At 52.3% G+C, this 62,298-nt stretch overlaps 2 protein-coding genes across 3 annotated transcripts; one reads left to right on the top strand and one right to left on the bottom strand.

Annotated features, from left to right (window-relative positions):
• The first annotated feature begins 25,046 nt into the window (after positions 1-25,046).
• Positions 25,047-34,460, top strand: LOC139227988 (potassium voltage-gated channel subfamily A member 10-like). The gene is made up of 2 exons (XM_070859143.1): positions 25,047-25,067; positions 32,961-34,460. The coding sequence occupies exons 1-2, from the start codon at positions 25,047-25,049 to the stop codon at positions 34,458-34,460; spliced, it is 1,521 nt and encodes a 506-aa protein (XP_070715244.1).
• Positions 34,461-36,770: 2,310 nt separating this feature from the next.
• Positions 36,771-59,689, bottom strand: LOC139228189 (CD9 antigen-like). Of its 2 annotated transcripts, none has more exons than XM_070859375.1 (7): positions 59,546-59,689; positions 59,041-59,138; positions 58,257-58,331; positions 54,739-54,834; positions 54,445-54,516; positions 52,710-52,772; positions 36,771-37,018 (listed from the first exon to the last, which is right to left on the bottom strand). In XM_070859375.1, the coding sequence occupies exons 2-7, from the start codon at positions 59,104-59,106 to the stop codon at positions 36,953-36,955; spliced, it is 438 nt and encodes a 145-aa protein (XP_070715476.1). In that variant the 5' UTR covers positions 59,107-59,138; positions 59,546-59,689; the 3' UTR covers positions 36,771-36,952. The 2 variants fall into 2 exon arrangements, with proteins under 2 accessions (XP_070715476.1, XP_070715475.1); XM_070859374.1 differs by having other exon boundaries at positions 52,710-52,793; positions 59,546-59,687.
• Between the last annotated feature and the right edge of the window lie 2,609 nt (positions 59,690-62,298).

The following is a 62,298-nucleotide window of genomic DNA, read 5'->3' on the forward strand; positions in this document are numbered from 1 at the left end:
ATCAGTAATAATAGTTCATGCGAAGCGTTCATTAATGAGCTGCTGACGCAAAAGCTTAGCTGCCGTGTAACTGCCACTGGCTACTGGTCTTCGGGAAAGGTGAGGTGGTACCGGTGCGAGATCGTCAGGCTGATTAAGCTCCCCTACGTCCTTGCCCGCGTCCTCGCCCGCCTGTTCCTCCTCTTCATCTTCGCTGGCTGCCTCTTCTGTCTCATCTCCTTCTGGAGGTGGACCTGCAGCATGATCTGGTATTATTTATCCTCTCTTTGTAGCTAGGTTATGCAGCATGCAACACACCACAATAAGCTCTGCTAGCTGATCAGGGTGGTACTGGAGGCTGCCTCCGGAATGATACAGGCATCTGAAGCGCTGCTTTAGGACTCCAATTTTCTTTTCAACGATGTTGCGAGTCGCTATGTGACTTTCATTATACCGTCTCTGTGTTTCAGTAACAGGATTACGCAGAGGGGTCATGAGCCAACTGGCAAGCCCATATCCTTTATCCCCCAGCATCCAAACGTGACCTTCTGGCTGATTGGCAAACAGGTCAGGGATAGTACTTTCACGTAAGATGTGCGCATTATGGATGCTGCCAGGAAATGTAGCATTTACTGTGGTCGACAACAAGCTGCACATTTAGTGAGTGGAACCCCTTTCTGTTACGAAACACCTCCGCGTTCTTTAAGGGTGCTTTCAGGGCAATGTGCAGGCCGTCTATTGCTCCCTGCATCTTGGGGAAGTCTGCTATTCTCGAGAAACCCAAAACCCTCTCGGTCTGTGCCTCCCTGGTCATTGGGAAGCTTATGAAGTCCATCCGTGAGTGTAAAGCGCTTCAGTCACCTGTCGAATGCAGCAGCGTGTAGCGTGCTGAGTGATATGGTAGATGTCGCCAGCTGAAGCCTGAAAAGATCCCGATGCGTAAAAGGCTAGGGCAGCAGTAACCTTCACCTCAACGGACAGTGCGGTTCTGATGGTGCTGGAAGGCTGCAGATCACCCTTGACAACTTGACATATCTCATCAATGACCTCCTTCCGGAATCGCAGTCTCCTAAGACAAGCATTTTCAGACAAGCTCAGGTAGGATTGCTTTTCCAAGTACTTTCGTTGGCTGTACGGTTTCCTCCTCTGCCTTCGTCTCCGTCTACGCATTACTCTGCCACCTCTCCGATTGATCCTTTCAGTAACCAGTGTGTGAGCAGTTGCAATTAAAGGCAGGGAAAGCATAGGCCCCATCACTATCAATAATTACTTTCACTAATTTTAATAATCTCTCTACTCTATACTCTCGAATCACTGTAGTCTGCCCTCTCTGTACTCTCTAAGCTGTATACCAGTCAGTTTGATAGACCCCAACAATATCATTAAATAATTTCACTATGTAAAAGCTATTTACTAAATAATTCCAATATATGAGATCTATTTAGCATAAAAAAGTTGATAATACCTATTTATATTCCCTGTCTCAAATTTCTGAGTACAATTTTCTTCAATTTTACTCTCTAAATGACTCACAACTAATTCTCCACCCTTACTCCGAAGTTAAAAATGCCGTCCGTAGTGCCCATTTCCTTCTCTTAGGCCCTGAAAAAGCAACTATTTTTCAGCACTCTTTTGGGCCTTGCATCGGCCCAGCGAAGTGCATGCTAGGTGCTGAAACTTGGGATGGGCTTTGTGTGGGCGATCATTTGGGCGATCAGCTCGCCGATCAAAGTGGAAACTTGGGGGCCTATTTTTCCGGTGATGTTTTGGGCCTAGTTTCCACTTTTTGCTTAAAATGGGCGCTAGAGATCCGTTTTGGGCGATAGATGGGCCATAGATGGGCCATGTGAAGTGGAAAGTCTAGCCCCTCATCTTTGGGCGTAAAAACTAAATTTAGGACTTTGAGGCTGCATCTGATGCCCAGCACTAAAATCAGCACTCAGGCGCTGACACCGCCTCAAAAACGGCCATAATGAATTTCAACCCTGACTTTAATTTTGAAAAGTTAGCACCCCAGGCGCAAACAAATCTTAACTTCTAAATTTTGCTTCAGCGCCCCGGGAAGGAAGGGGCTGGTAAATGACCTCAGTGGGGCGCTACAGGGGCACTAAACACCAGAGTGCTACCCAATTTCAGGCGAGTTGCATTCAGCAACTATCCTTCAATCCTTTACATTGGTTCATTCCAGCTCTTAAAAGGGAGGTTATATCAAGCTGCAGCAGCTCATTTTCAGCAGTGCTGCATTTGAAGGAGAACTGAGAGGAAGTGGAAGAACTTTTTGGTATGGCTGCTGCTAATGCAGCTGGAAGGGAGAGAGCTTGTCGTTTTAATGACATGACATTGGAGGCATTGGTGGGGGAAGTCGAGAGAAGGAGGGATGAGTTCTTCCCAGCAACTGGAAGGAAGCCATTGCTCCAGGTCGTCAGGACCATGGGGAGGGAAGTGGCCGAGGAGATGTTGGCCAACACTGTAGTGCAACGGACCCTCACACAGTGCCGGAAGATATTCAACGCCCTCGGTCGGGTGGTCAAGGTGAGTACATATTTCCACATCTCCAGCCTCTGACCTTCTGTCTGTGCACACTGCACAAAGCACCACACCCCACCACTCACCCACCAAACATGTGCAGCTTCTCAAATTCACATCCTCATCTCACACCTTACCTACATTCATAGCTATTCAACTATGGTACTCACATCTCCCAAACACATAGCTGCACTCTGACTCACACAATCGTTTCCCTTGCAGGCCAAGATGGCCCACAATGGGAGGGAGCAGCAGAGGACAGGTGGGGGTGATGCACAGCTCCAGCAGCTCTCAGACCCGGAGGAATGATGCTGCGACTCATTGGGCAGCAGGTGGTGGGCGCGTGACCGTCGGCGATGTCGATCCCGCTGGGGGCAACAACGGCATCTTCATCCCCTCTCCTTCTCTCATCCCACATACCCCTCACACCACAAGCCTTTCTCACTTTCCAGCTCCTGATAGTGCCTCCATTCCTGTCCCCTGCCCTCACCTTAACGTGAGTCTTGTGCCATTTATGCTTTCAGATAATCAGCCAGCAGATGAGCAGCTTGTCCCTGAGCCTCCCAGGAAAAGGGGAGGAGGACCCAAGCACCATGTCACTGCATGTCTCACCCACAGGCACCACCTCAGAGACTGGCACTGCGCGGTTGTTAGAAGTAAGCTTAGTAAAGGGGTCTGCACTGGCTGAGGCACCGGGGCCTAGCGGGCTGCAGCAAGACCAAGGGGGAAGGGTAGCTTGAGGGCAGTTCCCCGGAGGGAGAGTTCGCGTGTGAGTTCTGCTGCACAGGACTCAGATGAGGACCTCGTTGGTGAGGCATTCACAATAAGGGTGATGGCCATGCACTCCGAGATGATCGGTGTAATGGCAAGGGTGCCCGAGAGCCTTGGTGCCCGCTATGGTTAGGAGGATGGAGGAGACCGCCTCCAACATTGCACAGATCTCTGCGCACACCATGGAGCCCATCATTGCCAGTCTGCGGACGATGGTGGACACCCAGAGAGACCGTGGTGACCCAGATCTCATGACGTGTGTCATGGGCGATGTGGCAGCTTCCATTGCAGCACAAACGGAAGTAATGCAATGCCGACAATGGTTGCTGGCATCAAGTCTTAAACTGCTCTCATGCAGTCTCAGCTGGATGCCAGGCGTACTCTGACTGCGGCCTTCACCGCTGGTTCCACCACAGTCCATCGGGGATCTCACGGTGTCGCAGCAGGCCACCAAACTGTGCTCCAGCAGATTGGTGGGGATCCTGAGGTGCTTCCCCAGAAAGTGGCTGTGGGTCAATGGAGCAGGAACCTGCTGTCCTTGCTCAGGATTACAGCATTCCTGCTCCCACCACTGCCACTCCGCCATTGCCCTTATTGCTGCCTGTCATCCAGCCAGCCCAGACTGCCGCCGCCCAGCCTGAGGTGGTGCAGTTTACAGCCGGACCTTCCAGGCCCAGAGCTGGTCGAGGGCATCCAGCAAGGCCATCCGTAGTCTCTGGCCCTGACACTCAGCAGCCTCCTGTGCTGCTTCTGTCTGGTGATGGAGAAGAAAATGTATTCTCTTCTCCTTCTGTAGAGAACATCTGTGACCTTGCGGATGCAGCAATGGACAGCAAACTGCGATATGTTAGATACGTCTCCTGTTGCAGACTGGAAGGATCCACCGGCATAGAAATTGAGGGCGATGGTGACCTTGACTGCCCCTGAGAGCTGTGCTCACTCTGAGGCTCAAAGTTGGGGGCTCAAGGTCTGGGTTCAAGAGGTGGTAGAGCTCTGTGACCACGTCCTTGCTGAAACGCAGCCGTCGAACACATGGCTCCTCAGTGAAACTGATGTAGAAGAATTTCTGCCGGAATACCCTGGGAGGGTGAGGCCTCCTGTCCCCAGCCCTGTTGGACCCCCTCCCTCTGGCCACATTTTGCTGCCTTTCTCTGCGTCTCAGTTGCCTCTGCCGGTGACGCCTCAGCGCGAGGGTGAGTGCCAAACCCTGTCTGCCCATGTGGAAGAAGGCACCAACCGTTATTGGCCAACTGAACATTTGCTCGATGCTGGCACTCCTCCAGCCGACTCCCGCCTGAAACAGGACAGCTGAAGCCATTGTTGTCAGCGCCAGGTGGTAAAGCAGGGGGCGGGAGCGAATATATCTCCCAAGGTGGGCGGTTAGCATCGCCGGGCGCTGCCGAGCAGGCGCTACGTGTTGACGCCACCGTAAAGCCCCGCCCAAATTAGCAGGAGGCGTTGTTCTCGCCATGCCCGGGTGAAACCTCATTTGCACCCATTTCGCCCCCAGGGCCCCAACGTACCCCAATTTTACCCCCAATGGTTTCACATGGATTTCGATGCTTTCCTGACTGGGGTGTAAAGTCAGTCCTCATTGTTGAGCGTTGGCATTGTTGGAACCTTCACTCTGGGTTTTTTGGTTGCTCCAGTTTGGTTTGCTCCGATTCTCGATTTGGAGGACACAGCGGGCCCTGAGGTAAACAACAGTGAGATCCATCAACCTCGATACTCGTATAAACATCCTGCAAAAGGTCAGGGAAAGGCTGGAACATTCAAGTGGACATTGTTGGCGGAGCAGCCAATGAAGATCTTGAAGCAGCATGTGATCCTCATTGGAAACTGTACCATCAGGTGTACAGACAACACCCCGTGTACATAAGGTGTACAAACAGCATCCTGTGTACATCAGGTGTACAGACAACATCCCGTGTGCATCAGGTGTACAGACAGCATCCTGTGTACATCAGGTGTACAGTCAACATCCTGTGTACATCAGGTGTACAGGGTGTACAGACAACATCCTGTATACATCAGGTATACAGACAGCATCCTGTGTACATCAGGTGTACAGACAACATCCCGTGTACATCAGGTATACAGACAGATTCCTGTATATATCAGGTGTACAGACAGCACCCTGTGTACATCAGGTGTACAGACAGTACCCCGTGTACATCAGCTGTACAGACAGCACCCTGTGTACATCAGGTGTACAAACAGCACCCTGTGTACATCAGGTACAGCACCCTGTGTACATCAGGTACAGCACCCTGTGTACATCAGATGTACAGACAGCACCCCGTGTACATCAGGTGTACATAGAAACATAGAAACATAGAAAATAGGTGCAGGAGTAGGCCACTCGGCCCTTCGAGCCTGCACCACCAGTCAATAAGATCATGGCTGATCATTTAACTCAGTACCCCTTTCCTGCTTTCTCTCCATACCCCTTGATCCCTTTAGCCATATGGGCCATATCTAACTCCCTCTTGAATATATCTAACGAACTGGCATCAACAACTCTTTGCGGTAGATAATTCCACAGGTTAACTGTCATGTATGTAACCTTTATGTAACAACACTGCAATATTGTATATACGTTAGAAATGCACACCTTGACCACAGGGGGTGAACTTGTGGGAGACACTCCTCACCTGGTCACCCAGGTATTTAAAGGGAGGTCCCACGCAGGGTCATCACTTCTTGGTTCCGTGAATAAAGGTTCAGGTCATGGAGTGACCTTGTCCATATAATGTGCCTCGTGTGGATTTGTGATATTGTGTCAGGACTTTACATTAGCGACGAGAAACGGGAATCAACGACCCACAAGAATGGCCACTGGCAGCACAGATGAACGGTACTGTGTTGGTGAGGACTGGGACGATTTCATTGAGAGGCTCCAGCAGAGTTTTGTCACGAAGGACTGGCTGGGAGACGCAGCGGCCGACAAGCGAAGGGCTCATCTGCTGACCAGCTGTGGATCTAAGACTTACGCGCTCATGAAAGACCTGCTAGCACCCGAGAAGCTGGCGGACAAAACCTTTGAAGAGCTCAGCAAACTAATCAGTGAGCCCTCAAACCGGCGAGCAGCGTACACATGGCCCGACACAGATTCTATACCCACCGACTTCGGGAAGGACAGAGCATATCGGATTTCGTTGCGGACCTCTGGCGCTTGGCCAGCCTCTGTAAGTTCACAGACGCCTGCAGGGGGGAGATGCTAAGGGATTTCTTTATTGAGGGCATCGGTCATGCTGGGATTTTCAGAAAGCTAATTGAGACCAAGGACTTGACCTTGGAATTGGCGGCGTTGATGGATCAGACTTTTATGGCAGAGAAGGAAGAAACCAAGATAATATACACGCGCAATTCTGCCTCCAACGATGGATCAGGAGTCAATATCATAAACGCGACACAGAGCCCCGCAGGCAGGCGAGGGCAGTTCGACACACCCCAGGCAGCAATAGACCCAAGAGTAAGTCTCCAACAGAGACAATGGCAGGTTGAACGGACATTTACACCCCCCCAGTGGACAATGCGGCCTGGGATGGGGCCATTGACACCCACTAACAGGGTGCTCAAGAGCAGTCAAAGGGACAATCAGTGAGGAATGCCTTGCAACAGCCCTTTTGTTCATAACAATGGGAATCTCAGTTCATGCTGGAGGTGTGGGGGCAGACATGCTGCCAGGACTTGCAGGTTTCAACAGTTCGCCTGCAGAAATTGTAACCTCAGTGGCAATTTAGCCAGAATGTGCAGAAAGCCTGTAACCAGGCTAATATGAGGCGGATGAACCAGATGAGGGGTCTGCGAGGCAGGATGACGCTTGGGGCAAATCAATGGACGCTGAAGTTCAGCGTGTTCATGTGGCAAACATTCACAGCTCATATACCAAAACGCCATCTATGATGATGAAAGTCCTATTAAACGGCATCCCTGTATGCATGGAGCTGGACACGGGGGCCAGCCAGTCACTCATGAGTGTTCAACAATTCGAAAAGCTGTGGCCACTCAAAGCCAGCAGACCCAAACTAGAACGCATTGAGACGCAATTATGGACGCATTCCAGTGCTAGGCAGTGCAATGTTGGTGGTCACGAACAATGAACTGCCGCTCTGGATTGTCCCGGGCAATGGTCCTGCACTGTTGGGGAAGAGCTGGTTAGCTGAGATGAACTGGAAATGGGAGGATGTGCATGCCATGTCATCTGTGGAGTGAAGTTCATGCTCACAGGTCCTACAGCAATTTGAGTCATTATTTCAACCTGACGTCGGGACGTTCAAAGGTACCAAAGTAGTGATACGCATCACCCCGGACACCAGACCAGTGCACCAGAAAGCCAGAGCTGTGCTGTATGTGATGTGGAAGAAAATTGAGAGCGAGTTGGACCGGTTGCTGAGAGAGGGCATCATCTCGCCCGTTGAATTCAGTGACTGGGCAAGCCCCATCGTTCCCATCCTAAAAGCGGATGGCTCGGTCAGGATCTGTAGTGACTACAAGGCCACTATCAACCGGGTGTCCCTACAAGACCAATACCCGCTCCCAAGAGCAGAGGACCTTTTTGTCATGCTGGCTGGCGGCAAGCTGTTCACCAAGTTGGACCTCACTTCAGCCTACATGACCCAAGAACTGGCCGACGAATCTAAACTACTGACCACCATCATCACGCACAAGGGACTGTTTATCTACAACAGGTGTCCGTTTGGCATTCGATCAGCGGTCGCAATTTTTCAAAGAAACATGGAAAGCCTGCTTAAATCCATTCCTGGAACAATCATATTTCAGGACGACATCCTCATCACCGGTCGTGACACCGAGGAACACCTCCACAACCTGGAGGAGGTGCTACGCCGACTGGACCGGGTAGGCCTGCAACTCAAGAAGTCTAAGCGTGTGTTTTTGGCTCCCGAGGTCAAGTTTCTGGGCAGGAGGGTTGCTGCAGATGGGATTCGGCCCACCAAATCCAAAACGGAGGAGATTCGTCGCGCGCCCAGGCCCGGCAACACATCGGAGTTGCGTTCATTTCTGGGGCTCTTGAACTATTTCGGGAACTTTCTGCCGAACTTAAGCACATTGTTGGAGCCGCTACACGTGCTCCTGTGTAAGGGTTGTGATTGGTTTTGGGGGGACTGTCAGGAACGGGCTTTCAATCAGGCGCGGAACCTACTTTGTTCAAATAAGTTGTTGACCTGTACGACCCCTGTAAGAAATTGGTTCTGACATGTGATGCATCGTCCTATGGGGTTGGGTGCGTGTTGCAGCAGGGTAATGCTGAGAGTCAATTACAACCTGTGACTTATGCCTCCAGGTCACTCTTTCAAGCGGAACGGGGATATGGGACGGTCGAGAAGGAAGCGCTTGCATGTGTCTATGGGGTGAAAAAGATGCATTAGTACCTTTTTGGCAGGAGGTTCGAATTAGAAACGGACCACAAGCCGTTAACATCCCTGCTGTCAGACAGCAAGGCCGTCAATACCAATACGTCAGCTCGCATACAGCGATGGGCTCTCACGCTCGATCCGTATGACTACAACATCCTGCACCGACCCGGCATCGAAAATTGTGCTGACACACTCAGCAGGCTTCCACTGGCCACCACTGAGGGGGCAGCGGAGCAAAGCGCTGAGATGGTCATGACTGTTGATGCCTTTGACAGCGCAGGCTCCCCCATCACAGCCCGCCAGATCAAAATCTGGAGCAACAGAGATCTCCTCCTATCCTTGATTAAGAAATGTGTCTTGTCTGGGGATTGGGTGCCTGTACACAGAGCATGTCCTGAAGAGGTCAGACCGTTTCACAGACGGATGGATGAGCTCTCCATCCAAGCCGGGATGCCAGGTAGTCATGCCCAGAGGGGCAGGGAAGCATTCATCAAGGAACTCCACAGCGAGCACCCAGGCATTGTGCTGATGAAGGCCATTGCCCGGTCACATGTGTGGTAGCCGGTAATTGATTCAGACCTGGAACACTGTGTTCGCAGGTGCACGACGTGTGCCCAGCTAGGTAATGCCCCCAGGGAGGCCCCACTCAACCCGTGGCCCTGGCCCACCAGGCCACGGTCACGTAGACTATGCGGGCTCGTTCATGGGAAAAATGTTTCTCGAAATGGATCGAGTGCATCATTTTGAATTCGTGCACGACATCCACCATCGTGGTGAGTCTGCGCATGGTCTTTGCGACCCACGGCTTGCCGGACATCCTTGTTAGTGATAATGGCCCATGTTTCACAAGCTACGAATTCCGGGAGTTCACATTGGGTAATGGCATTAACCATGTCAGGACAGCACCGTTCAAGCCAGCCTCCAATGGCCAGGCGGAACGTGCGGTCCAAATCATAAAGCAAGGCATGCTCCGGATTCAAGGACCCTCCCTTCAATGCCGCCTATCGCGCCTCCTGCTGGCCTACAGGTCCCGACCGCACTCGCTCACGGGGGTCCCGCCGGCGGAGTTACTCATGAAACGAACACTCAAAACTCGGCAGTCCCTCATTCATCCAGTCCTGTCCGACATTGTTAAGTCCCAAAACGAGTACCATGACCGAAATTTAAGGGAGAGATGTATAGAAATTGATGACCCCGTATTTGTTCTCAATCACGCTTTGAGGCCCAAATGGCTTGAGGGTACTGTAATAGACAAAGAGGGGTTGTAGTGGTGAAACTTAACAATGAGCAGATATGCCGCAAGCATCTGGACCAAGTTTTTAAAAAAAAGTTCAGCATGGACACTGAGGAACCTGAGGAAGATCATGAGATGGTATTCACACCACCACCAGTGAACGAGTAACAAGAACAGTCAGCAGCATGCACAGTCCCTGTGGCCAGCCCGGACAAGCCAGAATCACCACAGAGGACAGAGATGCATACCAAGGCTCAACAACCAGAGCCCCAACTGCGGCACTCCACGAGAGAGCGCAGACCACCTGAGAGACTTAACCTATGATCCCAATAAGATGTTGAGGAGGAGGTGATGTCATGTATGTAACCTTTATGTAACAACACAGCAATACTGTATATATGTAAGAAATGCACACCTTGACCACAGAGGGTGAACTTGTGGGAGGCACTCCTTACCTGATCACCCAGGTATTTAAGGGGAGGTCCCACGCAGGGTCATCACTTCTTGGTCCCGTGAATAAAGGTTCAGGTCATGGAGTGACCTGTCCATAGAATGTGCCTTGTGTGGATTTGTGGTATTGTGTAAGGGCTTTACATTAACAACTCTGAGTGAAGAAGTTTCTCCTCATCTCGGTCCTAAATGGCTTACCCCTTATCCTTAGACTGTGACCCCTGGTTCTGGACTTCCCCAACATCGGGAACATTCTTCTTGCATCTAACCTGTCCAGTCCCGTCAGAATTTTATATGTCTCTATGAGATCCCCTCCTATTCTTCTAAACTCCAGTGAATACAGGCCCAGTCGATCCAGTCTCTCCTCATATGTCAGTCCTGCCATCCCGGGAATCAGTCTGGTGAACCTTCACTGCACTTCCTCAATAGCAAGAATGCCCTTCCTCAGATTAGAAGACCAAAACTGAACACAATATTTCAGGTGAAGCCTCACCAAGGCTCTGTACAACTGCAGTAAGACCTCCCTGTTTCTATACTCAAATCCCCTAGCTATGAAGGCCAACATACCATTTGCCTTCTTCACCGCCTGCTGTACCTGCATGCCAACTTTCAATGGTTCAAGTACCATGACACCCAGGTCAAGTTGCACCTCCCCTTTTCCTAATCTGTCGCCATTCAGATAATATTCTGCCTTCATGTTTTTGCCACCATAGTGGATAACCTCACATTTATCCACATTATATTGCATTTGCCGGGCATTTGCCCACTCACCTAACCTGTCCAAGTCACTCTGCAGCCTCTTAGCATCCTCCTCACAGCTCACACCGACACCCAGCTTAGTGTCATCTGCAAACTTGGAGATATTACACTCAATTCCTTCATCTAAATCATTGATGTATATTGTAAATAGCTGGGGTCCCAGCACTGAACCCCATGGCACCCCACTAGTCACTGCCTGCCATTCTGAATAGGATTCATTTATCCCGACTCTCTGCTTCCTGTCTGCCAACCAGTTCTCTATCCATGTCAATACATTACCCCCAATAACATGTGCCTTAATTTTGCACACCAATCTCTTGTGTGGGACCTTATCAAAAGCCTTTTGAAAGTCCAAATATACCACATCCACTGGTTCTCCCTTGTCCACTCTACTAGTTACATCCTCAAAAAATTCTAGAAGATTTGTCGAGCATGATTTCCCTTTCATAAATCCATGCTGACTTGGACCGATCCTGTCACTGCTTTCCAAATGTGCTGCTATTTCATCTTTAATAATTGATTCCAACATTTTCCCCACCACCGATGTCAGGCTAACTGGTCGATAATTCTCCGTTTTCTCTCTCCCTCCCTTTTTAAAAAGTGGTGTTACATTAGCTACCCTCCAGTCCATAGGAACTGATCCAGAGTCGATAGAATGTTGGAAAATGATCACCAATGCATCCCCTATTTTTAGGGCCACTTCCTTAAGTACTCTGGGATGCAGACTATCAGGCCCTGGGGATTTATCGACCTTCAATCCCACCAATTTCCCTAACACAATTTTCTGACTAATAAGGAATTCCTTCAGTTCCTCCTTTTTGGTAGACCCTCAGTCCCCTAGTATTTCCAGAAGGTTATTTGTGTCTTCCTTCGTGAAGATAGAACCAAAGTATTTCTTCAATTGGTCTGCCATTTCTTTGTTCCCCATTATAAATTAACCTGATTCTGACCTACGTTTGTCTTCACTAATCTTTTTCTCTTCACATATCTATAGAAGCTTTTGCAGTCAGTTTTTATGTTCCCAGCAAGCTTCCTCTCATACTCTATTTTGCCCCCCTAATTAAACCCTTTATCCTCCTCTGCTGAATTCTAAATTTCTCCAGTCCTCAGATTTGCTTCTTTTTCTGGCCAATTTATATGCTTCCACAGACAGCACCCTGTGTACATCAGGTGTACAAACAGCACTCTGCATACATCAGGTGCACAGACAGCACCCCATGTAGATCAGGTGAACACACAGCCCCCTGTGTACATCAGGTGTACAGACAGCACCTCATGTAGAGATAAGATAGGGGATTCTACCAATCGTAGGGTTCAGCATCCGGCTTTGGGATTGTTCTACAAAGAAGCTGTGCTTGATTTACAATTGGGAGGTGTTCACTGGACGAGCTGAGTTGTTTAGGAGGGTTGGTCTGCCACAAACTTCCCGGGAGCACAAAGGCTGGCAAAGGTTTGAGCTTGCTTTCAGAAAGCATTTAAACTAGTTCAGCTTGGGGAAAGTGCAGATATGTTCAAAGATAGCTTTAGCGACCTTGGTCATTGCATAGATTCTAAGCACGCAGTTAAACCAGGTAGGAAGCAGACAAGAAGAAGAAGAGATGAGAGACCTTTAAGTTGTTTCTATACAAATGCGAGGAGTGTTCGAAACAAATTGTTAGAACTACAATCCTATGCTGTATTGGAAACATTAGACCGTTGTGTTTTTCTGTGGCTGCATGAAATTTGCCGAAAAGGCTGCAAGGGATTGGGAATGTTTACCAGCAGGGAACTGATAGCTGGAGAGGGACTTGACTTTTCCTCACTCGGTCAAGCTCAGGCTTTGAGAGTTCAGCAGACCAAGTGGTAGGAAGTAATTATTGGTCATTGTTGTAGAACCTCAGGTAGCCAGCACTCCTCATGGGAGAGAACTCTGGCTGGGGGCCACCATGGCTCAGTTCCTCAGACAGGTAGCCGCCGCATGGTGGTCCGGACACCCCCCAGGCTCACAAACAGGAGCTGTGGGTCATAATTGGGGCCGTACTGCTGGCTGTAGGGTCTGAAGACGGAAAGTCGCTAGCTGGGTGCTGACGCACACCAACGACTGACCGCCCTCCCTAAGCGGGAGACTCAAGACTGCGGCAGAGACCCAGTGCTTCCTGTTGTTCCAGAAGAAGTCCACCAGCTTCTTCTGTATCTTGGCGACAAACGCAGGGGGAGGGGTCAAAGTGACCAGCCGGTACCACAGCATAACGGCCACCAGCTGGTTTATGACTAGCGCTTGACCCCTGTCGAGCAGCACTCGGAGCAGTCTTGTCCAGTGCCCTAGTTGAGCGGCGTCTTTGGCCTCCAGCTCCTGCCAGTTCGTCAGCCAGGCTTCCTCGGCAGGGCTAAGGTAGACTCCCAGATAGAGGAGATGGGTCGTGCTCCAGACAAAAGGCCTGAACTCCTCCGGCAGGGAGTCCACCTGCCACTGAACCACCAGGAATCCGGAACATTTCTCCCAGTTGATCCTGGCGGAGGATGCGGCCGAGTAAATCTCCTGACACTCACGCATCCTCCACAGGTCAACAGGATCCTCGACCATGAGGAGCACGTCATCGGCGTAAGCCGAGAGGACGACCTCCAGGCCCGGCCCTTGCAGATCCAGTCCCGTCAACCTCTTCCACAAGAGGCGCAGGAAAGGCTCCAGGCATAAGGCATATAACTGGCCGGACATGGGGCATCCCTTGCGCACCCCTCTCCCAAAGTGAAGGGGCACCGTCAAAGACCCGTTAACCTTAATCAGACACTCTGCGGCGGCGTACAGTGGTCGGATCTGGCTGCTGAACTGCATCACGAAATCGAGTGCGTGTAGAGTTCCAAAGAGGTATTCGTGATACACCCTGTTGAACGCCTTCTCCTGATCCAGGGAAAGGAAGGCGACCGACTGACCAGCCTCCTGGGAATGGTGGAGCAGGTCCCAGACCAGAAGGGATTATGGACCTCCCGCCTTCCTCCCGAGAATAGAAGGGGAGCCGCAGTGCAGGTCTGGGAGAATCCGAATCCGCAACCTCGCGTACTGGGCTCGGGACCCGACCGACCGCAGGACGTTCAGCGCCCCCTTCTACTCCTCGTAGACCTTCCGCGGGGCCGGGTCCTCCACCATTGCACCAAGACAGGGCCCCAGGTCGAGCACCTCCTCCTCCAAACGCCCGACCCAAGGCTCCTGTCTGACCCCCCCTTCACATACTCATGACAGAAGAGATGGCCGTGAGCCTTTCCCACGTCCCTCCATAGACTTAAAGACGCAAAGCCCCAACCCCCGTGCCCCCACTTCCTTCTCCAGTCAGCTACGAATCGAAGGAATGAATCCCAGAACCGCTCGCCCTCCAGCAACCGATTGTTCAGGACCCTACCTGCGCACAGAGAAGCTCTCCTCACGCGCTCTCCGCCCACACTGCCCCAAGCCTCGCCCACACAGCCCCATGCCCTGCCCACACTGCCACGAGCCTCGCCCACACTGCCCCGAGCCCCGCCCATACTGCCCAGAGCCCTGCCCACACTGCCACGAGCCCCGCCCACACCACCCCGAGCCCTGCCCATACTGCCCCGAGCCCTGCCCATGCTGCCCCGAGGCCCGCCGACACCACCCAAGCCCTGCCCACACTGCCCCGAACCTCGCCCAACTGCCCCGAGCCCCACCCATATGGCCCCGAGACCCACCTTTACTGCCCCAAGCCCTGCCCATATGGCCCTGAGCCCCACCCACACTGCCAAGAGACCCGCCCACATTGCCCCAAGCCCCACCCATATGGCCCCGAGACCTGTCCACACTGCCCCGAGTCCCGCCCATATGGCCCTGAGGCCCGCCCAAGCTGCCCCGAGCCCCGCCCACATTGCACGGTCCCGAGCCCCGCCAACACTGCCCACGGTGGTCTGGAAGCGGCCAGAAGGCGGGAGACATACACCAAGCAAATGTAAAGGCTATCGATTCTGGTCCTTCCTCCTCGAGACCTCGCGCACATGAAGGCGTTCGAGTCAGGATGGAGATTTTGCGAAATGTCCACCAAGTTAAAGGACCCAACCAGATCCATCACCTTCCCCGTTGCCAAGGTCTGGGGACACCAGAGTGGTCCTTCTGTTGAAATCTCCTTCCCCCCTGAGACCAGGATGATGGACTCATTGGCATCGATGGAGCCGAGCAGAGTGGACATTTCTTCCAAGAAGCGCATCTGGGGAGCGTGCAGCATCACTGGGTGAAGGGTCCGAGCACTGGCCTGAGGACTATACACCAACCCGAGGTGTAGCGGCACATCCCCCAGATGGACAATGAGGTCGAGCAAGCGACCAGGCACAGGTTCCTTGACCCCCAAGATCCCGGCCGAAAATACGGAGCCAGCAAGATAGCCTCCCCCCCTGCACCCCTACAAGTGGTGTTAACGAGGTGGCTCATGCAGATCCTTCCTTTCCCACTCCCCCAGTAACCCCCCCTCCACCCCCAGGAACCACGTAGTCTTGTCTCCCGCATGTTGATGTTTTCAACATGGCTACAGGACAGGCGGCTCCCAAGGGAGCTGTGCAGCTCTATCCTTGTCCATTGTTGCCGTCCTTTGCTCTTACTTTGTCAATTGCCAGTTTAGGGTTCCCATTGCCGTCCTAACTGTGTGTGGTAATTAAAACGTACTCATGCCTTTCAAATGGCCTCCATCCGCCACCTTCTTGAGATCCTGCCAACTATGCCAATTGAAGTGGAGTATTTAAAATAAACACTCAACATCAGGTCTGGGTTCGAAGATTCAAGTAGTCTTTATTTTTCACCGGTGGGGAGCTTACCTGCTAGTTGTCTGCAGCCAGGTCTCTCCAATTATACAAAGTTCCAAGCAACCTTTTATACATGTAATGATGCATGTCAGCCTCATGCACGGCTCCCCACCCCCCCAATGCCGTTTGATTGACCCAAAGCCCGCGAGTATAATTGCTGTTTGACGAATTCCCTTTCGCGTCACACAATCATTTGCCTATGTCTCATACCAAATGGAGTTTTTCCAACGTGTCACTTTTGACCCCTTGTCCTGTTTAGCTGCCTCTCTGGGCTTCCTGTGGTTTAACAGTTTGGCCTCCTGTAATTGTCCTCAGGTTACACAGCTTGTAAAGTTGACCACTATGAAAGCCCTTTTTAATTCTGAGATCCATTCTTAACCCTTTAATTATAGCAGAGCTCAAAAACCCCACTTCAGTCCCCCCTTGGGACTTGGCTACCCAGCCCAAGATTACCAACCTAAGTCTACTTCATCCTGTGTCCCCTGCTCCATTCTGTGGTGATCAGCCACGTGGGTTGGGGGACTCGGGACGTGACCTACGTCTCAAAGTATTTCAGGGTACTCGGCTAACAACTTTCGCCATTCCATAATTAAAGCTTTTGCTTTCCTTCTCCGTTGCCTCTTTCTGCATGCCATGCATAACCCAATTCCCCATCCGACAGCTAGCCCTAACTGTATGACGACCAATATGTGAGAGGCTATATGAATCCACAGATGGATATTCACGTTCATTCCCCAATTCCATACATGTACCCACCATTTGAGTGTCCTTCAGGGTTTCTTCAATGTCCTTTGAATGCTGTATGGAATCTTCCAGTATGCTTCTCTCAGTGTCCTTTTTCAATTGTGCCAAATGTTTTTTGAGACGGGGAATGTCTTGCCAACTTGGTATCTCATTTTGTTCCATTTCATCATCCCATCTCGGGTTGTTTAAAGTGATGTTCTCGACATGTTCCTCTCTTTGTGGAACTAGGTATCGATGACCTAGTTTGACCACAGCTTAGGCGTAAAACAGATAATGTCCCATTATCCCAGGCTGCCACCTCGGTCCCTCCCTGACTAAAGGGGCTGATTTCCAACCATCTGAGTGAACCCGCACACTATACATTGCCCTCTTTCCGTGGGGTGTGCGCACACTATCACGTCCAAATATTGAGTGCAACCATCGGTATGCACCCCTTGAAATGTGCCACTGAGTTTTACCGCGTAAGGGGGCGTATTGTGGAACTGAACCCGGGATTGGCCTTGTATTCTGCCTATGTTCTGTACTGCCCACAGATGTTCGGCATCCTTACCCTCTATCTGTGGGATAGCTAGAACCATACCTATCAATTTCAATTCTCTGGTAATACAATTACTTGGGGACAAGGACACCTGTGTTGTCTTACGAACATCGTCCTTAGTCCATTTGGACAACTGCGCATTACTTATCCAATCGGGTATTTTTTTCTGTTTCATCTGGTTTACATTGTATCGGATGTTCTCCAGTAACCATGTGCCATACATTACACATACAAGTTCTTTATATGTTTCTTGGGTTAGATCATTTAGTCGCACACTTATCTTATTGATAGTTTGGGCATGAGGTTCTCGGATTTCTTCGACTTGCAGCATTTGTCTGCCGACCTCGTCCCTGGTTTCTGACAACTGCGAAGTCCGATCGGTTCCCTTCAGTAAAAGGATTCTCAAACGTTGGGCTAAGTCTTAAACTTCTTGGTCTATACTGGCTATGTCAAATGTGTTAACAGCTGCCACCCTTGCTGCATACTGATAGTGTGTGTCAGTTGTTGTTAGACAACAGATAACATGAAAACCACAAACCCAGACACCATTAGACAATGTCAACTACAGTCCCACTGCCTGCAGCCTTTTCAGTTTAACACTCCAGTTAAAAATCTTTTACTTTTGTAAAGTCTCTGTGTTTTTATCCTCAAAATAAACATTCAGAAAAACAACTTCGCACACAATAGCATTTCATCCTTATCTTCCCAGTTACACATTGGTCAGAATTTTTAAAAACCATATCAATTATTAACATGAAATGCCTTATGTCTGGAACTAAAGGCTGTCCACAATTTACACCAACCAGAATTTTATCATGGCCATAATAAAAGTCTTATTTTTAATAGGGTAATTAACCTCAGTAATTCCAATCTTAAACTTCCCAATGCCACTTGGAAAAGAGGGAGGGGCCACACAAAGGAATATGCCTTCCCCAAAACGTTAAACACCAAAGAAAAACACCAGAACAGTAAGAAAGAATCTTCTCTTTTCTCCTTTTTATTAAGTCATAACTACCCATTATTCCTTAAATCAGTTTAAATTTCTGATCCCCGTACGCTCTAAGTGCGCCTCCAGGTACCTTTTAAATGTGGGTTTCTGCTTCTACCACCCTTTCAGGCAGTGAGTTCCAGACCCCCACCACCCTCTGGGTGAAGAGATCTTCTCTAAACCTCCCCCCCCAATTACTTTAAATCTATGTCCCCTGTAGGTTTTAGCACTTTTCTCTGCTATATGCCTCCAATTTCATGGTTTGAATTCCCACTAAACATCTTTTTTTTTAAAGATCCCTTTCTGCTTTTTTTAAACCGTCACCATAGCAACTAACTTTGACCCTTATTTCTTGCAGCACAAAGGGCCCCTCTTTCTCCACATTCCACACATCACTTTTGTCCGAGTTTGTTGCAGTTATAACAGACTTTGGGATTTACGAGCACCCCCACTGTTTCTAATTAATGAGGGTTGCTGGCAGTTGTTTCTCATCGGGGGCGGTATGTCCCACCCGTGGTCTTGGTTGTACTCAGCTGCCTTTCTGCCTCTGTTCCCCGCCCCCCCCTTCTATATCACCATCCTTTTTGTGTGTCCTGACGGGTGCTGTCGCCATCACACCTACTGTCAGTTTATTTTGTCGCTTTCTCAATCAATAGTCTCGTCCATCTACTTAATTCACAATACGTGCGAGTGACTAAAACGAGGGCTTTCACCTCCTTTTGTTTCTTTTCCAACTCCCACCATTTTCTTTGTTCAGCGGATGGGTCGTCTGGTTTCCAATTTTGTTTAATCATTATTTCAATTAGTTTTTGATTTTTGTCTGCTAGGTACCATGGCAGACACCTCTCTGGTCTCCACTCGAGTTTCTCACTTCCCATGACTATATGTTGTCAGCGGTACGTCCCCTGCCAGCTCCTCCTGAGCCGAGACCATTACTTGCAACTTATAGTAATTTACCAACCGCAATGTTTCACAGACACACTTCTATATAACTGACTGTAATTGTTTTACCTGGGATTTTTCCACTGACTAGTTGAAGTCTTGGCCTGACCTGCAGATTCGGATCTCTCAGGCAGCTGACATCAGATTTCTGCCGTTGTCCTAACTGTGTGTAGTAATTAAAATGTACTCACGCCTTTGAAATGGCCTCCATCCGCTGGTGTCCACCGCCCACTTGATATCCTGCCGACTACGCCAATTGTATTTAAACTAAACACTCAAAACCAGGTCTGGGTTCGAAGATTCAAGTCATCTTTATTTTACACCAATGGCGACCCTGCCTGTTGGTTGTCTGTAGCCAGGCCTCTCCAATGATACAAAGTTCCAATCAACCTTTTATACATTTAATGATGTATGTCAGCCTCGTGCATGTCAGCAACCGCCCCCCCCCCCACCCCATGCCTTTTAATAGGCCCAAAGCCCGCGATCACAATTGCTGTTTGACGAATTCCCTTTTGCGTCACACAATCATTGGCCTATGTCTCATATCAAATTGAGTTTTTCCAACGTATCACTTTTGACCCCTTCTCTGTTTAGCTGCCCCTCTGGGCCTCCTGAGGTTCAACAGTTTGGCCTCCTGTAATTGTCCTCCGGTTACACAGCTTGTAAAGTTGACCACAACAAAAGCCCTTTTTAGTTCCAAGATCCATTCTTAACCATTTAATTATAGCAGAGCTTGAAAGCCTCACTTCAGCATCCCACAAACATGCCTATTCTTTGTTTTCCTCGGTAGGCACTGAGTCTCTTCTCAAACATGGCTTCCAAATTTCTGGACCTCTCCGGACAGCGAGCGGATGGCCATCGGGTCAACGGGACCCACCTGTGTCGCCACCCCAACTCAAGGATCGATGGCGAAGCAGTCCTCACTGGGCCCACCCACCTCAGGCTCACCAATGCAGCAAACACCCTGAAGGTAAGTGGCACATCTGCATCCCACTGAGTGGGAGGTGGAGAGACAGGTAGCTCACAAATAGATGGTTACAGAATGACAGATACCAGGGGGCCTATGTGAGCTACGTCGCCATCAACACTTGTGGGGTGGGGGGAGGTTATCTTGCTGGACCCGTATCGACACACTCATGGGGGAGCATCTAGACAATAGTGACCATAATATAATACACTTTAGGATAATAATTGAGGAGGACATAAGCACGACAGAAGACACAGGTAATAGATTGAAGAAAAGCCAAGAACAACAATATTGGCGAACAACCAAGAGAAAAATTTAAAATCGTGTTCAACAGAGTCCAGGAAAAATAAATTCTGCTTAACACAACAGGAGCAAACTGAACACTAATGAGATACCATGGATGAATAAAGACTTAAGAGGCATACACTAAGTACATGGACAACAGGGAAGAGCATGAAAAGGGAGAATATGAAGAGACTGTGGGGGAAAAGTTGGGTGCATTTGCTCGTCCCGTTAGCGTCCCCGCCTTTGCGACCAGGCGCGGTGCTGATATCGACTCCTGTCCTATGCCTTGGAGGTTTAGCGGCGGTGGTACAGCGTTGCACTCTGAACCCGTGCCCGGAGATTGAGACGCCATCGCCGAGCGCATCGCCCCAGTAGTGCCCCGGACACGATACTCACTTCCGCCCCCTGCAGAGCACCAGTAGAATGCACCGACAGCTACAGGAAGCGCGCATCGGGCAGCCGGCCGTTACCGGGACGATGATTCTCGGCGAGGTGGCCGAGGGCAGTAAAACTAACTTAGCTTTCTTTTGTTGTTTTTTTCACGGGTTCCTGCCTACTTGAAATTGTTCAGCTGATCATGTGGGTTCCCCGCCCCCTGGGTGGTCCATGCAGGCCCCTTTTAAATTGCAGAGCCTGCAGCGATGCCCGTCCCTTTAAGGAGGCAAGGGCCCTTTGAACGCAGCAGCACTGCACGGCCTGAAGATCTGCGCCCCACCTGCTTCCGTTAGCGCTCCAACAAGGAAGTGGAGCCCTTGATTTAGAGCTAGTATTCCTTCTTGGAGCACAAACAGCGAATTTTTTTAAAGTTTGAAGTTGTTAGCGCCTGTGCGATGGGTGGATGAGTGTTAAAGGGCCGTTTAGTACAAAGGGAGCAGGGGCAGGGTTGGTCCTGGAGGTGGGAGCTGACCACAGGTTTTCACTGCTCTGTTGTACACTAACTGAATCTTCGCAGTATTAGTGCAGCAATGGAAGCAACTGGTCTGTTGATGGGTGCCCCTTTTCCTCCTGCTCGATGTTCTCCTCATCTGAAGATGAGTGAGGAGCCCTTTCGTCCTCCTCCACTGCAATCCTCTATACTGTGCAATGTTGTACACACAGCAGAACACCACTATCATTATAGAGACCCTCGCTGGCGAGTATTGCGGGGTGTCTCCAGACCTAGCTAGACCTCAACATCTTCAACATTCCACTGGCTTGCTCCATGACACACCTGGTGCAACATCCCCACTGACACCTGGGAGTCCCTGGCCAAAGACCGCCCTAAGTGGAGGAAGTGCATCCGGGAGGGTGTTGAGCACCTCGAGTCTCATCGCCGAGAGCATGCAGAAAACAAGCGCAGGCAGCGGAGGGAGCATGCGGCAAACCAGCCCTACCCGTCCTTTCCTTCAACAACTATCTATCCCACCTGTGACAGGGACTGTGGTTCTCATATTGGACTGTTCAACCACCTAAGGACTCATTTTTAGAGTGGAAGCAAGTCTTCCTCGATTCCGAGAGACTGCCTATGATGATGACACCTGGTGGTGATGTGTAGTGATCCTGTGCCTCATTGGTGGGGTTACCTCACAGGTGTCATGAGCCAAGCTTGAAGGGGGTATCCCTTGTCCCCTATGAGCCAGCCCTTAAGTCTGCTTCCTGGACTGAACAGGTCTGGAATGTTGGACTGCTGCAGAATGACAGCATCATGACAGATCCCGGGGAAGGGGGTGCACGCTTGCATGAACCTCTTCATGTGGTCACATCCAAACCGTCAGCAATAAAGCCGGTGGAGCTGGATGGGTTAGAGCTGGATTTAACTGACAGATTTAACTACCCACGCCCCAAACCACCCGGATTGGCGGAAAGACCCAACTGGTTCTCCAATGTCGTTTAGGGAAGGAGACCTGCTGTCCTTACCCAGTCTGGGCCCACACGTCACTCCAGCCCCACAACAATGTGATTGACTCCACGCGGACTCTCGTGATTGAAGAAGGCCCCCCCCCGCCACCACCTTCTCAGGGCAACTAACCATGGGCAACAAAGGCAGGGCTCGACACCAAAGCCGACAGACCTGATGACCTCAGAAAGTGAGAGCAATCAGATCGCTGCCATGCGACATTGATAGCAGCTTTGTTTCCATTCATCGGGAGACATATATAACAAGTGGCCAAACACAATTGGCTAAAGTTAAACTGACCTCCACTGTGTCCGGACCAGCTCACACTAATTCTACACTCCCCGGCCTCACAATTGCAACGTTCCGTTGAGTATTCTGAAGCTATCTGTTTCCTCCAGTATTGGGTTTCTGTGATGCAGTCTTGGTCGAGGTAATTCATCCTAATCCACATTCAGACATCATTAACTCAGCCTCTGACCATTCCGGCAGCAGCACCTCTCATAGCATCACAGTCAGGACGAGTGAGGGGACTGTGTTCCGTACAGGTGAGGGGTATGTGTCCAGTACAGGTGAGGGGTATGTGCCCTGTACAGGTGATGGGTATGTGTCCAGTGCAGGTGAAGGGTATGTGGCCGGTACAGGTGAGGGGTATGTGTCCAGTACAGGTGAGGGGTATGTGCCCCGTACAGGTGACGGGTATGTGTCCAGTACAGGTCAGGGGTCTGTGTCCAATACAGGTCAGGGGTATGTGGCCGGTACAGGTGAGGGGTATGTGGCTGGTACAGGTGAGGGGTATGTGCTCAGTACAGCTGAGGGGTATGTGCTCAGTACAGCTGAGGGGTATGTGCCCAGTACAGGTGAAGGGTATGTAACCAGTACAGGTGAGGGGTATGTACCCAGTACAGGTGAGGAGTATGTGGCCAGTACAGGTGAGGGGTATGTACCCAGTATAGGTGAGGGGTATGTACCCAGTACAGGTGAGGGGTATGTGCCCAGTACAGGTGAGGGGTATGTGGCCGGTACAGGTGAGGGGTATGTGCCCAGTACAGGTAAGGGGTATGTGCCCAGTACAGCTGAGGGGTATGTGCCCAGTACAGGTGAGGGGTATGTGGCTGGTACAGGTGAGGGGTATGTGCCCAGTACAGGTGAGGGGTATGTGCCCAGTACAGGTGAGGGGTATGTACCCGGTACAGGTGAGGGGTATGTGCCCAGTATAGGTGAGGGGTATGTACCCAGGACAGGTGAGGGGTATATGGCCGGTACAGCTGAGGGGTATGTGGCCGGTACAGGTGAGGTGTATGTGCCCAGTACAGGTGAAGGGTATGTGCCCGGTACAGGTAAGAGGCTGTATCTGGTACAGGTGAGGGGACTGTGACCGGGACAGGTGAGGGGTATGTGTCTGCGAGGGGGAGGGCTGTGTGTGAGGGGGAGGGGCTGTATGAGGAGGCGGGGCAGTGTGCGCGAGGGGGGCGAGGCTGTGTATGCGAGAGGGAGGGGCTGTTGAGGGGGCGGGGCTGTGTGTGTGAGGGAGCGAGGCTGTGTGAGGGGAGGGGCTGTGCGAGGAGGCGGGACTATGTGTGCGAGGTGGGGGCTGTGTGTGCAAGGGGGCCGATCTTTGTGAGGGGGAGGGGCTGTGTGCAAGGGGGCCAGGCTGTGTGAGAGGGAGGGGCTGTATGAGGGAGAGGGGTGTGTGAGGGGGAGGGGCTGTGTGAGGGGGAGGGGTGTGTGAGGGGGCGGAGCTGTGTGAAGGGGGCGGGGCTGTGTGAAGGGGGCGGGGCTGTGTGAGGCGGGTGCGGTGCCTCTTTGCATGCCGGGCCACTGGCCCAGTGTACAATGTCCCTGGAGGCCCAGTGGTGGTGATCAAAGGTCATGCAGAGTGCGCAGTGGCCCTCCCCTTTAAATAAAGGGGGGGGACGTTGTGACGTATCCGTGCTCCACGGAGCAACCACGTCGCGCTGACGCCCCGGGAGCACCCCCCCCCCGCCCCATCGAGGCAGAGCCCCCCACACAGCGCTTCGTCTCGTTTCAGTCGCGCAATGCCGAATTCACCCACGGGAGCGGGACATCCGGGCCTGGCAGTAAAGCTCCCGGCCTCGGAACGTTACCTCCCCCAAACCGGGCAGGGGCCAATTTCACCCCTCAACCTGCCGACCCCACTGTGAATTTTTCTCTGGTAGCAGCCGTTAACCCGAGCTGACCAGCAACAGCCGTAGCGGCCAGGTATTTCCCCCATACACCATCACGCTCACTCGCCATCCTCTCTCTCTCTGTCCCCTCTCTATTCCTCTCCCCGCCTCTCTCCCTTCACACCCTCTCTCCATCCCCTCCTCTCCATTCACCCTCTCCATCTCCCCCTTCCGATCTCACTTTTCCTTCCTCTCTTGCCATCCCTCTCTCTCTCTTTCCCTTTCTCTTCGCCACTCTCTCTTCTCTCGCTCTCGTCCCCTTTCTCTCTCTAACCCCTCGCTCTCTTCATCATCTCTTCCTCTCCCTCTCCCACTCTCTCCCTGCCCCTCTCTTCCCTTCTCTGTCTCTCTTCTCCCTCGCTCTCTCCTCCACCTCTCTCTTCCTCTTCCTCTTCATCTATTCCTCTCTCTCGCTTCCTCTCTTTATTCCCCTTTCCATTCCCCTCTATCTTCTCTCCTCTCTGTGTCTTTTCCACCTCTCTGTGTCTCTTCCCCCTCTCTCTCTCTTCCCTCCCTCTCCCTTTCTCTCTCTTCCCCTTCTCTATTCCTTTCTCCCTCTACATAGAAACATAGAACATAGAAATTTGGTGCAGGAGTAGGCCATTCGGCCCTTCGAGCCTACACCACCATTCAATAAGATCATGGTTGATCATTCAACATCAGTACCCCTTTCCTGCTTTCTCTCCATGCCCCTTGATCCCTTTGGCCGTAAGGGCCATATCTAACTCCCTTTTGAATATATCGAACGAACTGGCATCGATTCCACAGGTTAACCACTCCCTGAGTAAAGAGGTTTCTCCTCATCTCGGTCCTAAATGGCTTACCCCTTATTCTTAAACTGTGTCCCCTGGTTCTGGAACTCCCCAGCAATGGGACATTCTTCCTGCCTCTAACCTGTCCAATCTCGTCAGAATTTTATGTTTCTATGAAATCCCCTCTCATTCTTCTAAACTCCAGTGGATACAAGCCCAGTCGATCCAGTCTCTCCTCATATGTCAGTCCTGCCATCCCGGGAATTAATCTGGTGAACCTTCGCTGTACTCCCTCAATAGCAAGAACGTCCTTCCTCAGATTAGGAGACCAAAACTGAACACAATATTCCAGGTGTGGCCTCACCAAGGCTCTGTACAACTGCAGTAAGACCTCCCTGCTCCTATACTCAAATCCTCTCGCTATGCCATTTGCCTTCTTCACCGCCTGCTGTACCTGCATGCCAACTTTCAATGACTGATGAACCATGACACCCAGGTCTCGTTGCACCTCCCCTTTTCCTAATCTGTCACCATTCAGATAATATTCTGTCTTCCTGGTTTTGCCACCAAAGTGGATAACCTCACATTTATCTACATTATACTACATCTGCCATGCATTTGCCCACTCACCTAACCTGTCCAAGTTAACCTGCAGCCTCTTAGCAGCCTCCTCACAGCTCACACCGCCACCCAGTTTAATGTCATCCGCAAATTTGGAGATATTACATTCGAATCCTTCATCTCAATCATTGATGTATATTGTAAATAGCTGGGGTCCCAGCACTGAGCCCTGCGGCACCCCATTGGTCACTGTCTCCCATTCTGAAAAGGAACCGTTTATTCCGACTCTCTGCTTCCTGTCTGCCAACCAATTCTCTATCCACATCAATACATTATTCCCAATACCATGTGCTTTAATTTTGCACACTAATCTCTTGTGTGGGATCTTGTCAAAAGCCTTTTGAAAGTCCAAATACACCACATCCACTGGTTTTCCCTTGTCCACTCTACTAGTTACAAAAAATTCTAGATTTGTCAAGCATGATTTCCCTTTCATAAATGCATGCTGATTTGGACCGATCCTGTCACTGCTTTCCAAATGCGCTGCTATTTCATCTTTAAAAATTGATTCCAACATTCTCCCCACTACCGATGTCAGGCTAACCAGTCTATAATTCCCCGTTTTCTCTCTCCCTCCTTTTTAAAAAAGTGGTGTTACATTAGCTACCCTCCAGTCCATAGGAACTGATCCAGAGTCGATAGACTGTTGGAAAATGATCACCAATCCATCCACTACGTCCTTCTCTCTCTCTCCCTCTCTCCTGCCCCCTCTCTTACCCCCTCTCTTGCCCTCCCTCTCACCCTTTCTTTCTCCAACACTTTCCCACCCCCTCTCTCCCTCTGCCCCTCTCTCCTAATGACCCTCTCTGTCTCCCTCTGACTCTCTCTCCGTCGCGCTCTCGAGCAATCTCTCTCATTCTCTTCATCCTTTTTCTTTATACCCCCACTATCTCTCATCCCTCTCTCTCTACGGCCTCTCTTTTGCCCTCCTCTTTCACCCCCTCTCTCTTGCCCTTCTCTCACTCACCCTTCTCTCTCGCACCTCTATCGCCCTACCTCTGCCCCTCCCCCTCTCTCTCATCCCCTTTCTTTCTTTCCCTCTCTCCACCCCACTCTTGCCCCCCTCTCGACGCCTCCCTCTCACCCCTCTCTTGCCCACTCTCTCCCCCGCTCTCTCTCACCCCTCTCTCTCACCCTCTCTCTCTCACCCTCTCTCTCTCACCCTCTCTCGTGCCTTCTCTCTTGCTCTCTCTCTCTCGCCCGCGCTCTCTTGCCCGCCCTCTCTCGCCCCTCTCTCTCACCCTCTCTCTCTCGCCCTCTCTCTCTCACCCCTCTCTCTCACCCTCTCTCTCTCACCCTCTCTTTCTCACTCCTCTCTCTCACCCTCTCTCTCTCACCCTCTCTCTCTTGCCCCTCTCTCTCGCCCGCGCTCTCTCGCCCTTCTCTCTCACCCGCGCTCTCTTGCCCTCTCTCTCTCGCCCCTCTCACCCACGCTCTCTTGCCCTCTCTCTCTCGCTCTCTCTCTCTCACGCTCTCCCTCTCACCCCTCTCGCCCCTCTCTCACCCCTATACTCCTTCCCTCTATACCTCCTTCTCTTTCGATCTCATTCTACCCATCTTTCACTTTCCTCTCTCTCATCCCCATCTTCCATCTCTCAACTCTTTCTCTCTCTCTCGCTTTCTTCCCCTCTTTCTCGCTCCCTCTCTCTTGCCCTCAACCTCCCTCTCTCTCCCTCTATCCCTCTCTGTCTCTAGCCATCTCTCTCTTTCCATCTATCTATTACCCTTCTCCCCTTCTCTCTCTTTCCCTCAGTCCCCTCTCTTTCTCTCTCTCTCACCACTCACTCTCTCTCGCCCTCTCTCTCGTGCCCGTTGTCTCTCTCCACCCCCTCTATCCCTCTGCCCCTCTTTCTCCCTCTGTCCTTTCTGTGCCACCCTCTCTCGCCCCCTCCCTCGCCCCACTCTCTCACCCACTCTCTCGCTCTCTCTCCCTCTCGCCCCTCTCTCTCTCGCCCCCTCTCTCTCGCTCTCTCTCTCTCGCTCACTCTCTCTCGCCCCTGTCACCCCTCTCTCTCGCCCCCTTCTCTTGCTCTCTCTCTCTCGCCTCCTCACTCTCTCTCCCTCTCACCCCTCTTCCTCTCACCCCCGTCTCTCGCCCCTCTCTCTCTCGCCCCTCTCTCTCTCGCGCCCCTCTCTCTCCCTCGCCCCTCTCTCTCTCGCCCCTCTCTCTTGCTCCTCTCCCTCTCGCCCCTCTCCCTCTCTCAGTCTCTCTTTCTTTGCCCCCTCTATCCCTCTGCCCCTCTTTCTCCCTCTGCACTTCTATCTGTTTCCCGTTCTCTTGCCCATTCTCTCGCCCACCCCACTCTCTTCTTCTCATCTCTCACTCTTACTCCTCTCGCTCTTCAACTTCTCTCTATCCTCACTCTCTCTCTTACCTTTCCCTCTCTTTCCCCCCTCACTCTCTTCCCCTCTCTTCCCCTCTTTCTTCCCCCCTCTTTCCCTTCCCCTCTCTCTTCATCTATCCCTTTCTCTCACTTCCTGTCTCTATTCCTCTCTATTCCCCTCTCTCTTCCCTTCTCTTTCTGACTCATTCCCCTCTCTGTGTCCCTTCTCTCTCTCTACCCTCCCTCTCTCTCTCTTCCCTTCACTATTTCCCTCGCTCTTTCTATTCCCCCTCTCTCTCCTCTTTGTCTCTCAGCCTCCCTCTCTCTGCCCCTCTATCCCTCTTTCTCTTATCCATCCCCTCTACCAATCTCTTCCCCCTCTCTCTTTCAATCACCTCTCTCTCTCATCCCCTTCTCTCTTCCTCCTTTCTTTTGCCCCCTCTCTCTCACCCTCCCTCTCGGCCTCCCTCTGTCCTCCTCCTCTCTCTTTTCCCCTCTCACTTCCTCCTCTCTTTCCCCCTCGCTCTTCATCTATCCCTCTCTCTATTCCTCTCTCTATTTTCCCCTCTCTTCCCCCTTTCAATGTCTCTTCCCCCTCTCTCTCTTCCCTCCCTTTCCCTCACATCCTCTTCCCCCTTTCTCCCTCTCTTCCCTTCACTGTGTGACCATGGCTCTCGCTCTCTCTTTCCCCTCTCTATTTCCCCTTTTATCTCTTCCCCCTCTCGCTTTCCTCTCTCCCTCTATTTCCTTCCCTCTCACCTCCCTCTCGTCCACTCTCACACTCCCTCTCGCTCTCTGACCCTTTCTCTCCCCTTCTGACCCTCTCTGTCTCCCTCTGTCTCTCTCTCTCTCTCTACCCATCTCTCTCTGTCTTGCCACTCCCTCTCTCTCCTCTCTCTCATCTCCCTCTCTCACTCTTCCCCCTCTCTCTCTATCCTTCATTCTTGCCATTTTCTCTCTCACACCTCGCCCTCTGCCACTCCCCCTCTATCTCTCCGCTCCCTCCCTTTTCCCTCCTTTCTCTCTCTCACATCACCCTTTTCCTCTTTTCTCCCCACTCTCTCTTTCTCCCATCCCTCACCCCCACTCTCTCTCCCTCTGTACCTCCCTCTCTTTCTATCTCACTCTACCCATTTCATACTCTTTTCCCCCCTCTCTTTTCACCTCTCTCAACTCTCTCTCACCCCTCTCTCTTTCTTCCCATCTCTCTCTTCCCTCCCTCTCCCTCTGTTCCCTGACTATTCCCCTTGCTCTCTCTCTCTTCTCACTCTCCTCTTTCTGGCTATTTCCTTCTCTCTCTCTCCCCTCTGTCTCTCACCACCCTCTCTCAGCCTCCCCTCCTCTCCCACCCTCGCTCCCTTTGCCCTCTCTTCCTCTGACAGTCTCTCTCTCCTTCTGACCCTCTCTGTCTCCCTCTGCCCCTCTATCACTCTCTCTCTACCCATCTCTCTCTTCACCCCCTCTCCGCCCTTGCCCTCCCTCTCTCTCGCCCTTTTCTCTCACAGCTCTCTCTCGGCCTCCCTCTGCCTCTCCCCCCTCTCTCTTCCCATCTCTCTGTTCCCTTCTCCCTTCCTCTCTCTGACTCTCTTCCCCCTCTCTGTGTTTCTTCCCTCTTTCTCTCTTCCCTCCCTCTCCCTCTGTCTTTCTCACACCCTCTTCCTCCTTTCTCCCTCTCTTTCTCTCACTTTTCCCCTGGCTCACTTTCTATCCCCTCTCTCTTTCTCACTTTCTCTCTTCCCCCTCTCTCTTCCCTCTCTCCCTCTGTTTCTTTCTCTCTCAGCCCCCTCTCTCATCCCCTCTATCGTCCCATCTCACCCCTATTCTCCCTCTGACCCTTTATCTCTCCCACTGTACCTTCGTCTCTTTCTATCTCATTCTACCTATTTCACACTCTCTTATCCCCTCTCTCAACTCTTTCTCTCTCTTTTGCCTCTTCTCCATCTTCCACCCTCTCTCTCACTCCCTCGCTCTCGCCCTCTGCCCCCGTCCCTGTCTTTCCCTCTCTCTCTTTTTCTCTCTACCATCTCTCTTTCTCCTCTCTTTATCTTTCCCTCTCCACGCTCTCTTTCGCTGTCTCGCACTCTCTCTCGCCCACTCTCTCTTCTCCTCTCTATCTCTCGCTCCATATCTCTCACTCTCTGCTCCCTCTCTCCCTCTCTCTCTCTCTATCTCTCTAGCCCCCCCCGTTTCTTGCTCCCCTCTCTCTTGTCCCTCTCTCTTGCTCCCTCTCTCTTGCCTCCTTCTCTCATCCCCCTCTCTCTCACCCCCTACTCACTGCCACTTTCTCTCTCAACCCTCCTCTCTCTCACCCATCTCACTCTCATCCCCCCTCTCTTGCCCCCTTCTCTCTCGCGCCCCTCTCTCTCGCCTCTCTCCCCCTCTATCCCTTCCTCTCTCTCTATCTCTCTCTAATCCCCCTCTCTTTTGCTCCCCTCTCTCTTACCTACCACCCCCCTCTCTCACCCCTCAGTCTCGCTCCCCCCCACTCACCCCCTTCTCTCTTGCCCCCTCTCACTCTTGCCCCCCTCTCTTGCCCCCTCTCTCTCTCTCGCCCCCTCTCTCGCTCACCCCCTCTCTCGCCCCCTCTCGCCCCTCTCTCTCTCTCTCGCCCCTCCCTCTCTCTCTCTCTCTCGTCCCCTCTCTCTCTCCCCCCTATCACTCGCGCCCACTCTCTCTCTGCCCCCTCTCTCTCTCGCCCCTCTCTCCCTCTGTCCCCCCCTCTCTCTCGCCCCTCTCTCTCTCAGTCCCTCCCCGTCTCTCTATTTCTCTCTACCCACCTCTCTCTCGCCTACCGTCCCTCTCTCTCTCACCCCTTTCTCTCACCCTCTCTCTCACCATCCCTCTTTCTCTCTAGCCCCTCACTCTCACCCCCTTTCTCTCTGCCCCTTCTCTCTCTCGCCCCTCTCTCCCTCTGTCCCTCCCTCTCTCTCGCCCCTCTCTCTCTCAGTCCCTCCCCGTCTCTCTATCTCTCTACCCACCTCTCTCTCGCCTACCGTCCCTTTCTCTCTCACCCCTTTCTCTCACCCTCTCTCTCGCCATCCCTCTTTCTCTCTAGCCCCTCACTCTCACCCCTTTTCTCTCTGCCCCCTCTCTCTCGCCCCCTGCTCTCTCTCGCCCTTCTCTCTCGCCCCCTGCTCTCTCTCGTCCCACTTCTCTCTCTGTTCCCTTTCTCTCCCTGTCTCCCTCTCTCTCGTCCCTCACTCTCAGCCCCTTCTCTCTCGTCTCTCTCTCTCTGCACCATCCCCCCTCTCTCTGGCACATCTCTCGGCCCCTCTCTCTCTCTCGTCCCCTCTCACTCTTGCCTCCCTCTCTTGCCCCCTCTCTCTCGCCCCCTCTCTCTCGCCCCCCCCTCGCCCTCTCACTCTCCCTTGCCCCCCTTTATCACCCCCTCGCTCTCTCACCTCACTCTCTTGCCCCCCCTCTCTCTCGCCTTGCCCTCTCTCTCTCGCCCCTCTCTCACCCCCCCTCGACCCCTTCTTTCGTCACCCTCTCTCGCCCCCCTCTCTCTCACCCCGCCCTCTCTCTCTCTCGTCCCCCTCTCTCGCCCCCCTCTCTCTCGCCCCCTTCTCTCCCTCACCACCCCTCTCTCTCTTGCCCTCCTCTCTCTTGCCCCCCTTCCTCTCTCTCACCCCTTCTCTCTTGCCCCTCTCTCTCTTGCCCCCCTCTCTCTCGCCCCCCCCCCTGCCTCTCTCTCTCACCCCTTCTCTCTTGCCCCTCTCACTCTCGTCCCCCTTTCTCTCTCGCCCCCTGTCTTTCTCCCCTCCCTCTTGCCCCCTCTCTCGCTCCCCTCTCTCCCCTCTCTCACGTCGCCCTCTCTCGCCCCCTCTCACTCGCCCCCCCTCTCTTGCCCCACATCCCTCACCCCCCCTCTCTCTCACCCCTCTCTCTCGCAACCCTCTTTCGCCCCCTTCTCTCTCACCACCCCTCTCTCTTTCCCCCTCTCTTGCCCCCCTCTCTCTCGCCGCCCTTTCTCTTGCCCCCTCTCTCTTGCCCCTCTCTCTTTCGCACACCCTCTCTCTCGCCGTTCTCTTGCCCTCCCCTCTCTGTCCCCTTTCTCTCGCCCCCCTCTTCCCTCCCTCTCTCTCGCACCCCCCCCTCTCTCACCCCCTTGCTCTCGCCCTCTCTTGCCGCCTTCTCTTGCCCCTCCTCTCTCCCCTCTCTCTCGCCCACCCCCTCTCACCTCCCTCTCATCTCCCCCCTCTCTCACACACCCCCTCACCCTCCTCTCACTCTCGCCCTCCTCTCTCCCCCTCTCTCGCATCCCTCTCTCCCCCCTCATTCCACCCCTCTCTCTCTCCCCCTCTCTCTCGCCCCACCTCTCTCTTGCCCTCTCTTGCCCCCCTCTCTCGCCCCTCTCTCTTGCCCTCTCTTGCCCCCTCTCTCACCCTCCTCTCTCCCACCCTTTCTCTTGCCCTCTCTCACCCCCCTCTCTTCCCCTCTCGCCTCCCCTCTCTCTCGCCCCCCCTCTCTCCCCCCCTCCCTCTCACGCCCCCCCTCGCCTCCCCCTCTCTAGCCCTCCCCTCGTCCCCCTCTCACTCTCGCCCTCCTCTCTCGCCCTCTCTTGCCTCCCCCTCCCCCTCTCTCGCGCCCCCCTCGCTCGCCCCCCTCGCCTCCCTCCCCTCTCTCGCCCCCCCTCTCTTGCCCTCTCTTCCCCCCTCCTCTCTCTCGCCCTCTCTCGCCCTTTCTCTCCCCCCCTCCCCGCCTCGCCCTCTCACTCACCTCCTCTCTGGCCCTCTGTGCCCTGACCTTTGACCGTGTGCATTGCGTTGTGTGACCTGGTGCCAGTGTATTGTCTGTGTGCTTGTCCACAGCTCCCCGAGGGTGCGTGGTGCCTGAGCCCGAGGCCGAGGGCTGTGAGCGTGAGATGGAGGTGGCGCTGGTGAGCGTGGTGGACGCGGGGGGTGCCGTGCCCCCGGAGAGCTGGTCCAGGCCCCGTGCCAGCTGTAGCAGCCTGCTGTCCACATGGAGAAAGCTGGTGGACTGCGAGAACCTCCCCAACAGCTTGCTGAGCCAGCTGGCCAGCGAGCACCGAGGCGAGATGGAGCAGCTGCTGGAGCAGGAGGGCAGTCAGAGAGTCATCATCAACGTGGCGGGCATGAGGTTCGAGACCCAGCTGAAGACCCTGGCCCAGTTCCCGGACACCCTCCTGGGGGACCCCCTCCGCCGCCTGCCCTATTTCGACCCCCTCACCAACCAGTATTTCTTTGACAGGAACCGGCCCAGTTTCGATGGGATTCTCTATTACTACCAGTCCGGGGGCAAGGTCCGCAGGCCCGCCAACGTGCCCCTGGACGTCTTCACCGACGAAATCATCTTCTACCAGCTGGGCAGCGATGCCATGGAGCAGTTCCGGGAGGAGGAGGGGTTCATCAAGGAGATGGAGGTGCAGCTACCGACCCAGCATCGCTTCCGACAGCTCTGGCTGCTCTTCGAGCACCCCGAGAGCTCGGGGGCAGCCCGGGGAGTGGCTCTGGTCTCCGTCTTTGTCATTATCATCTCCATCATCATCTTCTGCCTGGAGACACTGCCCGAGTTCCGGGAGGACTTGAAGCTGGGCACGCCCCGGGGTCCGGCCAACTCCAGCCACAGCACCGGCCTCCCTCCCAGCCCCTTCACTGACCCTTTCTTCCTCATCGAGACCATGTGTATGATTTGGTTCTCCTTCGAGCTGCTGGTCCGGTCCACAACCTGTCCCAGCAAGCCCGACTTCTTCAGGAACATACTGAACATGATCGATGTGTTCTCCGTTATCCCTTACTTTGTGACGCTCATCACCGAGCTGGCGGAACAACAGCAGCAACAACAGCAGCAAGGGCAGCAGACCATGTCTCTGACCATCCTCAGGATCATCCGACTGGTCAGGGTCTTCAGGATCTTCAAGCTCTCCAGACACTCCAAGGGGCTGCAGATCCTCGGGCAGACCCTGAAGGCCAGCATGAGGGAGCTGGGGCTCCTCATCTTCTTCCTCTTCATCGGGGTCATCCTCTTCTCCAGCGCCGTCTACTTTGTGGAGGGGGACGAGCCCCAAAGCCAGTTCTCCAGCATCCCTGATGCCTTCTGGTGGGCAGTGGTCACCATGACGACCGTGGGGTACGGAGACATGTGCCCTGTGACCATAGGGGGCAAGATGGTGGGGACCCTGTGCGCCATTGCGGGGGTACTGACCATCGCACTCCCCGTGCCCGTTATTGTCTCCAACTTTAACTATTTCTACCACCGGGAGACGGAGAGTGAGGAGAAGCTCAACATGCCGCCCACCGCTGACCAACCAGACCTGATCACGTCGGCCTCCGTCCCGAGGGACTGCATCGCGTCCATCAACAAAACCAATTCATCCGCCCCCGCCAAGAGCAGCTGACACCAGCCCCACTCAGCAGGTACATCCCCTTCCATACACTCGCTCAGACTAGCCTCGATATCTCCTTCTCACTATCACCAGCAACAGAAGGCCACTCAGCCCCTCCAGCCTGTTTTGCATTTGATTCTATCATGGCTGATCTGCATCTTAACTCCATTTGATGGTTTGTGAGAAGGTCGGGGTTGGGTCAGTGAGAAGGTCAGGGGTCAGGGTCGAGGTTGCAGTCTTGTTTATGAGAGGGTTGGGTCGGCGGAGGTCGGCGTTGGGGTCAGGATCATGTCTGTAATGAGGTCGGGTCTGTGGGGGTCAGGGACCTGTCCGTGAGTGGTTTAGAGATCACGTATGTGTGGGCCTCTGATCAGGGTTGTGGTCTGGGTCTGGCTCTGGTCGGGGTCATGTCTGTGTTAGGGTCGGGTCGGGGCCATGTGTGTGGTTCAGGGGTTGGGTTCTGTGTCGGGGGTTGGGCGTGTGAATGTGAGGGCCGGTACCATGGTCGGGGTGGGGTCAGGACCGGGGTTGCGGTGGGGTCGGGGTGGGGTCAGGACCTGGGTTGGGGTCAGGACCAGGGCCGGGACCAGATTCGGGACCGGGACCGGGGTCGCGGTGGTGTCGGGGTCGGGGTGGTGGTCGGGGTGGAGTCAGGACCTGGGTTGGGGTCAGGACCAGGGTCGGGACCAGGTTCGGGGTCGGGACCGGGGTCACGATGGGGTCGGGGTCGGGATGAAGGTCAGGGTTGGGTCGGGACCTGGGTTGGGGTCGGGACCGGGGTTGGGACCAGGGTCAGGTTGGAGTCAGGACCAGGGTTGGGGTCGGGACCAGGATCGGGGCTGGGATCGGGGCCGGGATCAGGGTGGGGTGAGAGGGACAGGACTCAGAATTGTCTGCAATGCCTTTGACGTGACGCTCTGCGATCAGCCCACGGGTCAGTGTTAAGCCGGCACTCAGTCTGGGCTCAGTGAGGGCTCCGTGGGAACATTCTAACATGTGAGAAGTCAGTGTTTTATGGATCAGTTTTATGCCAAGAGTTACTGCAAAAGAAGAGACTTTGCCGTTTGACAGGTAGGAGGGGTCCTGACTGTAAATATGCTGTTTGTATTTCATGTTGTCGTGTTATCCGTTTATTGTTAAATAAACTCTGTTCATTTCAACCCTTAGCCTTGGCTCTGCTGTTTATTGTGAGTAAGAGGATCATCTGATGGTTCAACATCTATACCATGGACGGGAGAACAGTCACATCGTGTTGCTGTTCAATCCTCGTCTCTCATTACATTTATGTCGATATTGGGCAGGTAAAATGGGACATTCTGCTTTGTTCCAGAAGTGAGGCCCCATTATGGGAGTGCAGAGTGATAGTGAACCAGAGAATATGCAGGGTCGGAACCAGACCCACCGCCCCCACCACCCCCCCCAACCCCAGTACCAGGACCTCTCCCTCGCCCCCAACCCCAGTACGAGAACCTCCCCCACCCCACCGTACCAGGAACCAGTCTTCGCCGCACTGCAACCAGACCCACCGCACCGGGAACCCAGACCTCACCACAATGGTAAGCGGATGTGAAGATGCCAGGAAGTAGGTGTCACCGTACACCGGTATCCAGGGCTCACCATACACCGGTATCAGGGCTCACCGTACACCGGTATTCAGGGCTCACCGTACACCGGTATCCAGGGCTCACCGTACACCGGTATCCAGGGCTCACCGTACACCGGTATCCAGGGCTCACCGTACACCGGTATCCAGGGCTCACCATACACCGGTATCCAGGGCTCACCGTGCCGGTATCCAGGGCTCACCGTACACCGGTATCTAGGGCTCACCGTACACCGGTATCCAGGGCTCACCGTACACCAGTATCCAGGGCTCACCGTACACCGGTATCCAGGGCTCACCGTACACCGGTATCCAGGGCTCACCGTACACCAGTATCCAGGGCTCACCGTACACCGGTATCCAGGGCTCACCGTACACCGGTATCGAGGGCTCACCGTACACCGGTATCGAGGGCTCACTGTGCCGATATCGAGGGCTCACCGTACACCGGTATCCAGGGCTCACCATACACCGGTATCCAGGGCTCACAGTACACCGGTATCCAGGGCTCACCATACACCGGTATCCAGGGCTCACCATACACCAGTATCCAGGGCTCACCATGCCGGTATAGAGGGCTCACCGTACACCGGTATCCAGGCTCACTGTGCCGGTATCCAGGGCTCACCGTGCCGGTATCGAGGCCAGGACGCTGCTCCCACCTAGTTAACCATATTATAAAATGATGCCAAATTTCAGTGTTTTTTTTCAACATTTGCAATGAAGTTTCACAAGTTTATGTAAAATAACTGAAGCATTACAAGACCATGAACCAGTCCAGTTCTATAAAACACAGAAAAATAACGCATCTAATTAAATTAACCAACAAGCAACGCGAGAATTGGTCGATGGCACTGTGAGACGTGCTGAGAGTGATTGGAGAGTTGTGGAGGGCCCACTGTCACATCATGTCCCGTGAGTTGCGAATCGCACAGCACAAAACCATACTGAAAACCATCCCGAAAATCTGCCAAAAAAACACAACACAATCAGGCAAGTCAGCACCGGGAACCAGAGAACTGCAGCGCAGGCTGCGAGATTCAGAAGGTCAGATAAAGGCAGTATGCTGGTAATAAACTCTCTACGGAGCTGAGAGTTATAGAAGCAAAGACTGTTACAGGAGGCCAATCTGCCCATCGAGCCATGCCAGACCCTTGGTCGAGCTGTCCAATTGATCCCACTTTCGCGCTCTTGTCCATTAGTCAGTGTTTATAAACGGCCAAGACTCTGGTGTAGGAAGCAGCGGTAAGGTTGTCACGGTGATGAGAGGTTTTGATCGAGTCGACAGAGAAAAATGATTCCCTCTGGTGAGTGGGTCAATAACCAGAGGTCAAGAGGTCATAGATTTAAAATCATCGGCAAGAGATCCAGAGGGTGATGAGGAGAGATTGTTTGTTGGGAGTTGTCAGGATCTGGAGCGCTCAAGCTGAAAAAGTGCTAGAGGCTGATTCCATAAATAGCTTTAAAAGGGTTTTTATGACAATCCAGTAATTTCATGCTCAGCATTACTGACACCAGGGGCTGAAATTGCCGCTCGCCTAAAGGCCTGTTACCACTGCAAATCGACAGCCATATTGTGGAGTGGAGTGACCGCCGATTTTTTGTGGAATGGCCGCTAATAGCCCAATCGCCCTCCCGAGGTTTCCCTGCGGTGCCCCGATCCCCCACCCCGCCCCCCCTCCCCACCGTTCCACTGCTGCCGATCCGTGGTAAGTGCGTCATCACCGTGCGCACCGCCGATCTACCGCTCCCAACCCCCTCCACCGACGGCGACTTTCCCCTCGGAAAATCTTCGGCACGCCGAGCGGTGCCAAAACCTGATTTTTCCTGGTTGTCCAGTGAGACTGCGGCCTTTTGCAACGGAGGTACGGCTTCCCTTAAAGGGGAGGGCGCACTGCTGCTGCCGCAATGTTTTTTTTTGTTGGTTGACTGCCATGTCAGACTGACAATTATGCCCCCGGGTTCGGCCAATCAGGCAGCCTGGCACTTTGTCTTGGGTGCCGCTGGCCTGGCTGATATCCTCCCTGGTGGCCCAGTGGGCCGAAGTTTTGATATCGCGGAGGTATTCCCCTTTAAGTGAAGGAGGAGAGCCTTGGTGACACGGCGCCGTGATGACGTCATCGCGGCAGTCACTCCGCACCGTGCCCAACTTCGCCCCCTCAGGTGTTGCCTCTTCCACGTAACCGCACCTCAAGTGTTGTCACCACCCCCATTAACAGCGACGTTCTCATCCAAGTAAAAAAAACACAACAAAGAGCGGAATTTTGCTCAAGAGGCAACCTGAACCGTAGCTTTGGTAACAACCATTCAAACGGGGTGTGGCGGGGTAACAATTACTACGCCTGGCTTTTTATTTCAGATTTATTTAATTAACAGAATTTAAACTCCCCAGCTGCCTTGGTGGGATTTGAACTCATGTAACAAAGATCATTAGGCCAGGCCTCAGGATTACTAGTCCAGTAACATAACCACTATTCTACTGTTCCCTTCCCAGAGGAAGCATTCTGGCTGGAGCAGGTGCTGGAAGTAGCTGGGGAAGAATGTCTGACCGACAAGAACACTAACTAATGGCGCAACAGGGAGAGAGCCTGCTCCAAGCTTTTCAGATGCTGCACTGGAGGCCTTGGTGTGTGAGGGGGACAGGAGGAGAGAGGTCCTCTGTCCACAGGAGGCCAGGAGGTCCTCCAGACAAACTCTGTGAAGGCAGGGAGCAGGGAGCTGTGGCGGGCAATGCCGGAAGTCAAGCCCAGAGGACCTGGGGACATCACCCAAACGCATTGCACCCAAACACACTGCCTCACACTCACTGACACACTGCCCCAAACACACTGCCACACACTGCCCCAAACACACTGCCCCACACTCACTGACACACTGCCCCAAACACACTGTCTCACACTCACTGACACACTGCCCCAAACACACTGCCCCAAACACACTGCCACACACTGCCCCAAACACACTGCCCCACACTCACTGACACACTGCCCCAAACACACTGCACCCAAACACACTGCCTCACACTCACTGACACACTGCCCCAAACACACTGTCACACACTGCCCCACACTCACTGACACACTGCACCAAACACACTGCACCCAAACACACTGCCTCACACTCACTGACACACTGCACCCAAACACACTGCCCCACACTCACTCACACACTGCCTCACACTCACTGACACACTGCACCCAAACACACTGCCTCACACTCACTGACACACTGCACCCAAACACACTGCCTTATACTCACTGACACACTGCCCCAAACACACTGCCTCACACTCACTGACACACTGCACCCAAACACACTGCCTCACACTCACTGACACACTGCCCCAAACACACTACCCCACACTCACTCACACACTGCCCCAAACACACTGCCCCACACTCACTCACACACTGCCCCAAACACACTGCCTCACACTCACTGACACACTGCCCCAAACACACTGCCTCACACTCACTGACACACTGCACCCAAACACACTGCCTCACACTCACTGACACACTGCCCCAAACACACTGCCTCATACTCACTGACACACTGCACCCAAACACACTGCCTCACACTCACTGACACACTGCACCCAAACACACTGCCTCACACTCACTGACACATTGCACCCAAACACACTGCCTTATACTCACTGACACACTGCCCCAAACACACTGCTCCATACTCACACACTGCCCCAAACACACTGCCCCACACTCACTCACACACTGCCCCAAACACACTGCCTCATACTCACTGACACACTGCACCCAAACACACTGCCTCACACTCACTGACACACTGCACCCAAACACACTGCCTCACACTCACTGACACACTGCCCCAAACACACTGCCCCACATTCACTCACACACTGCCCCACACTCACTCACACACTGCCCCAAACACACTGCCCCACATTCACTCACATACTGCCCAACACTCACTGACGCACTGCACCCAAACACACTGCCTCACACTCACTGACACACTGCCCCAAACACACTGCCCCACACTCACTCACACACTGCCTGAAACACACTGCCCCACACTCACTCACACACTGCCCCAAACACACTGCCCCACACTCACTCACACACTGCCCCAAACACACTGCCTCACACTCACCGACACAATGCACCCAAACACACTGCCCCACACTCACTGACACACTGCCCCACACTCACTGACACACTGCCCCAAACACAATGCCTCACACTCTCACACACTGCCCCAAACACATTGCCTCACACTCACTCATGCACAGCCCCACACTCACTGACACACTGCACCCAAACACACTGCCCCACACTCACTGACACACTGCCTCACACTCACTGACACACTGCCCCAAACACACTGCCCTACACTCACTGACACACTTCCCTCTTTGTTGCAGGACAAGGTGGCTCAAAGTCGGAGGCAGAAAGGGCTACCCTTCGGGGCACAGGCACGCCTGCAAGACCTAACCCTCATGGAGCAGACAGTGTTAGACATAATTGGAGCCCCCATCGCTGAGCCTGTGGCCAGTGGTGGGACTGAAACAATCGAAGATCACAGTATCCTCAAACCGAATCCTCCTTCTCACATCCTACTGCCCCCTCACCCCACAATCTCTTCCGATTTACAAGCTGCACATGGTGTAAGTATGCACCTCCTGCTTCACCCCACGCCCCTCACCACAACCCTACCCTTGTGCCTTTCTCCTTTCAGATACACAACTACGACAACCTGGCCAGGAAGTGGTGGCGGAGCAGGAAGTGCAAGAGGAAGAAGGAAGTGATGCTGAAGATACACCGTCACTGGATTTCACACTCGTGGTCACCAGCTCAGATACTGACAGTCTGCACACTCACAGACGGGACTGGCACGCGGTGAGTCATCAGGCATGAGGGCCTGCAGCCAGGGCAGAGGGCAAGGGTCACGCAGGTTCTGGCTCACCAGAGGGTAAGTGTCGCGCAGGTACCGGCTCACCAGAGGGCAAGGGTCGTGCAAGTACCGGCTCACCAGAGGGCAAGGGTCGCGCAGGTACCGGCTCACCAGAGGGCAAGGGTCGTGCAGGTACCGGCTCACCAGAGGGCAAGGGTCGCGCAGGTACAGGCTCACCAGGAGGCAACGGTCGTTCAGGTACCGGCTCACCAGAGGGCAAGGGTCGCCCAGGTACCGGCTCACCAGGGGGCAAGGGTCGCGCAGGTACCGGCTACCAGAGGGCAAGGGTCACGCAGGTACCCACTCACCAGAGGGCAAGGGTCGCACAGGTACCGGCTCACCAGGGGGCAAGGGTCACGCAGGTACCGGCTCACCAGGGGGCAAGGGTCGCACAGGTACTGGCTCACCAGAGGGCAAGGATCGCACAGGTACCGGCTGACCAGGGGGCAAGGGTCGCGCAGGTACCGGCTCACCAGAGGGCAAGGGTCGCGCACGAGTTCTACTGCGAGGACTCAGATGAGGATTTTCAGGGACGGGCTACAGTACAACACTGATGGGTTTGCACAGTGAAAGGTTTGGTGCATTGGCAGGCCTGCCAGAAAGCCCGAGTGCAATGTCAAGGAGCACGGAACAGTCCGGCACCGACCATGCACAGGGCTTTGCGGTGAGTGTGGAACCCAACCTTTCCAGTGTGGGGGTGGGCAACTCCATTAACGCTCCTGTGGACCCAGCCATGATGCAGCGACTGATGGCCGATGTCGCAGCTTCCATTGCAGCTCAGGGCAGGGGGCAAGGATCGCTCAGCCTGCTGCCATCGTGGCTGCGCTTACCAACGATCAAAGCGGCCTGCAGGAAATGTCCCCTGTAATTTTATTTTGGGTCTGTGGCCCCTTTAGCCGGCTGAGCGGGCCATTCACAAGCGTGATGGGCGCTTTCTCCATTGGACAGTCGGCATGTGGCCTGCTCAAGACCTCCAGATAGCTGCACGGCTTACTCGGGTTTCTGAGGCATTGCCACTCCGCCAGTGCCCTCCTGTTGCCTGTCGGCCAGCCAGCCCAGACTGCTGCCATCCAGGCCGAGGTGGTGCAGTCTGAAGCCGGGCCTTCTTGGCCCCGAGCTGCTCGAGGTCGTCCAGCATGGCCATCTGCAGTCCCCCCCACTTAAGGCCAGCAGCCTTCTACCAGCTGCAGCCACTGGGGTAGCACAGCATAGGAGCACTCGATCAGGCAAAGGCACACTGCAGGCTGAAGGAATGCACAAGGTGATTAGTTTACATTTGTATGCACTATGGAATGATGTCATTGATAAACTTGGTTTGGAATGTTTTGTGTGTTTTTACATTGTGGCCAAGAGGACGCTGTGATGGTCAGTAGCAGAGAGAAGGTAAGGTGTGGGGTCATGTCGGAAGGGGAATTGGGGTTGTGGTCACTGGGGCCACAGGCAGATGATTCGATCCCGGACAGCACAGGCAGATAATGGCTGTCTGCGTTGCCTCCTCCTGCCTGCCTCTCCCTCTTCCTCCACCTCCTGTTCCTCAGCTGGTCAATGTATGGCTGGTAGTGAAGGCTGCGCCCTCATAGTGGCGAGGTTGTGGAGCATGCAGCAGACCACCACGAATCTCGACACCCGCTCTGCCGAGTACTGCGGGGCTTCTCCTGAGCGCTCCAGGCAGCGGACGCTGGTGCTCGATGACCTTTTGTCTTGCAATATGGCTCTCATTGGATGATTGCTGCCCACGTGTTCGTGGGTTGTGCACCAGAGGCGAGAGCTATGTCATTAATGGGAAGCCCTCTCACGGGAGCCACTCTGTGCTCTGTCGTGGTGGCTCAGATGGCACGGCGGACTGTCACTGAATGACCGCAGCCAGGATATCGGGCATTGGTCTGCAAGGTTCGCTGAGTATGGTTGCAAACCAGCTGGACCTTAAGGGAGTGGAACCCCTTTCGTCTGCGGTACATCTCCGATTTTACATGCTGCAAATCAACGTGCATGCAGTTAACGGCACCCTGCACCATCGGGTAGCCTGGAATCCTCACAAACACATGTGCTCACTCCGCCAGCTATTCTCTGGCCACAGAGAAGGAAATGTATTCCGCTCTCTTGGAATACAGAGCCTCAGTTACCTCTCTGATGTAACAGTGCACAGCAAAGTGGGAGATATTGCAAATATCTTCTGCTCTAGCCTGGAATATAAATGTTCATGGCCACTGTGACCTTCACAGCCGCTGGCAATGCGATCCTCGTCCTGCTCTGAGGCTGTAGATGTGGCTGCAGCAGGGGGCAGATTTCAGTGAGGGCGACACTGTTCCTCACTGAGACTCTGATAGGAGTATTGTTCCCTGCATACCCTGGGCAGATATGGCCTCCTGCTGAGAGCCCGTCTCCTGCTGCCTCTGCCAGAAGCTTGACCTGCTCTGTGTCACCTTTGCTCCTTGTCCCCGTCATGTTGTAGGCTGAGTGGAATGCCTACTCCTGCGCCCATGTCTTGGAGCAAGTGGTCTGTGCAGAATCTTTGACAACGTCCTACAGTACTTGCCACAACACTCCCTGTAGACCTTAGCAACTTTAAATAACTGTACAAACCACCAAACACATTATAAACCCAGCAACAGCCAGCAGAAATCAATCAGCAACTAACCTGTAAGTGGTTGATGATCCCTTTAAATAGCGCTGGAGGGGGGTCCTTCCTGCTGCTGAATGCATATTCAGCTGTGTGAGTTTAAGGGAGGGCGTTAACTAGAGCGTGGAGCCCTAAAATGTCAATGCTGGCATCAAATCAGCATTGAACACGGACTGAAGTCGTGGTCTGCCTGCTCTGCCCGCACTATTGTCCCACCCAACATGGCGTCCAGTGTGGCCCATATCACAATCGCCATCGTGGACTTGAATCACCACCCGTAATGTCCAAACAATGGGCGCTACTCCGCCAAATTATCCAACTCTCTTTCGGATGTTACTATTGAATCTGCTTCCACCACCCTTTCAGGCAGTGCGCTCCCGATCACAACTTGCTGCCTATAGAAATGTTTCCTCAATTCGCTTCTGGTTCTTTTGCCAATCAGCTTAAATCTGTGCTCTCTGGTTATTGACCCTCCTGCCAATGCAAACCGTTTCTCTTTGTTTACTGTTACAAAACCCCTCATGATTTTAAACGCCTCTATCAAATCTCCCTTTAACTTTCTCTGCTCCAAGGAGAACAATCCCGGCTTCTCCAGTCTCTCCACATAACTGAAGCCCCTCATCCCTCGTTCCACTCCAGTAAATCCCCACTGCACCCTCTCCAAGGCCTTCACATCCTTCCTAAAGTGCGGTGCCGAGAATTCTGCACAGTATTCCAGCTGAGGTCTACCCAGTGTTTATAAAGATTGAGCAAAACCTCCTTCCTTTCAAACTCTATTCCTCTATTGATAAAGCCAAAGATCCCATATGCTTTTTTAAATCAATCTGTCCTGCCACCTTCAAAGATGTGTATACGTACACCCCCAGGTCTCCATTCCTGCACCCCCTTTCAAATGGTACCATTTATTTATATTTCCTCTCTTCATACTTCCTACCAAAATGTACCCACACTTAAATTGCATCTGCCATGAGTCTGCCCATTTTACCAGTCTGTCTCTGTCCTCCTGAAGCCTGTTACTGTTACTATCTTCCTACATTTCCGAGTTTTGTATCATCTGCAAACTTTGAAATTATGCCCTGTATACCCAAGTCTGGGTCATTAACATATCGAAAAGAGCAGTGGTCCCAACACTGACCCCTGGGGAATAGCATTGTACATATTCCTCCAGTCTGAAAAACAAGCGTTCACCACTATTTTGTGCTTTCAGTCCCTTAGCCAATTTTATAACCACTCTGCCACTGCCCCTTTAATGATTTTGCTCACAAGTCTATTATGTGGTACTTTGTCAAAGGCCTTTTGAAAGTGTTGCTAATAAACTTACTAATGAACTGGGAGTGTTGGTGATAACGGGCTAGACATTCAGCTCCACATGTGCTGTTTTGTGTCCACCGCGCACACTTCTGGTGCAGGCCATGTCGGACGCTGTTTTGGTGAGGGCGTTAGCGGATGCAGGGCGCGTGCGCCATTATTATGTCGACAGATCGTGGCGTCAGTCAGTGCACAAAGCTGATCTGACGCCACGTGCCATGATCAGCCTCAACACTGGAGCTAATGCTCTCTCCTAACCTCGCACAGTGACCATGTGCTCAGCAGCAGGAAGGACCGCCCACCAGCGCTATTTACACCTTCGTTGCTGATTGATTTCTACTAACTGTTGTGTACTTTGCAGAAGTGCTTTCATTTTCTACATTTCTTTAAAGTTGCCTAAAGTCTACAGGGAGTGGTGTAGCATGTGCTCAAGGACTTGGTACTGATTTTCAAGGCTTCTGCTCAGACCAGGTGCTCCCAGACATGGTGCAGTGGTTTGTATCCCCCTTGGCTTGCAGCATGACCGAGAGAATGAGCAGAGGCGACACAGAGTAGAACAAGCTGCTCGAAGAGGTCGGAGGAGGATGGGGAGAAGGGCCTGCAACAGGAGGCCATATCCACCCAGAGTCTTCAGGGAACAATTATGTTGACACACCACAAGCTGGTGTGTCAACATAAGAACAGAAGAAATAGAACAGGAGTAGGCCACTGGCCTCTCAAGCCTGCTCCACCATTCAATAAGATCATGGCCGATCTGATCATGAACTCAGCTCCACTTCCCTGCCCGCAGGAGCGTTAATGGAGTTGCCCACCCCCACGCTGGAAAGGTTGGGTTCCACACTCACTGCAAAGCTCTGTGCATGGTCGGTGCCGGACTGCTCCGTGCTCCTTGACATTGCACTTGGGCTTTCAAAATCCTCATCTGAGTCCTCGCAGTAGAACTCATGTGCGACCCTTGCCCTCTGGTGAGCCGGTACCTATGCGACCCTTGCCCTCTGGTGAGCCGGTACCTATGCGACCCTTGCCCTCTGGTGAGCCGGTACAGTCGCAACCCTTGCCCTCTGGTGAGCCGGTACCTGCACAACCCTTGCCCTCTGGTGGGCTGGTACCTGCGCGACCCTTGCCCCCCGAGCTGGCTGCAGGCCACTCGAGCCCAGTGTCTCACCACCCGCAGATCCCACCTCTAAGCCAGCCTCTAAAGTACGCAGAGTGTCAGTATCGGAGCGCTGGCTGCGATATCTGAGCGGTTCTCTGCGATGGTGAAATCCAGTGACGGTGCATCTTCAGCATCACTTCCTTCTTCCTCTTGCACTTCCTGCTCCGCCACCACTTCCTGACCAGGTTGTAGTTGTTGTGTATCAGAAAGGAGAAAGGCACAAGGGTAGGGTTGTGGTGAGGGACTGGGGGGTGAAGCAGGAGGTGCGTGCTTACACAATGTGCAGTTTGTAAATCGGAAGAGATTGTGGGGTGAGGGGGCAGTGGGAGGTGAGAAGGAGGATTCGGTTTGAGGATACCGGCAGATTAATTTGATTCAGCCCCACCGCTGGCCGTGTGCTCAGCAATGCCCCTCCCGTCTCCCCCATCGGGGCAAGGCTCAGCAGGTGGGCCTTCCCCCTTCATGTCGCCCCTCCTGCCTCCAGATATGCGCTGCCCTCTCCCGCAAAAAGAGGGAACTGTGTCATTCAGTGCCATGCAATGTGTTTGGGTGGTGTGGCTGTCATGGTTGAATAGCTGGCAGAATATGCACGCTGTGAGATATTTGTGTGACGCTTGCAGCAGGTACATGGGGGTGTGAGGGCGAGGTGAAGCTATGAATGTGAGGAATGAATGGTGATTGGTGGAGATTGTTGGTGGGTGAATGCTGGGAGTGTGGTGCATTGAGCAGTGTGTGAGGCTCGTGGTACAGATGGTCGGATATGGCCTTTGAGGATGAATTGACTGACCTTGACCATTCATGTCAGGTCATTAACCTTCTTGTGGAACTGCAGCTATGTCTTCGAGGCTACACTGCTATCATTAACCGCGATGGCTAGCGAGTGCCACATTTTGTGTGCGGGTCTCCTGGCCCCCTGTGAGTAGAGGACCTCTCCTCCCCTGCCCGCCTCACACACCAAGGCCTCCAATGCTGTGTCTGAAATTCTAGGTCGCTGCCATGTTGCACCATCACTCAATTTTCTTGCTCCTCAATCTGTTTCCCAGCCATTCCCACCACATGCTGAAGCCAGAATGCACTTCCCCTTTAAGAGGTGCAGGCTTGCTTTAATTGCACGAACTTGTGCCCCTGCTGAGGTGCTGAGCTAGGCAACAGTGTGTTTAGTGCTACCTTACCGCTGCAATCATTGAAATGAACAGGCAGCACGAAGTTTGCAGCAGACTCAAAGGGCACAGGATAATTGCACACCGTGACACCTGCGCCCATTTTCATGCCTTATCCAATTTCTGGGCCAAACTCTCTTATGAACAGCCTGTGTACAATATGGATCTGTCCATCCCATTAATTTCCATCCACAGCCCGTGTATAATATGGATCTGTCCATCACTTATTACTTGGAGGGTACGAGTCTAGGTGGGGTAGAGGAACAAAGGGAACTCTGAGTACAAATACACAAATCACTAAACGTTACACCACAGGTTAGCAAGGTCATAAAAAGTAAACCAAGCACTAGGGTTTATTTCTAGAGGGATAGAATTGAAAAGTAGGGAAGTTATGCTAAACCTGTATCGAACCTTGATTAGACCACACTTATTCGAGTACTGCGTGCAGTTCTGGTCACCATATTATAAAAAGGATATAAAGGGACTGAGATGGGTGCAGAGAAGATTTACAAGGATGATACCAGAAATGCGAGGGTATACATTTCAGGAAAGGATGAACAGGCTGGGTCTCTATTCTCTAGAAAAAAAGAAGGCTGAGGGGTGACCTAATAGAGGTCTTTAAAATGATGAAAGCTTTTGATAGAGTGGATACGGAGAAGCTGTTTCCACTTGTGGGGAAGAGTATAACATCAATATAAGATAGTCACCAAGAAATCCAATGGGGAATTCAGAAGGAACTTATTTACCCAAAGAGTGGTGAGAATGTGGAACTCGCTACCACAGGGAGTGGTTGAAGCGAATAGTTTAGATGTATTTAAGGGGAGGCTGGACACGCATATGAGGGAGAAGGGAATAGAGGGTTATGCTGATAGATTTAGATGAGGAAAGACGGGAGGAGGCTCGAGTGGAGCATAAACGGCGGCATGGACTGGTTGGGCAGAATGGCCTGTTTCTGCGCCGTATATTCTATGCAATCCTATTAATTTCCACCCACAGCCCATATACAATATGGGTCTGGAAATCACAGCGGGTCAGACAGCATCTGCGGAGAGAGAAACAGAGATAACGTTTCAGGTCGATGACACTTAGTCAGAACTGGAGAAAGTTCGAGAAGTAAGAGATTTTAAGCAAGTGCAGGGACAGGGAAAGGTGGAGGAGAGGAAAGAACAAAAGGAAAGGTCTGTGATAGGGTGGGCGCCGGGACTGAGTAAATCACAAAAGGATTGCTAGTGCAAAGCAAAAGTTTCTTTCATACCTTTTGTCATTTAATGACTTGTCATTTAAGGTGTCAAAGGCACGTTATGCCAGGAGGGCACTTCATTGACTTTTCTCTGACCGGAGAAGCAGGCGGTGTGCATGTGGCTTTGCCAGGATAGCGAGCTTCCCCATGGTGCCACTGACTGCAGTATTCTGGGCACCACACTTTAGGTCAGATGTCAAAGCCTTGGACAGGGTACAGAGGAGGTTTACTGCAATGGGACCCGGGATAAGGGACTTCAGTTACGTGGAGCGACTGGAGAAGCTGGGATTGTTCTCCTTGGAGCAGAGAAGGTTGAGAATCAAAGATTTAAGGTGAATGGCTAAAGAACCAGAGGCAATATGAGGAAACATTGTTTTACGCAGCGAGCTGTTGCGATCAGCGTGGCGATGTTTTGCTGAGAGTTGTGACTGAGGGAGCCCTAATTAGAGCATGTGGCACTTCTGTATCAACCTCCATTATATCATATTGTGCATTTAGTTATGTTCTGCTAATACTTACTAATACTATCTATTATTGGTATTCTAAGTGGTAAAGTAGATTGGTTGAGAGAAAAGAATCCTGATAGATAGAGACTAGCTGGGGTGTAATTAGAGCAATTAGGGGTCGTTGAAAACGGGTGTATATCGGCAGGGAGAAGTCAGGTGACTCAGTCAGATGACCTAATGTAGAATTTGCAGCAGAGTGTATAAAAGGTTTGGCTTGTAGAGTGTGGCAGAGTGTGATCTGAGCAGAGTGAGGGGGTCGGGGAGTCGGAGAGTGAGGGGGTCAGGGAGTGAGGGGGTCGGGGAGTGAGGGGGTCGGGGAGTTAGGATACTTGCTCTGTCTGTTGTTTCTGCTGCTTCTCTTATTTTTTATTGCTTTCTTCGTAGCTGCCTTTTTAAAAAAAAAAGATGGTGAACCCCGGCTCCCAAAGGAAAGGGGAACGACTCCAATGTGAGGTTTGCTCCATGGACAACTTTAGGTAATGTTGGAGAGAAATGAAATCAAGGTGCAGCATTGTGTGACCTTCCCTTGCAGTAAACATGTCCAGGTTCTGTCTCTGCAGCAGGAGATCGTTTCCCTGAAGGAGCAGGTTGACCAATTGACCTACTTGGTGGATTTTGACGACTTCCTGACTGGGATGGAAAGTTAAGTCTTCATTGTCGGACATTGGTATCACCAGATCTTTCACCACTTTGGATTCTTTTGTTACTGCGAACAGGTAGGCCCCGCTTTGTGATTGAGAACACAACAGATAGTGAGGTCAGCACCAGTGACCCCAAACCTCAATGCTCATATCAGCATCTTGGAAAAGACAAGGGGAAGGCTGCAAAGCTCGAGGACATGTTTTGAACAGCCAAGGAAGAGCAAGAGACAGCGGACAATCCTCATAGGGCACTCCACCATCAGGCACGCAGACAGCATCCTCTGCAGGGCAGTCTTCTGTTTTCCAGGGGCCAAGGTAGCTGGTCTCTGCGATCGTGTGGATGATCTGATGAAGGGTGAGTGTAAAGATACTGTACAAAAGCAAAATACTGCGGATGCTGGAATCTGGAATAAAAACAGAAAATGCTGGAAATCTCAGCAGGTCAGGCAGCATCTGTGGAGAGGAAGCAGAGTTAACGTTTCAGGTTGATGACCCTTTGTCAGAACTGGAGTGTTTGGAAAGAACAGATTCTTAACAAGCACTGAAAGGGGGAGGGGAAGAAAGAACAAAAGGAAAGGTCTGTGATAGGGTGGGAGGCAGGAGAGATTCGAGACAAAAAAAAACCCTGATTCATGCCGTTGTTACCTCTAGACTTGGCTACTCCAACTCACTCCTGGCCAGCCTCCCACATTCTACACTACGTAAACTTGAAGTCACTCAAAACTCAGCAGCCCGTGTCCTAACCAACACCAAGTCAAGATCACCCATCACCCCTGTGCTTTCTAACCTACACTGGCTCCCAGTTAAACAATGCCTCGATTTCAAAATTTTCATCCTTGTTTACAAATCACTCCATGGACTTGCCCCTCCCTATCTTTGTAATCTTTTTCAGCCTCACACCCCACAAGATGTCTGCGCTCCTCAAATTCTGGCCTCTTGAACATTCCTCATTATAACTGCTCAACCATCAGTGTCTGTGCCTTCGGCTGCCTGGGCCCCAAGCTCTGGAACTTACCTCTAAACCTCTCTGCTTCTCTACCGCTCTTTCCTCCTTTAAGACGCTCGTTAAAACCTACCTCTTTAACCAAGCTTTTGGTCATCTGCCTTAACTTCTTCTGTGGCTCAGTGTCAAAGTTATGTTTGTCTGTAACACGGTTGTGAAGCACCTTGGGATGTTTTACTACGTTAAAGGCGCTATATAAATAAAAGTTATTATTATTATTGGCCATCAGTTTAACATCAGTAATCGGGTAGATGCTTGAAAGAATCATGAGGGATGCAATATGTGAATATTTGGATAGGGAGGGACACATATTAGGGACACCCAACATGGCTTCATAAAGAGGTCATGTCTCACAAATCTAATTGTACTTTTTGAAGAAGTTACAAAGTTGGTGAGTGAGGGAAGCCGAGTAGACATTGTCTACGTAGATTTCCAAAAAGGTTTTAACAAGGTACCGCACAAGAGGCTTCTCTATACGATCAGAGCCTCTGGTATTATATTGGGCTGGATACAGAACTAGCTGGCGGGTGGCAGGCAAAGAGTAGTTATAGATGGATTCCGATCTGTTTGGAGACCAGTCACCAGTGGTGTCCTGCAGGGATCAGTGTTGGGAGTGTTGCTTTTTAATAATAATAATAATAATGATGATGATTTTGGGGTTGGGGGGACAATTTGCAGAATATACTTTGCGAGATTTTGGCTTTCTAGTGCATACATCTTTGGCGGTGCACGAGCAATACCGTGCAGCGATAGCTAAAGCAAATTGGGGTGTATCCATAGGACAATTGAGAATCAGACGAGGTGAACTGTTTTGTCCTTGTTCAAGTCAGGCCACACTTGGAATACTGTGTCCAGATTTGGTCTCCTCACATGGTGGGTGATATTGAGGCTCGGGAAAGGGAGCAGGAGAGGGCCACTAAGCTAAGATGCTTTAGACTTGGAATTAGTCATCAAGATAGGTTAAGAGAGTCGGGGCACTTTACCTTAGAGCAGCGTAGACTTAGGAGAGATAAGACTGAGGTTTATAAGATAATGAAGGGAATAGACTGTGTTCCAGCTGACTGTTTATTTCAATTAAATAGGCTAGGCAGGACCAGGCGGCACAAATTTAAGTTTATAAGGCCAGATCTAGGTTAAATATCAGGCGTGGTTCTTTTCCCGGAGAATAGTCAACCTCTGGAACAAGCTGCCGTTCCATGTGGTGGATGCAGACTCACTGAATCCCTTCAAGCGAAAGCTGCATTTGTTTCTGGCTGCGGCGGAGGCAGCGGAGATGAACTCTTACAGAAGGTGGGTACTGCAGGGAATTTAATGGCCAGAGTGATGATCTGGGCTAGTTTCGATTATCTAGATGGGTTGGAGAGGAATTTCCCAGATTTATTTTTTCCTAAATTGGCCTGGCTTTTTAATCTGGTTTATTTGCCTCTCCCAGGAGATCACGTGGGGTGGGGTGGGGTGGAGTATGTAAGTTGTGTTACACAAAGTATCTCAATTGTGTGGGATAGGCTCGACCGACCAGATAGTCTTTACCTGTCTCTCATTGTTCATATCTTTGTAATAGTAACTTTCAAAAGTGAATTGGATAATTACTTGAAGGGCAAAAACTTAGAGCTATGGGGAAAGAGCAGGGGAATGGGATTCATTGGATAGATTTACCAAAGAGCTGGCTCGGGCATGATGGGCCAAATGACCTCCTTCTGTGCTGTTGCATTCTATGAATCTAATATTTTTATAGCCATCCCATTAATCTCTTTCCACGGCCCATTTACAAAATGGATCTGCCCCACCCTTTAACCGAGGGAAGATCCTTCACAAAGAATCTGTTCCCCATGTCCTGTGATGGGGACATTATCACTGTTGAGGTGCATGGTGTGTTTAAATGGGCTCTTCTCTGGATGTGGCCACACTGGGGTTCATTGTTTAATGGCTGTCGCTGGTTGCCCTGGTGACAGTCAGACTCGAGCATGTAGTGTGGGGTCGTAGTCAACGTGGGGCGGACTGGGGAGAGTGAACAGACTCCCAGGCCTTGACAACGAGTTAACCAGATCTGTTCTCCGTGCCACGAGTGTCAGTTGTATCGTGCCCTTACCATCACTCCCGCAATCCCGATTCCCACCACTCCAATCATATACAGCTTCGAATTGAAGAATTCCTTTAATTTAGAAGTGCAGTTCTGTGGAGACAGTTCACAGGAAGTAGGTCAGAGGTCAGTGCCAGGGATCAGGGGTTAGAATAGTACATCGCTTTCTCATAAACAACATGGTGAGTAAGTGCACGAATGATAAACAATCAATTCCCCCAAACGCTGTAAGCCCCACTTTCCTCTCCTGGGTGATGTTTTCAGTGAGGTTGATTGAGGGATAAATATTGGCCAAGAAACTGGGGAGGACTCCCCTGCTCTTCTTCAAAATGGTGCCATGGGATCTTTTACATCCACCTGAGCAGAGCGATGGGGTCTTAGTTTAACATCTCATCTGATAAACGGTGCAGCTCTCCCAAGGTATTGCACCGAAGTATCAGCTTGGATTATGTGCTCAAATCTCAGAAGCGGCACTTGAACCCACAACATTCTTTCTCCGAGACATAGTGCTACTACTGAGCCATGGCTGATACTGATTGTGGTCAATGTTACTGCTGTGGGATGTCCCGGGGATCGGGGCTAGGGGATGTACTGAGGGCCCCGGGGATCGGGGCTGGGGGATATACTGAGTGTCCCGGGGATCGGGGCTGGGGGATGTACTGAGTGTCTCGGGGCTGAGGGATGTACTGAGGGCCCGGGGATCGGGGCTGGGGGATGTACTGAGTGTCCCGGGGATCGGGGCTGGGGGATGTACTGAGTGTCCCGGGGATCGGGGCTGGGGGATGTACTGAGTGTCCCGGGGATCGGGGCTGGGGGATGTACTGAGTGTCCCGGGGATCGGGGCTGGGGGATGTACTGAGTGTCCCGGGGATCGGGGCTGGGGGATGTACTGAGTGTCCCGGGGATCGGGGCTGGGGGATGTACTGAGTGTCCCGGGGATCGGGGGATGTACTGGGGGTCCCGGGGATCGGGGCTGGGGGATGTACTGGGGGTCCCGGGGATCGGGGCTGGGGGATGTACTGAGGGTCCCAGGGATCGGGCTGGGGGATATACTGAGGGTCCCGGGGATCGGGGGATATACTGAGTGTCCCGGTGATCGGGGCTGGGGGATAATATGAGTGTTCTGGGGATCGGGGGATATACTGGGAGTCCTGGGGATCGGGGGATATACTGGGGGTCCCGGGGATCGGGACTGGGGGATGTACCGAGTATCTCAGGGATGGGTCTTGGTGAAATATTCTTCTGTGAGATCTTCAGACTGTACAGTGCTCTGGTGAGACTCCATGACCACTGTTCAGTTTGTCTCTTTAAAGGAGGTGAATGAGAGGGACATTATTGAGGAGTATAAAATAATAAGTGCAATAGCAAAGTTTATTACTGTCCTTAACATTGCCAGCAGGACAAAGGCAGCATTGCAGATGGGAAGGTGCAAGTGGAGGACTGATGGTGGGTGGGATTGGTTCACAGTAATATTTGGAATAGGTAAGAAACTGGAGGCAAAATGTTTAGAATTTGATGAGGCAATCAGTTGGTAAATGCAGTGGACTGTTGATAGCTGGCTGCATGCTTCCATCGATAGTCCATAATGCTTTGTGAACAGACATTCGGGGTCAGCACAGGTCAGGGCCTGCTGTCCGCTCCCAGTGAAGATTGTGTTGAACTCAGAGGGAAGAGTGAGGTCCCTGTAACATAGTCATGTGAGAAGGAATTACATGTAGAATTGAGCGACAAACCTGGAACTCACCACAGATACATCCTGCGTGGAACAGAGGAGCTGGATGGTGGGGTCTGGGAACTTTTCTCCACAGCACTGCAACTGGAAGATAGAGAAACCGCTCACATCAGCACCACACACCATATATCACTAAATGTCAGACCGTGTGCAGTGAGTGTGAGACAGTGTGCAGTGTGTCAGTGAGTGTGAGGCTGTGCCCTGTGTAAGGTGTGTCAGCGAATGTGTTAGTGCGTGCGTATGGTGTGTCAGTGTTTTGGGTGAGTGTGTAAGGTGTGTCAGTGAGTGTGTAAGGTGTGTACTCACCACACGGTGAATTGCACGTAACGTCTTGTTGCCGGTCCCAGATGTTCGGTAGGTGTGCAGGGAGTTGGTGTAGTAAACATTCATCTCATGCAGAATCTATCAGGCAATCAGAACAAACTGATCGATTAGACAGCGAGATCCACAACACAATATGTGGAGGGCAGAGATGGTTTGGCGGGGCAAAGGAAAGGAGAGGCAGGAAAGGAGAGGCAGGGAGAGACAGACGGAGAGGGGGAGAGACAGTGAGGTTCCCCCCTCCTCCTTCCCCCCCCTCCTCCCCATCCTTCCCCCCTCCTTCCCCTCAACCCCCTCCTCCTCCCCTCCCCCCCCCTCCTCCTCCTCCCCTCCTCAACCTCCCCCCTCCTTCCCCTCCTCCTCGTTTCCTCCCCCTCCCCCGTCCTGGTGGCAAGGGCTGTGCCCGTATGATGGTGAGGTTGTGCAGTGTGCAGCAGATCACCATGAGTCTCGACACCCGCTCTATTATTAAGGATGTGGTAATCGGGCACTTAGAAAACAATAGTCGATTGAGCAGAGTCAACACTGATTTATGAAAGGGAAATCATTTGACAAATCTGTTTTTTGAGTTTTTTTAGGGTGTAACTAGTAGAATAGATAAGGGGGAACCAGTGGATGTGGTGTATTTGGATTTTCAGAAAGCATTCGATAAGGTGCCACACAAGAGGTTATTAAACAAAATTAGGGCTCGTGGGATTGGGGATAATATACTAGCATGGATTCAGGATTGGTTAATGGACAGAAAACAGAGAGTAGGAATAAACGGGACATTTTCGGGTTGGCGGGCTGTAACTAGAGCATGCCGCAAGGATTGGTGCTTGGGCCCCCCAGCTATTCACAACCTATATCAATGGTTTGGATGAGGGGACAAAGCGTAATATAAAAGCAAAATACGGCGGATGCTGGAACCTGGAAAAAAAAAACAGAAAATGCTGGAAATCTCAGCGGGTCAGGCAGCATCTGTGGAGAGGAAGCAGAGTTAACGTTTCAGGTCAACAACCCTTTGTCAAGAACTGGCGAATATTTGAATAGAACACATTCTTAAGAAGCACTGAAAGGGGGAAGGGGAAGAAAGAACAAAAGGGAAAGTCTGTGATAGGGTGAGAGGCAGGAGAGATTAGAGAGACAAAGGGGATGATGGGCCGAATTGAAATGGTAATGGCCGGAGTTAGAAAAAGGTTAATCTAGATAGGGTGTGAATGGCGGGATAATCACCAGCTGCCATTGGAGACAAAGAGAAATAAACATAAGCTTGAGGGGGTGGGGGGGAGGGGAAGGAGCCAAAGATGGATAGAGGTTATGCTCTGAAATTGTTGAACTCAATATTGAGTCCAGAAGGGTGTAAAGTGCCTAAACGAAAGATGAGGTGCTGTTCCTTGAGCTTGCATTGAGCTTTATTGGAACAGTGCAGGAGTCCAAGGATGGAGATATCAGAGTGGAGTGGAGAATTTAAGTGACAGGCGACCGGAAGCTCAGGGTCACACTTGCTGGGGGTGACAGCGAAATGGACCGGGGTGTCGCGGAGGGGGCGGTCCCTTCAGAATGCTGAGCAGGTAGGGGAGGGGAAGATATGATTGGTGATGGGATCACGCTGGAGGTGGGGGGAATGGCGGAGGTTGATCCTTTGAATGTGGAGGCTGGTGGGGTAAAAGGTGAGGACAAGGGGAACCCTGTCATGGTTCTGAGAGGGAGGGGAAGGGGTATGAGTAGAGGTACGGGAAATAATCTATATCCAAGTTTGCTGATGATATAAAGCTAGGTGCAAATGTAAGTTGTGAGGAGGACGCAAAGAAGCTTCAAGGGGATGTAGACCGGCTAAGTGAATAGGCAAATGGAATATAATGTGCACAAATATGAAGTTATCCACTTTGGTAGGAAAAATAGAAAAGCAGAGTATTTTTTAAATTTGAGATTGGGAAATGTTGGTGTTCAGAGGGACCTGGGTGTCCTTGTACACCAATCACTGAAAGTTAACATGCAGGTACAGCAAGCAATTCAGAAAGCAAATGGTATGTTGGCCTTTATTACAAGAGGATTTGAGTATAAGAGTAAAGATGTCTTACTGCTATTATATAGGGCCCCGGTGAGACCACACCTGGCGTATTGTGTACAGTTTTGGTCTCCTTACCTAAGGAAGGATATACTTGCCATAGAGGGAGTGCAACGAAAGTTCACCAGACTGACTCCTGGGATGGGGGATTGTCCTATGAGGAGAGATTGAGTAGACTAGTCCTATATTCTCTGCAGTTTAGAAGAATGAGAGGTAATCTCATTGAAACATACAAAATTCTTACAGGGCTTGACTGGGTAGATGCAGGGAGGATGTTTCCCTCTGGCTGGAGAGTTGAGGCAGGGGTCACAGTCTGAGAATAAGGGGTCAGCCATTTAGGACTGAGTTGAGGAGAAACCTTTTCACTCAGAGGGTGGTGAATCTTTGGAATTCTCTACCCCAGAGGGCTGTGGAGGCTCAGTCGTTGAATATATTCAAGACCGAGATCGATAGATTTTTGGATATTAAGGGAATCAAGGGATATCGAGATAGAGCAGGAAAGTGGAGTAGAGGTAGAAGATCAGCCATAATCATTGAATGGTGGAGCAGGCTCGAGGGGCTGAATGGCCTACTCCTGTTCCTAATTCTTGTGTTCCCTGTTGAGTACTGAAGGGCACTTAGAGTGGTTCAGGCGCAGCGGAAGCGTTGCTTCAGCACGCCAATGTATCCTCCGTGATGTTTTGTGTGGCAGCAAGGCTCCGTTGTATGAATGCTGCTCACACGTGCGTAGGTTGCGTACCAGAGTCAGGAGCCCGGTCTTGAACCGCCCTCGTGGCCCAGGAGACACCCTCTGGTTTGTCGTGGTAGCTCAAATGCAGATGGCACAGCGGACTGTCAGAGGCAGGAAGTGGGATAGTGAGGGAGGCAGGAAGTGGGATAGTGAGATGCAGGAAGTGGGATAGCGAGATGCAGGAAGTGGAGTACAGAATGGGGAATGGGAAAGATAGGGAAGTGCAGAGAGAGACAGGAAGGCTGAGTGGGAGCGACAGAACGAGGGAGACTAAGACAGCAAAGTGAGCTGGAGAGATGAGAAAGAAAGTGGGGGAGGGGATGTTGGGTGGGGGAGGGGGTAGGAGGTGTGGGGAGCAGGGAGGGTGGGTGAGGGAGTAGGGGGCGGAGTAGGGATGGGGAGGAGTAGAGGGGGTGAGTAGGGAGGAGGTGTGGGTAGAGGGGGGGGAGGGGGTGTGGGTAGAGGGGGGGGAGGGGGTGTGGGTAGAGGAGGTGGGGGAATAGGGAGGGGGGGAGTGTGGAGTAGAGATGGGGAGGTGTGGGGAGGGGGTGGAGGAAGTGTGGGGAAGGAGGAGTGGTGGGGGGTGTGCGCAGAGTGGGAGGAGGAGTGGGGGGATTTGAAACCCTGGAGACGGGAAGGAAGTGAAGATGAGATGAGAAAGTTGGATGTTTGTGTCCCGAGTTGTGCGTCACTGAGCTGTAGGCTACAGTCAGAATACATCACCTCGTGCTTGTTCAGAAATCCCCAGACTCCAGCTATGATCTCAGCTGCAAAAATCACCAGCAGACACATGAAGAACTGAAGCGAGAAACCCAGTGTTAGCAGTGAACCCTGATATCTGACCCCTGGGGCACTCTGACCCCTGACCCCAGACACACACCGAATTTGACCCATGACCCTCAAAACACATCTGACACACATTAAGCCCTAACACGTGACCCAAGGCGCACACCAACCCCTAACCCCTGACAAACACTGATCCCTGACACAAAACGACCCATGACACAGACAAACTAAGCCTTGACCCCAGACACACACACCAACCCCTGCTTCAGAAAACACACCAACCCTTGACCCCTGCCTCCAGAAGTCATACTTGCCTCTGACCCCAACTCCAGACACACACTGACCCCTGACCCCAGAAAACACATCGATCTCTGACCCCAGAAATAACATCAACCTCTGATCCCTGACCCCAGACACACACTGAGCCTTGACCCCTGAAACACAAATAGCCCTGACCGAGCCCGAACCCCAGACATATCGACCCCTGATTCGCACCAATTGCTGACCCAGACACACACCGACCCCTGACCCCAACAAACACACACCGACCTCTGACCGCAGACACACACCGACCTCTGACCCCAAACACACACCAACCTCTGACCCCAATAAACACATAGCGACCTCTGACCACAGACATCGACCTCTGACTCCAGACAAAGACCAAACTGTGACCCCAGATACAGAACGACCCCTGACCGCTCTCTCTGACAATACTTACTGCTCCAAGTAAACACTGCGATTCATGCAAAGCTCCGCAACATCCGAAAAACCCCACCAGCATCATCAGGACTCCTGTTCCGATCAGCGTGTAAACTCCTGGAAAACAGCAAGGATTGAGTCAGACTTGTGTATTATACAAGTGTATACCCTGTACACTTAATGTACTGCTACATGAGACCAATGAATGTATCTTCACACTGTATACATGATGCCTGTACCACCAGAGGGTGCAACTGGTGGAGACCTAGGGGTCACCTGCACACTGCAGGTAACCAGGTATAAAAGGGAGCTCCCCTTACTGTACCCTAATTCAGGAGCTGCAATAAATGGACTAAGGTCACAACAGTTCAAGTACAATACCTACCTCGTGGAGTCATTATTAGAGTGCTGGCGCTGTGGAGGAAATCACAGGGCCCACCAGTGCCGCTACAAAGACTATTACTTGCAAAGGTTGCAACGCGAAAGGTTATCTCCAGCGAATGTGTAAGAGAAATTTTACTCACCGAGTAGCTGAAGAGTTGGCCGATCACCCGGGCTCCAGCGCTGATGGAGAGGAAGAGAGAGTCCAGGAGGCAGCTCAGCCCCATGAAGAGGTGTACGGAGTGTTTACCTGCTCCACAGAGTTCTCCGTTGAAAATGGAAGTTGAAATCAACGGTGTCCCAGTCTCGATGGAGGTCGACACAGGGGTGAGCCAATTGCTGATGAATCAGGCGCCTTCGAGAAACTCGGACAATCCAATCGAATGACCTAAAGTGATCCCGATGCAGGTGAAGCTGCTCACTTACACAAAAGACACCACCCAAGTTGTTGGCAGCGCGGATGTCCAGGTGTCCCATGGCGGCGCGATGCACGTTACCTTTGTGGATCGTTGCTGGTGAAGGCCTAACGCTGCTCGGAAGAAGATGGATGAAACGAATCCAAATTTGTTGGAGCTGGGAAAGCCTCCAGGCCCCGCCGATCGACGTCCGACGCGGCACCTGAAAATCCAATCGTCCAACTCGACTGCGCGGCAATGACACAGACCGCACTACCCAAAGGCGAGATGATCCAGACCTCGCCTTCCAGGCTCCTGTGGCAGGACTCCGGAGGAAGAAGATCAGCGCAGAAGGTAACTTCTCTGCTTCCGTGGCAGAACCTGGGGAGAAAAGGATCACCACAGCCTACCTCGTGGAGAGAAAGAAGATGGCGCCCGCACCACGAGGTGAAGCGCCTGAAGTAAAGATGGCCGCGACCAGACCACGAGGGGCAGCACTGAGGAAGCAACACGTGATGCCGAGCAGCGACCCGGATTGGGGTAAAGATTGCAAGGCCTTAAAGGAGACCGGCAACCCAGCACAATTAAAGGGACAGTTCCACTCTTTGTACAGCGATGCCGGTAATACACATGTAAAAGATGTCATTAACAAATGCAAGTATATAAATGTAACCTTGTACAGCGATGCCGGTAGTACACAGGGAAAAGATGTAATTGACAAATGCGAGGATGTAATTGACAAATGCGAATATGTAAAGACAACTAACAGTATCGAGTCGGTGATTGCGGTCGGAGCCAATGTATTATGACAGTAAATGAAGTAATGATGTGCGATGCCGGGTTCTACATGTACGCCGACAAAACCAAAGGCAAGCACCCAGGTCCAGCGGGCTACCCGATCATGTAGCCTGCGCCTCCGGGATCGATGTGATGCCCCAGGGAGTGTGGCCACACAGCGGGAGCATACCCACTGCAGGGCCAGCGATCAGTGGACGGTAAAGGCACCACTACTGGCCCAGATCGGCTCTATCTGTCTGCCCACGATGGCCAGTACCGGGAGCAAGAGGCTAATGCCCTCCCAATGGGACCTGGGATGATCAGGCTCTCACTATCACTGAAGGGCAACAGGGAGACACTGCAGCTCTCAAAGAAGGACAGGGAGGCCACACACTCCTGTGGCTCTGCCCACATGAGGCAATGGCAAAGGCCCTGAGACTCAGCCAGGTGAGCGATCTGAGCACACCCAGCTGGCAGGGGGCGCAGTGCCGCCATCAGACAACCTGGACACTGTCTGGTTACTCTGGAACTAGCGTCCTCACCCACCTGCACCTATACAACCCAGGGGCAAGACTGTGATACCACGTATGTACCTTACCTGTAAAATGTACTTGTTCCACTACTGCTAAACTCAAACAGTGATGTAACTAAACCTATTTTTTTTTTTCTGTGTACATGTATGTAAATGCAGGTGTTGAGCCACACACATGGTCTATGTATGGGGGTGGGGGGAGGGGGGGGAATGGATGTATGTAGCCATGGACACACATGGATCACACCCGGAACCCACTCGACCTCCACTGCAACCTCTAACCATCCACTGCTGACCATTTCCCAATGTTGTGGCAATATGGACTTGGGGGTCTACAGAGAGAGAGCCATTCCCAAGCACAGACAAGGTGCAAGGGCTTTGAGCACTCAAGTCGAGGGCCAGAGCAAACAGTGCAAAGACCAGTGGCACAAAACTTAGTGGGGAGTGATGTTGTGTATGTATAATACAAGTATTTACCCTGTACACTCAATGTACTGTTACATGAGACTACTGAATGTATCGTTACACTGTGTACACTATGCCTGTACCACCAGAGGGTGCAACTGGTGGAGACGTAGGGGTCACCTGTACACTGCAGGTAACCAGGTATAAAAGGGAGCTCACCTCACTGTACCCTCATTCAGGAGCTGCAATAAATGGACTGAGGTCACAACAGGTCAAGTACAATACCTTACCTTGTGGAGTCATTACTAGAGTGCTTACAGACACAATAAGACTGATGGCCAATTATAACCTAGCTGGGAGCAGAGCAAGGCCCAGGGTCTGGGGAGCGAATAGAGATAGCGCTTGGCCGATTGGAACTGAAGCTCCCAAGTACCCCGACCGCATCATGAGGCGATTTCCCCGGCCACTGCTCCGAGCCCTGGTCTGGCTCTGATGGGGAGCCAAGGGAGAGCAGCCCATCAACGGGCAATGGGTGGCCAGGTGGGATAGTGAGGGACGCTGGGCCCTGATCGGCGAGCTTCATTCACCACCTCGCTCCTCACTCCTCACCTCCCACTCCCTCCCTCACCCCTTCTGTACTGCTCGTGTGTGTGTGAGGGGGAACGTGTGTGTGTGTGTGGGGGGGGAACGTGTGTGTGTGTGTGGGGGGGGAACGTGTGTGTGTGTGTGGGGGGGGAACGTGTGTGTGTGTGTGGGGGGGGAACGTGTGTGTGTGTGGGGGGGGAAC

The sequence above is a fragment of the Pristiophorus japonicus genome, chromosome 17 (assembly GCF_044704955.1).
Source record: "Pristiophorus japonicus isolate sPriJap1 chromosome 17, sPriJap1.hap1, whole genome shotgun sequence".
NCBI lineage: Eukaryota > Metazoa > Chordata > Chondrichthyes > Pristiophoridae > Pristiophorus > Pristiophorus japonicus.

Coding starts and splice junctions, on each gene's coding strand:
- LOC139228189 (XM_070859374.1), bottom strand. CDS start 59,106: ATGATGCTGGTGGGGTTTTTCGGATGTTGCGGAGCTTTGCATGAATCG. Junction 58,332..59,040: donor CGCAGTGTTTACTTGGAGCA/GTAAGTATTGTC, acceptor TTCTCGCTTCAG/TTCTTCATGTGTCTGCTGGT. Junction 54,517..54,738: donor TACGTGCAATTCACCGTGTG/GTGAGTACACAC, acceptor TCTATCTTCCAG/TTGCAGTGCTGTGGAGAAAA.
- LOC139227988 (XM_070859143.1), top strand. CDS start 25,047: ATGGTTGATCATTCAACATCA. Junction 25,068..32,960: donor TGGTTGATCATTCAACATCA/GTACCCCTTTCC, acceptor GAGGGCTGTGAG/CGTGAGATGGAGGTGGCGCT.